At 32.9% G+C, this 72,089-nt stretch overlaps 2 protein-coding genes and 2 pseudogenes across 2 annotated transcripts in view; 1 reads left to right on the top strand and 3 right to left on the bottom strand.

Annotated features, from left to right (window-relative positions):
• Positions 1 to 13,986, top strand: part of LOC111631438 (meiosis regulator and mRNA stability factor 1-like) — a 152,183-nt gene extending 138,197 nt beyond the window's left edge. Inside the window, exons 19-21 of the mRNA XM_023375683.1 lie at positions 5,353 to 5,487; positions 12,934 to 13,080; positions 13,156 to 13,986. Of these exons, the coding sequence (XP_023231451.1) occupies positions 5,353 to 5,487; positions 12,934 to 13,080; positions 13,156 to 13,847 (974 nt within the window). The 3' untranslated portion in view covers positions 13,848 to 13,986. The remainder of the gene's footprint in view (positions 1 to 5,352; positions 5,488 to 12,933; positions 13,081 to 13,155) is intronic.
• A 6,830-nt stretch (positions 13,987 to 20,816) lies between these two features.
• LOC111631441 lies at positions 20,817 to 22,599 on the bottom strand (annotated as a pseudogene).
• A 7,031-nt stretch (positions 22,600 to 29,630) lies between these two features.
• On the bottom strand, positions 29,631 to 31,453 carry LOC111631432 (annotated as a pseudogene).
• A 6,465-nt stretch (positions 31,454 to 37,918) lies between these two features.
• On the bottom strand, positions 37,919 to 69,087 carry LOC111631433 (soluble calcium-activated nucleotidase 1-like). The gene is made up of 3 exons (XM_023375679.1): positions 68,343 to 69,087; positions 63,090 to 63,293; positions 37,919 to 38,541 (listed from the first exon to the last, which is right to left on the bottom strand). Exons 1-3 carry the CDS (start codon positions 68,929 to 68,931, stop codon positions 38,171 to 38,173), a joined length of 1,164 nt encoding a protein of 387 aa, XP_023231447.1. The 5' UTR covers positions 68,932 to 69,087; the 3' UTR covers positions 37,919 to 38,170.
• Positions 69,088 to 72,089: the final 3,002 nt, after the last annotated feature.

The raw sequence follows: 72,089 nt of genomic DNA, 5'->3' as shown, positions 1-72,089 counted from the left end.
GAAATTAGCTTTTAGTCTCTGGGAATATTCAACCACTGTCACTAAAATTTGTTGTTTTGTTCCCCGGATGGCAGGTTAGAAGATTTGCAAAAGAGTTAAAATATTTATACTAAGAAGGCTAAAATTATTAAGGAAGATAAGATTTCCCAAGCTCATCTTGCCGACCATAAGAAAATTTGACATAGATAAAAAAAACCCTCCCTACTTATGCTTTTCCCCAATGTTTAGAATTTACACTGATGTCTCCAAAATGGGTAAAGAGGTGGGTGTCGCATTCATAGTTTACGCCAAGACCTTGCTCAAGCATGCTTCAAATTAGGTTCACACTTCAATTGCTCAGGCAGAAACATTGGCTATTTATAGGAGCATGATCACCATTAAGTGTAGACAGGACAGAATGCTTTGTACACTACCACATATACTTTGATAGTAGGGTAGCTTTACACAGATTAGCAGGTCTGATAACTGTTAAACTTGTGCATCTCATATGTCACATTTTCAGGCACTTAACAACATTAAAGTAGAGTTTCAATGAGTCCTGGGTCATAAGGGGGTCCTTGGAAACAAGGCCACTTAGTTTTGTTAAATTGGCTACTAAGTCTAGAGTCATTAGCACTTTCAGTTATATTTCTACATCTTATGTTAACATGCATGTCAAAAACAAATTACCATTCTATGGCAAGACAGCTGGAACCATAACACTGCTGGTAGGCTTGCCTACACTTTTATCCTCAGGGTTAACACAATTGCAACTCTTTGACACTTTTCCCCTAACTTTACCATCACCTAGCTTCTTACAGGCCATGGCAATTTCAAGTAATATCTGCATAGGTTTGACCTTGAGGACAGCACAAGGAACAAATGCTAATCCACTTATTGCAGTGGAATATTAACATTAGGGATAGTGGCAATTTTGGTACAGCATCTCATCCAGATGCATACAATATACCATCACTTACTTTCATTCATATCCTACAGCAAAGCCTTTGTAGTCTCTCTCCCTGATGGTACACACAACACATAGATTTCCTTGTTGGCATTGTATAGTTCTGGTTAAGATTAATTGTACAGCTAGTTCTTTTGTGTTGTCTCTTGTTTCTTTGTAGTCCTTGGATTCTGTTTTGTCTATTTTCCATTGCTCTTCATGTTGTCTTTAGTCATTCCATACGTTTCTATATTCAACGGTTGACTCAACAGTGAATTTTCCGTTGAGCCCATCCATTGAACGATCTGACGTCACGTTTTGCAGAAAAAAGAAACGCTTTCGTTGAGAGGTCGCTTTTCAAGATGGCTGACTTAAGTAACGAGAAGGTGGCGATTGTGACTGTTTTGCTAAATAANTTCTTGCTTTATTTTTTAAAATTCTAATGTAGAAATTCATTTTACATTAAACTAAAATTTGTATAAAATTTGAAATATTAAATTATTCAGTTCAACTGCATGTTAGCAAAGACATTCTCTGTACTCACTGGCCATCCCTGTATTTTGTATGCATGTATTTATGAACTATCCCAATTACGCAATTAACTGTAAAAATATAATACAGTTTGTTTTTATTTTATGACTAAATTATTTTTGTTGAGTAGTAGTAATAAAACAAACTTGGAAAAAATTAAACAGAGAATAATTTATTATTGATATTACAGTAAAATTATTTTATATTTAATTTTGTTCAAGATGATACAACCTATTAAATAGGATTTTTTCATGAATTTCACTTGTTTTAATTTTGTAATGCATCATTAGAATTTTGTCACAAATCTATGATTTTAATATTTGTTCAAATGATTAATTATGATTTGTTTTTTGTGGTTTGTGATCCGACAATAAGATACTCATGATTGGAATTTTAAATTGTCATATAACCTGGGCTCTCTTTCAAACTATCTTTCACAAATAACTCATGGATTATCTGCTGAAAATTATGGTGATAAATCATTTCAGTATGTGATAGGGGACAAAGAAATATATATTTGGTATAAGGAGTTATTTTGAAAAATATTTTTTAAACACTCAGTAACCTGTAACTGATGCATAATGTGTCGCGGTAGACAAACATTTTCGAACATTCACACTGTTCTTCAGGTCAACTGGTTAAGGAATTTCACTGGACGGAGTGTGTGTTATTCTGTACAATCAGGTGTCATTCTGGCGAAGTAGGTCTTCCCTGACATGCGCGGTCATGCATTGGTGGGGGAGCTGCGAGTTGGCATCCAACAGAGATTGCCAGGCCAGAGATAGACTCAGCTCCTCCTCCTGGTTGACGCACGTGGTCACTCGGGTCACATTAGATTTCACCTCGGTGCTGAATTAGAATAGAATGGATTTTGTACTTAAGTATTTTTTAGATTGATTGTAGAATAAATAGCTTTGTCACCAACAGTTTTAAACGGCTTTTCTTTTGTGTTTGTTTTTTGTGAAAGTGGAGACGAAATTCCAAAACAGCTTACTTCAAAATTTCACTTTCAATCCTATTTCATTAAAGTAATTTGTTTATTGTAGTTTACATTCATTCTGATATGTTTTGGTCCTAACATTGCAGATATATAAGTATCTAGGATCCAGAGTATTGCCATTTCTTCCATACCTTTCTGATCTCATTCTTCACTTTGTTTAGTTTATAGCAATGTCATTTAGATATATATGGGTTAATTAAAAATTAACCCATATATATACAAATTGAAATTGGCCCAAACCACTCTTTACTCAATGTTGTATTTCACAAGTAGAAATCATTATCAATAATGCATAATTATATAATTTATGGTGACACCAGTTTACTAGGCTTTTTAAAAATTTTATATTATAAACATTTGGGTTGCATGAACAAAGTTTGAGAAACACTGAACCAGAGTTAATCTTAAAAGCATTAGAAATTTACTATCAGAGAAAAATGACCAATTTAGAATATTTAAATGTTTGGTGAATCATTTCATCTTAAAGAATTCCACTGAGGGATTTTCATTTTAATATATTAACAGAATTAAAACTACAAATATATACAGTGTATATACATACAATACATACAGCTTTTCAAACTTTCATTTTTTTTTTTCAAATATCATCAGTACAATTAACATAATAAAAACACAATTACTGTATAAATATTTGTAATAGTATGATTTCTAATAATTTATTAGTGTACAAAACTGATTTGCAGTGTCCCAATTTTATTGCATATTTTCAAATTTTATCATTATTAATTTATATAATTTTGTTACTAAAATTAAGTAAGAAAACTAAACTTAAAAATGTGAAATTCTCTCTTGATCAAAAAAATGGAACTATAGTTTTTTCAATGATATTTCCAATGATATAATGAAAATATATATGTGGCATTTAGTAGACTGAATCGTCTTAATGGACATGTAAATATCAATATTGACCAAATGTCTGGGGAGTGTCGAACCTGTCTGAGGAGGTGCCGAACCTGTACAATACATTGTTTTGCAAGGAATGTTTGAGATACTATGGTTTGTGGGCCAGAGCATTGTTGTGATCAGTGAACCAGTTAGGAGACTGCTAAAGCTGTGGTCTCTTGCACCTAATGGCATCTCTTAGGTGATATAAAATAATCAGGCACTCTTTTGTCACATGAGGAGCATACTCATGAAGAATAATGCTCAATAGTGAAAATAATATTGGACTTCACGCCATATATTGGATAAGTAAAATTGAGAAAATTAAAGTTGATAATTTTCTCAACTTAAAGAATAATGCTCTGGTGGTTGAGAAAGGTCATATTGCTATATGATTGCTATGCCTTCTTTGTCTGTGGAGACCATAGAATTCTCCACTGGGATTAGTGTATCTTTGTCTCAGAGTCATACCTGTAGACCCAGGTCTCATCTCTGGTTATAACCTTCATGAAATCAGGGTCTGTCACATTACACCATTTTCACTTAATCACTGATGTGATAACAGTGTAACATACAACTATCACAGCTGTCTGATATTGACTGCAGGGTAGGAACCTTGTACCTTCCAAGCTTGCAAATACTTCCAAAGAAAACAAATAAGATCAGATACTTTTGACCAGACCTTGTATATGATATCATCATTGTCTACAGATATAGTTAGCAATCCAAATGTGATAAGATGTGGTGGATGATACTTTCTTAAAAATATTAGTATTGAAATTTGCCACTGTGGCACTTTTGGCACTGCAAGCAAATGAAAAAGCAGTTTCTTTGCATAAGCATGTTTTGCATGCAGATATGAAATTGGCCACAATTGTTGAATGTTGCTTTTATTGGTTACAATGGTCATCACCTTGTCAGAACTTGCATTTTGTGCAATGTAATTTATAAACAGCGGTGCTGCAGCTACATTTTGGAAATTATGCCATCATAAGAGACGCTAAGGACTGTTCACTCCACAAGTGTTTCACTCCAGACTGAGAGACCATTCACTCTTAAGTTTGAATTGAGTTATCATTCTCTCTCTAGAGAATGATGTTGAAAGAACAAATGTATCACTTGAGGATGTTATAACAGCTGTTGTTAAATAATCAATGAATAATGAGTAATGAATAGTCAATGAGTAAAGTTGCAGGCTCCATTAGTGTATTTGCAGTATTGCAGCTGTTGAATGTACCTTATGGCACAATGTAGTTAGGTACAAGAGGTCCCGTGGAACCATAGGGCACATTTTCTCCTCAGAGGAAAGGTAAACACTTGTAACTGTTTCAAGGTTAAAACTACTAATTTCAATTTGCCCATTTGGATTACAGAAAACCCTGACGATCAGATTTCTTTGCTTTGCCTAAGGTTAGTTTGATGTGGATATGGATTCACATTTATCCTTAGATAATTTTTCTTTAGAGTGTTCACAAGCCAAACACTGATTATGTTTGAAGTATATTCAGGAATTATACTGAAAGATAAATGATGGTAATGGTCATTATTTTATGCTCCTAGAAAAGAGGTCTTGCACTCCTATAGAGTGTGAACCACTACATTGATAAGAATGATTGCTTTAATGAAATAAATTTTTAGTAAGGTCATTGAAAAAATATTATTATTCCATTTTAAAAAGTAAGATGATAATAGTTTTAATAATTTAATTTTGTTGGATATTTGTTTCATTCCTATATATAGTACTGCTTTACATGATGATAAATTATTTGATACTGATCAGTTACTATAGTTAGTTCTAAATGAATATTATTGTTTAAAACAACTTAATAAAGGCAAACTTAAAAAATAAAGATTTTAAAATATCTATAATCAATAACATAAATTCAGCATTTAAAATTTTAGCCATTTTGATTTATATAATGTAAGTTGCTTAACTTTAGTTGGAATTTAAGGAGACTTCTATTGGTGACTCAATGCCCTGTCTAATATTTAGGATCTCCACTGCCACCTGTTCTGTCTCGGGACATTCATAACTGTGGAGATGACAACGTTCTGAAGAAGCGTAAAAGTGTGAAGATGGACTGCCTAAGGAAAGATTGCGATTTGATAAACAAAGTTCAAACTGGAGGTAATGTGTGCCTTTTTTTATTTTTTTTTTGTTATATCTTAAAAAATATTTTTATATTATGATTTTCTATATTACATAATAGTATTAATTTATACATATATAAGTTATACATAAATATTCTGTAAAATTTGATAATTCTTACTTTGGAATTCAAAATAAAATGGATTGTTGCAAAAATTGTATTATTTATGATAAAAATATTACCAAGGTTAAACCAAAAATATCATATATAATTGATGAATAAAGCAGTTGAGTAAAGTATTATTATGAATCTACTTTCTAGTCACTCAAGAACTGAATATTAAAAGTATTCATTTTTATCCTAAATAATAGTTTGTGAGCAACAAACTCAATATCAATAAAATCCAGCAAGAATTTTAATAAATAAAAAATGTTTTAAACTACATCTAGAAGTTTCATTTTTTGTTATTAACAATACAAGATTTTATTATAAGGAACTTTTATATCAGATAGTACCACATACAATTTTTATTTATTTATTTAAGTTATTAACAGCTGGAAAAGTTAAGCCAACTTATTGGAATTTTTTTTCCCCCTACATCTGTACTGCAGGATTTTATCCTGTTTTCACTGAGATATTCAGATTTTGACAAGTAATTTTGAATGTGTCACCACAATCAGAATTTTTATCATTTCAAAAGGCCACTTCCCTTATTTTTGAAAAAAAATTCTTGGGAGAGTAAAACTTCCTGACTAATAGCATGGAATAAACAGTGTATCATCAATAATTCTGTTTATTTTATTTTCGTAAGGCCGACTCTTTTCGGACAATACTTTTTTGATTTAAGACTCCCTAAAATTTAGCATTTTGAACTCATCCATTATTGTTTGGAGAGATGAAATATTTGTGGTGTTATGATATTGTCTTATGGTAACTGTCGAAATACTTAGAGAATTATCATAATATACAAGTATATTGGAAACTTTTGATGCTACATATAGAAACTATGTATAATGATGATCAGTTTTTGGTTGGTATGAGATATTTCTTCTCTTCACATGAAAATTTGTAAGTTTAGTGTATTTAGATGTTAACTGTGAAAAATTTAATCTGGGAGAACCAACTAAGTATAACCTTGGCCTTCTTAAGAGAATGGACTTCCTACTGTTACAAACTTGGGTATTACCAGATTATGAAACACTGTCGGTCTTGACAGTTGACAGTTATATCTAATAATACAAACTAGAAAAATGCATTTGAGGTAGTGAAAAATAAGGAATTTCATTAGTGTCCTTTCAAATGAACAAGGTAGAGAAGTTTTACTGTAACATTAATACCGTGTTTATTTGAAAGGACACTAATGAAATTCCTTATTTTTCACTACCTCAAATGCATTTTTCTAGCTCAATTTTTCTAACTCAAAATATTTCCTCGAGGAAATATTTTGAGTTAGAAAAATTGAGCTAGAAAGAAGCTACCGAGAAACATCTAACTCAAAATATTTCCTCGAGGAAATATTTTGAGTTAGATGTTTCTCGGTAGGTGTCACTGGAATAGCATAGGGATTTAACATCTCGTTTTTCTTAACTCAAATTTTCTCAAAGTTGAAATTTTTCATGGTTCCTGACACTGATTTATGTTACTTTTGACTTCCCCAACTCAAATTTTATTATTTATTCTATCTAAAGTGATCCTAATTATTGGATTTCCATGAAATTTTCAGACAGTTAGTTGTATCTTCTCTGCAACACCAAATTTCAGACATTTTCTGAAAATTATCTCAACAAGAGATGTGCCTGCAAAACTGTTCAACTCCATAAGTTGTCTTTCAGCAAAATGTTCAATTACATGGGCTGTTTAAAACAAAAAAAGAACTGTCAAAGATTCTTTATATAATGCAAGAGAAGTAAAAAATACAGATCATAGATCTATTCAGAATTAGCATTTTTTTTACTCTATTGTTCTCTAACTTGAGTCTGTATATTGAAGTTTTACTGTGTTTTTATTTCATAAGAACTTACGGTAACATGTAAAGAGGGTCAAAGAGTTCAGATGTGGGTACAATCGGTACCGAGATAGACTTTATAGTTACAAGAAACCATTTATTTGACACAAAAGGAGCTTACAAGTGCTCTGCAATTTTGGAAGTTCTAAGTCAGTAGCAGCCTCTGGGTCTTCCTCTCCTTTCCAAGAGAGTCTCAAGTGGAGTGTCCCTGGTTCATGAATGACAGTTCCCTCAAGGTCTTAATGACTCCGTGGCAATGAGGTCAACTTTCAGTGATTGGCAGATGTTGATCCGAGGACAAGGAGACAGAGAATAAGATGGGCACGAGACACACATGCAACAATTAGTCTGACAGTTTGAACTTTCGGGAGAAGAAGCTGTCACATCCTTGAATTCTCAGATTTTTATTAATTTCTATCCTCAATTGCCCATTCTGATTGGTGGCTTTTTCTTGTTCTTGCTTTCCAAAAGGTTGATCACTCATTACTAACTGTAACAAGATCTGAACTCAGATCACAGGAAAGGTCAAAATCGAAGTTTAATTCAATCCCAACCAGAGATGGTTGGGATTGAATTAAACTTCGATTTTGACCTCTTAGGACTTAAATTATTCTATAGTTTAAAAGTTTGTGTCACATTTTCATACGAAAAAATTATTTCTAACTTTTCTTTTCTTTCAAAAATAAATTATTTTAATGCAAATTTCAGTGAAGGTTCAAACCTGTCCAGAGCCTCACAGTACGATTATGGTGTTTGGCAATTTAACATAAATAATTATGTCTTTTATAATTGTTGTAATGTTGTGTGTAGTTAATTATATAGTGATATAAATGTTGGTTTTTCTGTACATTGTATTTTAATTTATTAGATTCTTTTATATGTGTTTTAATTATAATACCGTATTGTCTAAATGTGTATATGTAACCCAGCTGAAGAGAGCTGTTAAATAAGCCAAAATGCATTCTGGTACATCGTGTGTTAATGAATAGAAGTTGGAAAGGTGTGTGATGAGTCCAAAATCATTAAAAAAAGCCATTGGGCTCATAGTTACTTATTACTAATTTCCATTCTTCCATCATGAGAAGTATTGGATATCTGAAGTTCTTATTGAATATTGCCTATAGGAAATCCATCTTTCCCTTCTAGTATTGTTAATGTTTTTAAAACTAACTGGCTGTAGAAAGCATACCACTTCTACATTTAATGTATTTTATTGATACAAAAAGTAATTGAAAGAAAGTATTGAGGGGTAATGGGAAGTTAAAAAATGAGTGTTTTATAGTTGGATGAGTAAGGTTGCCAAAATGGCAAACTGAGGTAGAAATCAGTTGTATTCTAATTGGGAGTCTGAGTGGAAAAGGATGCCTTAGATATGCTAGTCTTATAAAGAATAAACTTGTTAGATGTTTTTATTCCCTTTTCTTGTACAAAAATTACATTCTCAGGCACTTAAATAACATCATCTCAAAAAAATTTTTTTCTCCAAAAAAAGAAGTTCCTAAATTAAGATATAGCATTGCCTTCTCTTCTTACAACACAAATGTGACAATAGGTAATGTCTTCCTTATTTTCAAAGATAATCTTGTAATTGTGTTGTTTTTATTTTCTGAGAAGAATAAATATTGAATTCAAATGCATCTAAAATGGCATATTTTACAAAAGAAATTAGCTTTTAGTCTCTGGGAATATTCAACCACTGTCACTAAAATTTGTTGTTTTGTTCCCCGGATGGCAGGTTAGAAGATTTGCAAAAGAGTTAAAATATTTATACTAAGAAGGCTAAAATTATTAAGGAAGATAAGATTTCCCAAGCTCATCTTGCCGACCATAAGAAAATTTGACATAGATAAAAAAAACCCTCCCTACTTATGCTTTTCCCCAATGTTTAGAATTTACACTGATGTCTCCAAAATGGGTAAAGAGGTGGGTGTCGCATTCATAGTTTACGCCAAGACCTTGCTCAAGCATGCTTCAAATTAGGTTCACACTTCAATTGCTCAGGCAGAAACATTGGCTATTTATAGGAGCATGATCACCATCAAGTGTAGACAGGACAGAATGCTTTGTACACTACCACATATACTTTGATAGTAGGGTAGCTTTACACAGATTAGCAGGTCTGATAACTGTTAAACTTGTGCATCTCATATGTCACATTTTCAGGCACTTAACAACATTAAAGTAGAGTTTCAATGAGTCCTGGGTCATAAGGGGGTCCTTGGAAACAAGGCCACTTAGTTTTGTTAAATTGGCTACTAAGTCTAGAGTCATTAGCACTTTCAGTTATATTTCTACATCTTATGTTAACATGCATGTCAAAAACAAATTACCATTCTATGGCAAGACAGCTGGAACCATAACACTGCTGGTAGGCTTGCCTACACTTTTATCCTCAGGGTTAACACAATTGCAACTCTTTGACACTTTTCCCCTAACTTTACCATCACCTAGCTTCTTACAGGCCATGGCAATTTCAAGTAATATCTGCATAGGTTTGACCTTGAGGACAGCACAAGGAACAAATGCTAATCCACTTATTGCAGTGGAATATTAACATTAGGGATAGTGGCAATTTTGGTACAGCATCTCATCCAGATGCATACAATATACCATCACTTACTTTCATTCATATCCTACAGCAAAGCCTTTGTAGTCTCTCTCCCTGATGGTACACACAACACATAGATTTCCTTGTTGGCATTGTATAGTTCTGGTTAAGATTAATTGTACAGCTAGTTCTTTTGTGTTGTCTCTTGTTTCTTTGTAGTCCTTGGATTCTGTTTTGTCTATTTTCCATTGCTCTTCATGTTGTCTTTAGTCATTCCATATGTTTCTATATTCAACGGTTGACTCAACAGTGAATTTTCCGTTGAGTCCCTCCGTTGAACGATCTGACGTCACGTTTTGCAGAAAAAAGAAACGCTTTCGTTGAGAGGTCGCTTTTCAAGATGGCTGACTTAAGTAACGAGAAGGTGGCGATTGTGACTGTTTTGCTAAATAATTAAAGTAACTCGCTTAACCATTATTCGAATAAATCCTTTTATTCAAATGAACCCGTATCTGTATCATTTTTTTGTATACTGGGTCTTTTTTTAATTAATAATTTTAATTAATTTCTTGAATATTTATATCATTAGGAAGACTTAGCGGGCCAAATATCAGTCGTAATCAATTTTGGACAAATGAAAAAATCTTTATATTTCAATATTGACCAAATTATCCAACATAATCGTGCAATCACGTGTTTTATCATATACAGATTGTTCATTAATCTGTTCGCTATTACAGCATCCACAGCAGCGAATGGATAGTTTCTATAAGCGAAATTTACTTTTTCGTGGAAGCCGCCATGTTAGTTTGTTGACTACTCAACGGTCTTTCAGGTCGTTGAGACCGTTGAGCTCAACGGTGAAACAGCGCTGACGTCACTAGTCTCAACGGAGAACTCAACGGTCCATTTAGAAACGTTGTTCTCTCACCGTTGAGTTAACTGTTGAATATAGAAACGTACGGTTTATATACATGGCATCTTGCTTGTAGGTCTTATGTCATTGCATTCTCTTGTTAGTAGTAATAAGTTAACTTTATAACTAGTTTTAAGTTAGTAATAAGTTAGTTAAGTTAGATGTAAGTTATCAGTATATTTGCTGTTTCAGTTAGGTTATTCTGCTTCTTTTAGGACTTGTTGGCTTAGTTTCTGTATTAATTTTAGTATTAGTTTAAAGCCATAAACTTTACTCTGTCCAGCTTATATATAGCTGCACTACTTATTGCTGTATGCTACAATTCAAGTTTTTTTTAGACCCACAGCCTTACAGCCTAAAACCTGCACACCAACATTAAACATGTAAGGAGTAGTAACCTTATGTATGCTGCTCAGAGGAATCGTTTTTTCTTCTTTCTATCTCCTCACCCTCCTCTTTCCCTTCCTCTCTCCTCCCGCCAGGTAGACACTTTGTGTATCGCTGTTGCCTTTCATTAAATAAGACTGAGAAGGTTACTTTTGGTCTGGAAATCCCTTCAAGGAGAAACTGACTTTCTCAAAAATTTTGTTAAAGATAGTAGGAGTATAATTTTGTCATTCTCTTTTACCAGTTACTTATTCTTTCTCCCTTTTGATTAGATGTCAATGGGATCTATGAAAAATACACTTTTATTGACACAATAGCAGATACAAAAAGTACTATGCTCAAAAATTGGACAGACTAGGATACTTTTGCTTCTTGCCAAGAAATTAGCTAACCATCCAGACAACATGATCGTCTGGATGGAAAGCTATTGTCAGAATTATGTAATGAATTATTTTTGTTTGATGTGATGCCATTAAACTGAAATACGGAGTTGTAGCATATTTTTGTTTGACAAGTGAGATAATTTGGCCAACTCAAAATTAAGCAATTATAGCTCAAACAGTGCAAGCCTGGAATATATCTTACAAAATAGCAACAAATTGAACTTGAAAAGAAATTCCAGGATAATCTATTGCAAATTCTAACATTTTCGATCTTCAAAGGAGATCTTCCTCGGGATTCTTTAAATTGGAATGCAGAAATGGAACAGTTTTAAGAATTATTTTAAGAAAATGAGAATTTTTTTTAACTAATTCTCTTAAAAAATTTTTAAAATAATTTAAATCTCTCCAAAATAATTTTAATTTAACTGTTCCCTTTGGTATAAGGATTGCCAGGCATAAGATACTTGTCCTTCCTCTTTGAAATTAATGCAACGGCCACTCTTTACAAATTTGAATATTTTGAGAGCTTCCAGTGACCTTATTTGGTCATCATGCTTAGAATTTACAATAGATTATCCTGGAATTTCTTTTAAGGTTCAATTTGTTGCTATTTTGAAGCAATTATATTGTAGCCACAATATTTCAAAGAAATTGGATTTATTGTAAAATTGGATAAATATTTATTTCTCTGATTCTCTTAGTCAATCTAAATTTTTTGTACCAAAACTTTGTTATGAAATAGTAAATGAATAATGCTATATCAAGATCTGTATTCTTCCATACTCCAAATTTCTGTTTCAGGATTTTATCAACCTGTTTCTAATTTAGTTGGCATTTTCAACAGAGAATAGGCTCTTACCTTCTGTAAATTTCTGGGTCTGTTTTAGTAAATGAATATAATCCTTGGCTCTGTTACATGAAAGGAGACTGTAAATGTTAGCGTCGCTTCATCGAAGATGGTAACTGACTGAAGTCAGAACAGTGGGGGAAAACGAATATTATTCCTTTATTTAAAGCAGAAATAAGTTCTCAAAAGGAGATCTCTCAAGACTGAATTCTGAACGTTCATAGAAACATTGGTGGTAAAATCAAATTGTAAAAAGTGCAAGCATCCAAAAAATAAGTTTCTGGTTGGAGGAGGGGCAGTTCCAATAGCTGTTTTCCATTGTTCCAAACCATTATATATATTCAATCTCTTTATACCACTTGTCTTCGTAAAATGTCTAACCAAGGTTTCTCTTGCAGAATTGCTACAGATGAGGAATTCTCCAGTGGACCTTCTGTGTCAGCCCATCCCCAGCGGCGTTCCTTCTCCGGAAATCCAGCCAGAGAAACAGAGTTTCCCCGACAGGGATTTAATGAGATTCGAATCGCCACTGCCGATAGGACAGGGTAAGAACACCACCACCTAGCTTTTACTTAGACTTAATTGACCTAATCCCAGCCGGCTGACCTTTTCTCTTTCAGATGTCATGACAGAAATGTCCGAAAACGAATGTCTGCGGCTGAAAACGCCTCCTCTGTGTCTGACTTCCGTTGTTCCCTCTCCTGTTCAAACTTTTCAGGGATCTGTCAAAGGCGACGGTACGCTAGCAGCCCTCTTCTCTGAAAACCGGGCCTTCTCGGCTCCTCCGCCCCCCTTTGCAAGGTTTGCAGCCCCGCCTGGATTTGGAACTCCATCGGCCACTCCAAGTTTCCCACCCACCTATCAAACTGTCTTTCAGTCTCCGCCAGCCTTTGCCTATCTGGCCTCTCCTCCGGTCCACTCCTCCTCTTTCGAAGCACCTCGGCAGCACCCCCTAGCCTCCTCTCCTACGACCGCTCTGCCTTCCGTCGTCTCCTTTGGATCAATGCCCTCCTCTCTATCTCCCACACACAATTTTTCATTTCCAGTCCATGCCGGATGCACCCCATCTTTCCAACGTGGCTCTTCAGTTGCCAATCTCTTGGCATCAGAGGAGAGGGAGCGTTTATCGTCCGACCGGACTCGTTCCGACTTCTTGTCCTATGAAGATCTAACAGAGACACACAGCAGCTCAACTGACAATAGTCTGCCCAGCACTCAGAGCACCCCCACCAGAGGATCAGCCAAAAGCAGACCACGGAGTCGTATCGCCGCACACTTTACCACCCCCATAAAATCCAATGGCCATCTTTAACGCAAAAGAATTAAAGGCAGTCCGTCTTCCTTCCTCTCCGGGCCAGAGCTTCACCCCACAGTAAATTGCTCACAGAAGAGAGTTGTTTAAAGTGTAACAGAAATTAACGAGAGTAAAATAATTAACATTTTCCATAGAATTTGTCTCATTTTTTTACCACAGAATTTTGAAATGGGAAACAGTGTCACTTCCCCTTTCGGGCATGTTAAGTCGAGATCCATATTCTCGTCTTTAGAATTGACATCGGAGAGGCTAATGCCTCTAGAACATTGCATTTTCTAGAGAACTACTTTTGATGCAGCCACCCACTGTCAGATCACCATGTTTTGTCCAACGGGATTAACTTCAAAAGTAGGAGGATGCCACTCGTGGCTATTTTAACATAAAAGACATACCATCTACTTTGGCAGAAACCATCTGTTTAACAATTGTTAATAATCACATTTGTTTACCAATTTACAACAGCCCGTCTGACCATGCTCCAATGGATCAGAAAGATACATCGCTTTTTACCCGAAAAGTCAGAGAGATAGAAATCGAATCAGACCAAGCATGCCCTCATATTTATTACCATTTACGAGCAATGATTGCCAAGACAAGAAATAATCTTTTCCTTATGGTAAACTAAAACAGTTAATTACAACATTGCATTATCAACGTCATCTTAATAAAAATATGTGGTATCAATAGAATATGGCACCATCACAAAGTTTACACGTGGTTAAAACAACTTAACTCGAGTAAATTCGGTCTAGTCTTCTCTAGGGATACAGCATCAAAAGTAGTTAACGTATTAGTGTGGCACCTCTTTATAGATATACCATCATCAAAAACTATTGGGAACGGTTCAATAAAACGCAACAACATTTGAATTTATTTGTCAAAATTTGTTTTGTCCCTTCAAGATTTTCCATCACCTTTATTACATTGTAGCCTGACTGACAACTAGGTGCAAAACAAATGGGCATTATTTTCAACTAAAATAAAATATGAATTTACATTATTTGTAGTTTTAGATAGAGCTATTGTACAGTACTTATCGTAGTAATCTGTATTCAATCTTAGTTAAATTACTGTGAAAACGGCAGAAAACCATGATAGATAAGATACACTTTTCCCCCATTTCTATATTACAAAAATTGGGTGACATTAGAGAGTGGTTATACAGATAGCTGCTGCCACATCTTTTCCAAACTGCTTACTTAGCCACAGTCACATACTATACTAAGTCGAGGAAACAGAAATAAACTAGCACTTATTTAAATGGAAATTCAGGCAAAAGAAATATAAATGTCATTTTTGAGTTTTAGAATTAATTTTTACTATTATTATTTGTTTATTTAATATACTATTTAATTAATAATGTTTGGAATTTGTTTGATGTTTACCCGACGCAATAAGTGACGAGCCAGTTTTTAATTTTTTTTAAATATTCCGAATGTTAATAATTAAAGTTGTTTTATGTTATGTTCTAATAAAAATAGATTGAATAAATATAAAATTATACGAAATGTCTCAGAGAACAAAAGTATTTCATCCCTTGCCTACTCACTGGGTAAAAATAATGCCATTTATTTTTAAAATTATAAAAGAAATGATAGTTTTCATTTAATTTCTTACCTTTTATATAATTTTTATTTGTGTAGAAAAATGAATAATAAAAATTTGATTTTATTTGTAAATTTCAAAAAAACATATAACTAAGTACAGTAGACCCCCTTATAACACAGTAGATATGTTCTGTGTTATACGAATTCCGTGTTGTACGAGTCACTTAAATACATGAGCCAATCACAGCCCGGCATATGTGCAGTTTAGCGGCTACGGCTGTTTGAAAGGTTTTCTTCCATAAAATTAATCGATTCTAGACTAATTTGACTCAACATTTCCAAATCATGTATAATTTTTTGGGAATAATCCATATAAACTATGCTATAAACAAAAAATTGTAGGATTACTTACCGAGTTTGTGCCATTGCTTAAGCTTGTTTTCGTCACGGAGCAGCTCATTGAATGGTTTCAGGCGCGTGTTTCCTGATAAGTTATTTTGCCGTAAAAAATTTGCTGAACTTTGGAGGCATCATTAATATAAATATAATTTTTATGGCTGTTAAATAATAAATAGTTTTTAGTAGGTCCGCTGCTCGTTTAAACTCAACGGTTTGTGCAGTGTCCGCTATTGGTCCAGATTTGACCAATCCTGTTGCGACATGAGCCTGTGATGACATTTTACTGTGTTATACGAGTCTCTTTTAGCATGTTATACGAACACAGTCAAAATTTTTTTGCCATGTTCGTATCCACGTTATATGAACCTGTGTTATAGGGGGGTCTACTATACTGTAGATATTTTAACATTACAAAAATATTTTTAAAAGGAAGCACTGGATCAGCAATAAACTCAATGGTTTCTCCTAAACAATAATATACACATTTACTAAATTTTCCACTAACAATGCCAAAGGCCTTCCATATTGCATGATTTATAGATCCATATCAGATGTTATAGCATTGACAACTAATCCCACGTCTTCACTATTAATTATACTGTTGTTTTTCAGAAAAGTTCCAGGACAAAGCTTGTAAAAAATAGAAAATTTGAAATTACCAAGTAATGATCCTAGCTCCTGTCAAAGTAGTCCCGTCAGCTATCTATACACAATTGCCAATGTTTCTGGAGGTCTTGGAAGCAAGCAGAGAAAGCTTCAAGTGTGATGTTTGTTAGCTCATTTGTCTCGGTCTGTTGGATGTTTGTGATATCTTGATGAAGTGTCCCTTTCATTTTCCTGCCTTTTCACTCGTGGAAACAAGAAAAAAATCACACTTTTCTGACAAAGGGTTGCAACTGAAAGGGACATTTCATTAAGCAGCTGAAACATTGACAATTGTGTAGAAAACTGAGGGGATTACTTTGACAGGAGCTAGGATCATTACTTGGTAATTGCAATTTTCTATTTTCTACAAGCTTTTCCTAAAACTTTTCTGACAAAGGGTGTATGTCAAGAATTATATTTTTTAAAACATCTGTTGAGTTGCTAGTATGAAAGTATGCAATGGTCTGTTTCCACCTTGTAAATATACCACTTAACATAGACTAATGAATGTTACCTTACCATAATTCTTATTCTTGGGTCACAATCACTGCTTGGAGTTAGTGATGTTTCATCCAAAATGAAAACACATTGATGGTATGGAAACAAAATTTTCTTTTCTTTATTTTAAAAAAAATCAAACACTTTGTGCAGTATTCCACTTTCAAATTTTAAGTCTTCCAGTCGTCTACGTAAGGTTCTTAGACAGATAAGGCAGATTGCATTTGAGTAAGCTGTCATAACTCTTTGAACACTGCTAAATCTCAATCCTAATGCTGTATGTACTGTTTCATTGGACCAATTTTTAAAATGCATCGATCTTCGATAAACACATTTAAAGAGGATCGACTATCCTCTAAATATGTTTTGTACAGCCGTCTTAATTTTCTTATCATTTTGGCAAACTAAATTTTTGTCTTCTGTTCCTAACTAATCTTTTATGAAGATTCTAAATTATAATTTAAATTAATCAAATTATTTTATCCTTTTTCAATATTATGCTTTATAACTCGTCAATTATTTTATCTTTACATTTCTCATAACTGAAATCTCCATTGAAATTGTAGAATTATCATGTTGAAAATTATCTGTTGCCGGTTCATAACTTGATGCTTGTTCGACAGAACTTGCATCATCTCTTGAAATTTTATAGGCTTTTGAAGAAAGTGGGTTTCTTACTGGTGGAGCTTTTCTATACTTTTTAGGCTGTGCATAAGAAAATTTGGAAGGGATGGCATTATGCTTCAATTTTCTAGTTCCATCAACTCTAGTTTTTCCTCACTGATCATCAGGAATATGTACCTGAAAATCAGATTAAGTATATCATTTCAGATATTAATTAAGACAGCATATTTTGATTTAAACAATTTATGTTATTACTTATTTAATTGCATGAAACTTAGTTTGCAATTGCATATTTAATATAATATTTATATTATAGAATATTAAATGTAGTCTACTGTGAGATGTATTTATAAACAACTTAATTTACTATGATGCCTACTGTGCAAGAATTATTATTTTAATTTAATAATTTATTATAAGTGGCTTATGATAAATACTGTATAATTGGTGAATAATAAATATATTTTAATCATTTCAATATCAAATTCTATTTTATATATATAATGTTATAAATTACAAATCTACTTTAATTTACAATACTTTTTATTAAAGCAGATTTGTTAAATTACGAGTACTGATATTATAAATATTAAAATATATTTACATTTTAAGCAATTTGGACTGTTTTATGAATGAAAATATCATCCGAATCTTATAATATAATTGAGATGGGTTGATAATTATGATGATAATAAGCGCAGAACCCAAACGGTTAGGAGTTGAAATTTGGTACACAGTTAGGGTACGTCACAAGAACATACACTAAGAAGGGATTTTTTGAAAATTCCCACCGTGGGGGAGAGGGTTAAGGCTATCACGAAGAACTCTGCTCTACTGTACTATTTTAGATGCATTTCTTGCATTTATGTGGGAAATCGAACATATTTTTAAACCCTTCAAAAAAATTCTCAACGATATTTAGTGTTCCATCATATATAAAGTTGACACGGGGAGTGCATGTGCATAAGTTCGCTTCATAACTCCGTCTTAATGTTTGAGTTTATACTTATGAATGATTCTGGAATATCCAGCTTATTTTTCAAATTTAGTAAACCTGAAGAATTATTATAAACATTTTCGTAACTCTTTTTGGGTTCATCACTTACTGGTACTATGCACCGGTTAGTGGTTGCAGTGAGTCTTAATTATCGTTATTCCAGTGTAGTAAGCAGATAGCTAAAAATGTTCTAATTAGTCTCAGAAGAGGGGTACCTATTCTTGCACTTGGTGAAAATGGGTACGATCGGCTATAATCTAATAATCTTAATCTTTGCTATTGTTACTTTTTGTCCAAGCAATGCTGCTAGTATAAAATAAAAACTTTACATACATACAGAATTTTTTGTTTTTGCTCTCTGCTCCGTGGGCACCAAGAAGGCAGGGCCTCTTTTAGCAAGCTATTATGGGTTCAGCTGGGTGGTGAGGAAAGGGGCTGACGTATCTGGTCAGATCACCCTCGAAAAATTTCCTGGGGATTTTTTCAACCCTTCCAGATTCGATCCTAGGTCTCTGAGCGGTAGGCTGCCACCTCAACCACTTGGCCATCCAGCCATCTATGTAGTGTGGATAGTAAGTAACTACTATATGATCATTAGAATTGTATTTAATTTGTAGGAATTTTGGAATGTAATTTTTTTATTAATAATAATTTTTATAAGTAGGAGTAGGTCCAATAGGTCCAAATATTCTAATTATAGGCGGAGGAGTAGTCCCCTCCACCTTTAGAGTGAGAGGTTTTAGTCTCAGTGTCTTTTCTCTATAACAATCCTAAGTCTCCTTTGAAAAATATGGAGTAATGTTATCCAGACAATATTGTGGTTACATATGTCACGTGATCAATGAATTTATAATTAATGCAAACTGTAATGCTTTTTAGGCTATATACTTATGAATATTACAGAACATTCAATTACTAATAATAATAGCACTTCTCTCAGTGAAACAATATCAAATTTTAAGTTCCCCCGTGTTTTATTTTATTCATAATTTCATTACAATATTAATTGTGGGGTTCGCGGGCTGTAAAGATTTATTATGTACTTTTTTGGGTAGAGTCCTGCCACCAGGTGTGTTTTATCGGACACACCGCCATTTGAGATGAAATGGATGATTAAGGCAAGGGTAAGAGTCACTCCGAAGTCCAGGAATGAGCCTCTAGGGAGGAAGAATGCAGAGTTAGATATAATCAATTTAAGGACATTTATTAATATAAACGAAAGTTTAGAACAGAATTATACAACCTGATTTTGGAAATTTGCCTATTTTTATCTATACAACCAGGGGGGTGCCAAACGAGGGGGGTGTATTTGAACTTACGCGACTCACAACATACCAGGTAAACAAGATGTCTTCTCTTGTGATGGCCAAGACTGTGGAGGTTCGCTGCACTTCGTCTTGTGCTTGCTCGTTTTTGAGTTGTCTTCTCTTGAACCACTCTTGCTCTGGTGCTTATCTGGTTTCACTCTTTGGTTCTCTGTCTCTCTCTCTCTTGCAAAGAAAGGGAGAAACGGAAGAGTTTCTCCCTTTCTTTGGCTGGAGCTGTCTCTCCAACTGCTGACCATCTCTCTTTCTCTAACTGTCTTTCTCTAACTGGAGCTCTCCTTTTAAACCCTTCCAGTATGAGAAAGTTCATCATCGGATGATGATTCATTGGCAGTGTCACCATTGTCGCTGAGGCAGTGTTTTCTTATTTGATGATGACATCAAGCTTTCGTAGAATCATCTCTGAGTTGGTGATGACGTCGAGCTTTCATAGAGTCATCTCTGTGTTGACATGACTCATCTTTGCTCTTAGTCATTGTTTGTTTATTGATTGCTTTGACTGAGTTCTCTATGTAAACATTGCCGAAAACAAGGGGATGCAATGTTCCCCATTTCTACATATATCTTTTATAATCTTTGATTATTTGGTTGCTTCTTCCTCTTTTCTTTGTCATGTTGTGAGATTTCAGATAGTTGAATAAACCGTTTTATTCTAATTAATTTAAGTTGATATTAAAATTTGAATAAGGGAGGTCGCTAGATTGGTAAAATAGGCAAATTTCCTCTTACAACTTTGGTTGTTATCCAAGATACAATTAAGGTTCACGCGAATACATAATTAAAAAAGATTTATTTGTAATAATTTTTGTTTATTTACTTTATTAGTTTACAAATATATATATATATATTTGGAGGGAGGAGTGGTGGTCCTCACATCACTCCGCCATTTCCAAAAAAATATATTTGACATTTTTTTTTTCACTGATGTCGTTCACTGTCACCGTTTAGTCAGTTACCTATTATTAATGCCGTTCACCACTCCTTGGCATCCTGAGATGGTTGGAATATAAAGAGTACATCATGCAACAGGAAGTTTTCACAAAAAAAAAGTCCACGGTTTTCTTTCTTGTCTTCAGGCTGAAGTTCGCTGATTTAGGGATAGATGAGCAGAGTAACAACTTGTACTCTGCACTCTGTTGGAGTATGCACTGACATAGTTGATCTTGTGGTTCTTGGTGACCTTTGTCCTTAAGTTTTATTGTCCAGGATGATAAAATAGAAGTTAACTAAAAATGGTTTAAATAGTCCTTAGTTTATATCACCTTGTGCACACATTACAATTTAGAGCAGTTATACTCTATTGGCTGGTTGTACTCAGAATTAGCAATGTTTTCTGCGCTATCTTCGTTTCCTCTTACTTGGAGTGTTTGAATCTCCTCTTGTACTGTCTCTCATGGTATTTGTGAGTTCACAATAGGGGCAATTATAGGCATCGGGTTTATTGGATTGGGACGTCTGGTCCTTGATCTACATCTATCTCTAATAATACATATGTAAATCATGATAATTATGATAGTGACGATAACGGCTATGCTGCCACCCATTACTAAATAATGATTTTGGGTGCCTAATCTGTCGTTATCATGTGAGTGTGGTACTTCCTGAATTATTGTTATTGTTGGTGTTATTGTTATTTGTAGTATTATTACTGTTTTCAGGCCTAATAACAGCACTATAACGTTCTTCTTCTTCACCGTTTTCTAGCATGATGCGATTACGATAAGTATAACTACTCTTTATTTCTTGAGCAAGCTTTAATGCTTCTGCCTCTTGCCTTTTGTATTCTTTAGTATTTTTTTGTTCTAATGGAACGGTATAGCCTTGAAGCGTACTATCGTATGAAGATGTTACACCATATTTTTCAGCATTTGTCCGAAACATATCATTGGCATCCCATCCATTAGCTTCATCTACTTCTCCTTCTAATGTTTTCATTCCATCTTGATCATCACATGATTCATCCCAAGGTTCTAATTCTTTCTCAATTACTTGACCATTGAATTTACTTATAGCTGAATCAGTGAAATTATCTTTATTTGCATAGTCAAGATCCAAATTTGTAGCAGAGAGTATCACAATGTCTTTTAGTTTAAATATCAACTTTTCAGTAACAGAATCAGGAGAATTCATTGATGTCAATAAATTAGTGACTGAAGGATTAGCATCTGTTGCAGATTTATTTTTTTTCTCTATTTTCTGAACCATCTCCAAGACGAAATCCAGTTGATTGGAAAATGTTCTAAACACTCCTTCATAACACATTCCATTTTTAACTTGAACTAGACATCCCACTAATGAAGCAGTAGCGCATGCATGAGCCTTGCATTACTGTAGACGCCTTCAATTGCATATGTTTTTTCCAATGGTATTCTCGGTCTCCCTGGTTTGTTATTCGTTTGTAGAGATGTTCTTCCTTTCCTTTTATTGTTGTTCATGGCAACAATTGATGCAAAAATTGACAAAGTCCCCTTCTAATAAAAAGGTTGGAATCAATTCCAAAACATGATAATAATAATGATAATAATAAAAATAAAAAAAACGACGTGAGAGAGAAACAATCAGTCTAATCCAAGTCTCTTAAATTACCAGCAAACTGTAAACAGTTTAAATTAACAAATTACTAAACAACTACACAACATTGATCTGTTTTGGTGATAAAACGAGTCAAAAAACATTTCCCTTCCCAAAGTTGATCTTGTTAGGTGCAGTAAATGAAAGGTATTTTGTCCTCTCCAATTCTGTGGAGAGTTTAAACTATGGGGAAACACTGGGTGTAGTGCGATCATGCCTTATAGGAGAAGTTGAAGATACCTGTTTTGCTCCAAGGTTAGAAGTGTGTACTTTGTTCACCTTGAATTCGTTATTATAGTATTGCGAGTGTCTAAAAGTAAACTGTTCAAAACTATTTGACCAAAGGGGAGAGGTGTATGCTAATGATGGCTGGAATGACATCTGTGGATTGTCTATTGTGGTCAAGTCTGGTAATTCCTGAGATTCTATGCAGTCATTGCTGAGTGTATTGGTCGTGGGTGTTTGGAATGCATCTTGATGCCTAGCCTCTCTTGTGTCTAAGAGCTCTGACTTAATTCTTTGTACCTCTTGTTTTAATTCAGCAACATCAAGATCTATAGCGCCTATATGATATCTAGGTCTTGTTGTTAATTGATCTATCATTTCCTCCCGACTTGCAATGGCGACTGCCTGTTCAAAGTCCTCCGGATCTTTAGGAAGAACTTGTCTTTGAATGGATGGGGATAAACCTGACAGGAATTGAACTTTTAACTTTGTATCTAATTCTTTTTGTAAACAGTTTTCGATAATTTTTCGCTCCTTATCATTGCCAGCGGTTGCAACAGGAGTCATTCCAACACTAAACTTTGCAGTCTCAACTTTACTGCATATGTTTGAACATCTTCATTTTTCTGTTGTATGCATTGATAGAATTTTTGGGTTGTAACCGATAAAGGTTCTCTATCAAACCTATTTATAAGTAATTTCTTAAATTCCCCATAGTCTGTTGTTCTGCAAATTTTAAGTCCTTGATACGTGAATTCTCTAGCGATTCCTGTTAATTTGCACTTTGCGACTCGCAACCGATCTGTCGCGTTCCAATTGTGCAACTGAGCTAACTCTTCTATCTGCTCGAAAAAGGTTCTGACTTTATTGGCCTAGTTCACCATCAAACGCGGGGAGAGTATTTCCTAATGGAGCGAACGACTTTGATCTCATCACTCCTCCTCCTGCATTCCTATCTCCGGTAGTGAGTGACATTTTACTTTCTTACAATTTTAAACAACAAAAATTATTATTTATCTAAAGCTCACTGATCTCTGAGTCAATTTTAAAACATCCCACCAGTGGTGATATTCGAAATATTTAACAAAGTTTGCTAACAGAAAATTTTTCTTTAATTTTTTTTCACTCAAATGGTGCATTAGCAACATTAGTGCAAAAACTGACCTTAAGATACCCATATAAATAAAAAAAGATATATATTACTGATGATAAAACTGACATAACTATGCGGTAAGTCACGAACACCGACAAACAAAATGGAAGTTTTGGTTAGAAATAAATACAATACTTTTTCTTGCGATATATCTAATAATAGACAGATGTCATCGTCTCTTGAAATACAATATCTTTTTTATTTCGCTGTCGATAGACCGACACGTGTTCCGCTGCCATCTTATATTTTCTCGCATGCGCAGGATTGTGGGATCTCTCTTATGAGTGGATCTAGTTTCAAGAACTCTCGAGTCAATCGCGATTGAACCTCGTTTCAGTCAAGATTGAAACAGTCCAGGTAGGTCACACCAAGGCGAACGGGGTATAAGGCTCTAGTTTAGTAGAGTATAATACGTATATTTTAATATATTTTTTAAAAGAAACAAAACCACTGAGAAATGTTACGTGTGTTTAACAAGGTTCGGAAAACTTTGAAAATATTAACAACGGGTTCGGCCAAACCTGTGCGAACCTGCTGAATATCACCACTGCATCCCACCCCTGCCACCAGTTGTGGGGTTCGGGGGCTGTAAAGATTTATTACGTACTTTTTTTGGGTAGAGTCCTGCCACCAGGTGTGTTTTATCGGACACACCGCCATTTGAGATGAAATAGATGATTAAGGCGCGAGGGTAAGAGTTACTCTGAAGTCCAGGAATGAGCCTCTAGGGAGGAAGAATGCAGAGTCAGATATAATCAATTTAAGGACATTTATTAATATAAACGAAAGTTTAGAACAGAATTATACAACCTGATTTTGGAAATTTGCCTATTTTTATCTATACAACCAGGGGGGTGCCAAACGAGGGGGGTGTATTTGAACTTACGCGACTCACAACATACCAGGTAAACAAGATGTCTTCTCTTGTGATGGCCAAGACTGTGGAGGTTTGCTGCACTTCGTCTTGTGCTTGCTCGTTTTTGAGTCGTCCTCTCTTGAACCACTCTTGCTCTGGTGCTCATCTGGTTTCACTCTTTGGTTCTCTGTCTTTCTCTCTTGCTCTCTGTCTATGTCTGTGAATGCGTCTCTTCCGTTTCTTCCTTTCTTTGGCTGGAGCTGTGTCTCCAACTGCTGACTATCTCACTGTCTTTCTCTAACTGGAGCTCTCCTTTTAAACCCTTCCAGTATGAGAAAGTTCATCATCGGGTGATGATTCATTGGCAGTGTCATCATTGTTGCTGAGGCAGTGTTTTCTTATTTGGTGATGACGTCGAGCTTTCATAGAGTCATCTCTGTGTTGACATGACTCATCTTTGCTCTTAGTCATTGTTTGTTTATTGATTGCTTTGACTGAGTTCTCTATGTAAACATTGCCGAAAACAAGGGGATGCAATGTTCTCCATTTCTACATATATCTTTTATAATCTGTGATTATTTGGTTGCTTCTTCCTCTTTTCTTTGTCATGTTGTGAGATTTCAGATAGTTAAATTAATTAGAATAAAACGGTTTATTCAAGTTGATATTAAAATTTGAATAAGGGAGGTCACTAGATTGGTAAAATAGGTGAATTTCCTCTTACAACTTCGGTTGTTATCCAAGATACAATTAAGGTTCACGCGAATACATAATTAAAAAAGATTTATTTGTAATAATTTTTGTTTATTTACTTTATTAGTTTACAAATATATATATATATATTTTTTGGAGGGTGGAGTGGTGGTCCTCACATAATTTTTTATAGAAAAATTTATGAAAATTCATTTTTAAGCAAGATGTCTAATTTTATTTTCACTTTAACTAATAATTTCAAACTAAGCATTTATAATTTATAATTATTATGAACAGAAAACAAGTATTTAATGGTATATCACAGATCATACTGTTTAAACCACACTCACTACATTCCATTTTATTTAACATATAAAAGAGTTCAACAATGTTGACGGTAGGATAAACGAATGATATCGCTTGTAACTACAAACTGACACAAATCCAGTTGTTGCCACAATTGGTGCTGTTTGCCATAGCAGCTTAATTTAGAACTAATGCTTACCGGGCAGCTAGACTCTTATTATAGATGTCCACACTGTTGACTATGCTTGCATGTGGCTTGTGTCTGGTCGGTTGCAACATGTCTATTGGCATTACATCAATGACAGTTTGATAATCCGTGTGTATTGTTGATAAATGGTAAGTTATATTGATAGTTACTTTACACTTAATTAAATTGGTACCAATTTTAACGGTCTGATAGAAATTCTATTTTATCAATTATAGTGTAGTTGCCATGTTTTTCAGCATTTTGAAAACACCATTTTCAATAAGAAAAAAATATTTTATTTGCATTCTTAATTTGAATATCAATTTATAGCATAGTTCTAAAACAATTTATATGGTGAGAAACAAATGTACTACCACCAACAAACATGATTTGGGGACACCCAGAAATTTCTGGGTGTCCCCAAAATGTCTAGCTATGCAAAAGATTCGGGTTTTTTTCCTGTATATATGGATGTTACTGTGTGAGGGGCACAATTTTGTTCACCCAAGCATTGTCTTGTAGTCATTGTCAAGCATTGTCATTGTTAAGCATCCACTCACTTTTTCCAATTAGTGGTCCAAATGGAATAAGATGTTAAAATGGCATAGAATGGCTTCAGAATGTATCAAAATATTATTAATTATGATGATATCTGCTTTGTCATTAAAAGCAAATGCCGACCAAACCACAATTTCATCGCCTCCCACCTGTCTGATAAAATATTCCTTTGGTTGCTTTCTTAAATTGTGCTTTAATTAATAATACCTATTACCATCCAGATGAAAAAAAATGTTTAATATGAAAACACTGCATTTTTCTGTCCAACTCATTTGTCCATTCTAGTCTATTTTGTTTGGAGTCATTTGTAAGTTTAGGTTTTGCTGCAATTATAGCTAATGTTTAGAAATTTCAAAACATTAGCTACAATTGCATTGCTTTTGGCAAGAGACTAAGCAATGATGGCACGCTTAAACATTTCCGTCTTGCCACTTCAAAAGGAGTGTAACACTGCTTTTCCTTCTCTCATTTAGAGCTTGTTTTAGATTGTATCATTTATTTATTGCAAATTTGTGTCCTAAAAATTTTAATAAGAAATTTGAAAAGATCTATTGGAGCAATTAAAAAAGTGTGGCAATCTTTCTAAGCTTTTCCTCGTCTGGGATGGAGAGTTTTTCTCAGTTCTTTTCTTTGTGACATTTTGTAAAAACTTGTCAGAATGATACAATTATTAGAAGGAGAGGGTAAATGATACATGTTTTAATTTGCATATTGCTTATAAAGTACATTCAATTACGTGATTATTTTATAGCAGATTTGGTTGTAATTTTTATATTAATTCATCACTCAGAAATTTGAATGTTTTTATTTATGAATATGATATATTTGTGAGTAATTATTTATATTAATGAGTTTATTGTTAAATTGATATAAACAAACATTTGAAAATTTTGTGCAAACTTCACATACTGTGTGTAATTCTTTAGAGTTTAAATCTTTGCTTCAATATCCAATTGTGCAGTCATGTGACATTGACAAGAGATAATACTTTCTCTAACTGGAGCTCTCCTTTTAAACCCTTCCAGTATGAGAAAGTTCATCATCGGGTGATGATTCATTGGCAGTGTCATCATTGTAGCTGAGGCAGTGTTTTCTNGATATTTAGTGTTCCATCATATATAAAGTTGACACGGGGAGTGCATGTGCATAAGTTCGCTTTATAACTCCGTCTTAATGTTTGAGTTTATACTTATGAATGATTCTGGAATATCCAGCTTATTTTTCAAATTTAGTAAACCTGAAGAATTATTATAAACATTTTCGTAACTCTTTTTGGGTTCATCACTTACTGGTACTATGCACCGGTTAGTGGTTGCAGTGAGTCTTAATTATCGTTATTCCAGTGTAGTAAGCAGATAGCTAAAAATGTTCTAATTAGTCTCAGAAGAGGGGTACCTATTCTTGCACTTGGTGAAAATGGGTACGATCGGCTATAATCTAATAATCTTAATCTTTGCTATTGTTACTTTTTGTCCAAGCAATGCTGCTAGTATAAAATAAAAACTTTACATACATACAGAATTTTTTGTTTTTGCTCTCTGCTCCGTGGGCACCAAGAAGGCAGGGCCTCTTTTAGCAAGCTATTATGGGTTCAGCTGGGTGGTGAGGAAAGGGGCTGACGTATCTGGTCAGATCACCCTCGAAAAATTTCCTGGGGATTTTTTCAACCCTTCCAGATTCGATCCTAGGTCTCTGAGCGGTAGGCTGCCACCTCAACCACTTGGCCATCCAGCCATCTATGTAGTGTGGATAGTAAGTAACTACTATATGATCATTAGAATTGTATTTAATTTGTAGGAATTTTGGAATGTAATTTTTTTATTAATAATAATTTTTATAAGTAGGAGTAGGTCCAATAGGTCCAAATATTCTAATTATAGGCGGAGGAGTAGTCCCCTCCACCTTTAGAGTGAGAGGTTTTAGTCTCAGTGTCTTTTCTCTATAACAATCCTAAGTCTCCTTTGAAAAATATGGAGTAATGTTATCCAGACAATATTGTGGTTACATATGTCACGTGATCAATGAATTTATAATTAATGCAAACTGTAATGCTTTTTAGGCTATATACTTATGAATATTACAGAACATTCAATTACTAATAATAATAGCACTTCTCTCAGTGAAACAATATCAAATTTTAAGTTCCCCCGTGTTTTATTTTATTCATAATTTCATTACAATATTAATTGTGGGGTTCGCGGGCTGTAAAGATTTATTATGTACTTTTTTGGGAAGAGTCCTGCCACCAGGTGTGTTTTATCGGACACACCGCCATTTGAGATGAAATGGATGATTAAGGCAAGGGTAAGAGTCACTCCGAAGTCCAGGAATGAGCCTCTAGGGAGGAAGAATGCAGAGTTAGATATAATCAATTTAAGGACATTTATTAATATAAACGAAAGTTTAGAACAGAATTATACAACCTGATTTTGGAAATTTGCCTATTTTTATCTATACAACCAGGGGGGTGCCAAACGAGGGGGGTGTATTTGAACTTACGCGACTCACAACATACCAGGTAAACAAGATGTCTTCTCTTGTGATGGCCAAGACTGTGGAGGTTCGCTGCACTTCGTCTTGTGCTTGCTCGTTTTTGAGTTGTCTTCTCTTGAACCACTCTTGCTCTGGTGCTTATCTGGTTTCACTCTTTGGTTCTCTGTCTCTCTCTCTCTTGCTCTCTGCTCTTGCAAAGAAAGGGAGAAACGGAAGAGTTTCTCCCTTTCTCCCTTTCTTTGGCTGGAGCTGTCTCTCCAACTGCTGACCATCTCTCTTTCTCTAACTGTCTTTCTCTAACTGGAGCTCTCCTTTTAAACCCTTCCAGTATGAGAAAGTTCATCATCGGATGATGATTCATTGGCAGTGTCACCATTGTCGCTGAGGCAGTGTTTTCTTATTTGATGATGACATCAAGCTTTCGTAGAATCATCTCTGAGTTGGTGATGACGTCGAGCTTTCATAGAGTCATCTCTGTGTTGACATGACTCATCTTTGCTCTTAGTCATTGTTTGTTTATTGATTGCTTTGACTGAGTTCTCTATGTAAACATTGCCGAAAACAAGGGGATGCAATGTTCCCCATTTCTACATATATCTTTTATAATCTTTGATTATTTGGTTGCTTCTTCCTCTTTTCTTTGTCATGTTGTGAGATTTCAGATAGTTGAATAAACCGTTTTATTCTAATTAATTTAAGTTGATATTAAAATTTGAATAAGGGAGGTCGCTAGATTGGTAAAATAGGCAAATTTCCTCTTACAACTTTGGTTGTTATCCAAGATACAATTAAGGTTCACGCGAATACATAATTAAAAAAGATTTATTTGTAATAATTTTTGTTTATTTACTTTATTAGTTTACAAATATATATATATATTTGGAGGGAGGAGTGGTTGTCCTCACATCACTCCGCCATTTCCAAAAAAATATATTTATGACATTTTTTTTTCACTGATGTCGTTCACTGTCACCGTTTAGTCAGTTACCTATTATTAATGCCGTTCACCACTCCTTGGCATCCTGAGATGGTTGGAATATAAAGAGTACATCATGCAACAGGAAGTTTTCACAAAAAAAAAGTCCACGGTTTTCTTTCTTGTCTTCAGGCTGAAGTTCGCTGATTTAGGGATAGATGAGCAGAGTAACAACTTGTACTCTGCACTCTGTTGGAGTATGCACTGACATAGTTGATCTTGTGGTTCTTGGTGACCTTTGTCCTTAAGTTTTATTGTCCAGGATGATAAAATAGAAGTTAACTAAAAATGGTTTAAATAGTCCTTAGTTTATATCACCTTGTGCACACATTACAATTTAGAGCAGTTATACTCTATTGGCTGGTTGTACTCAGAATTAGCAATGTTTTCTGCGCTATCTTCGTTTCCTCTTACTTGGAGTGTTTGAATCTCCTCTTGTACTGTCTCTCATGGTATTTGTGAGTTCACAATAGGGGCAATTATAGGCATCGGGTTTATTGGATTGGGACGTCTGGTCCTTGATCTACATCTATCTCTAATAATACATATGTAAATCATGATAATTATGATAGTGACGATAACGGCTATGCTGCCACCCATTACTAAATAATGATTTTGGGTGCCTAATCTGTCGTTATCATGTGAGTGTGGTACTTCCTGAATTATTGTTATTGTTGGTGTTATTGTTATTTGTAGTATTATTACTGTTTTCAGGCCTAATAACAGCACTATAACGTTCTTCTTCTTCACCGTTTTCTAGCATGATGCGATTACGATAAGTATAACTACTCTTTATTTCTTGAGCAAGCTTTAATGCTTCTGCCTCTTGCCTTTTGTATTCTTTAGTATTTTTTTGTTCTAATGGAACGGTATAGCCTTGAAGCGTACTATCGTATGAAGATGTTACACCATATTTTTCAGCATTTGTCCGAAACATATCATTGGCATCCCATCCATTAGCTTCATCTACTTCTCCTTCTAATGTTTTCATTCCATCTTGATCATCACATGATTCATCCCAAGGTTCTAATTCTTTCTCAATTACTTGACCATTGAATTTACTTATAGCTGAATCAGTGAAATTATCTTTATTTGCATAGTCAAGATCCAAATTTGTAGCAGAGAGTATCACAATGTCTTTTAGTTTAAATATCAACTTTTCAGTAACAGAATCAGGAGAATTCATTGATGTCAATAAATTAGTGACTGAAGGATTAGCATCTGTTGCAGATTTATTTTTTTTCTCTATTTTCTGAACCATCTCCAAGACGAAATCCAGTTGATTGGAAAATGTTCTAAACACTCCTTCATAACACATTCCATTTTTAACTTGAACTAGACATCCCACTAATGAAGCAGTAGCGCATGCATGAGCCTTGCATTACTGTAGACGCCTTCAATTGCATATGTTTTTTCCAATGGTATTCTCGGTCTCCCTGGTTTGTTATTCGTTTGTAGAGATGTTCTTCCTTTCCTTTTATTGTTGTTCATGGCAACAATTGATGCAAAAATTGACAAAGTCCCCTTCTAATAAAAAGGTTGGAATCAATTCCAAACATGATAATAATAATGATAATAATAAAAATAAAAAAAACGACGTGAGAGAGAAACAATCAGTCTAATCCAAGTCTCTTAAATTACCAGCAAACTGTAAACAGTTTAAATTAACAAATTACTAAACAACTACACAACATTGATCTGTTTTGGTGATAAAACGAGTCAAAAAACATTTCCCTTCCCAAAGTTGATCTTGTTAGGTGCAGTAAATGAAAGGTATTTTGTCCTCTCCAATTCTGTGGAGAGTTTAAACTATGGGGAAACACTGGGTGTAGTGCGATCATGCCTTATAGGAGAAGTTGAAGATACCTGTTTTGCTCCAAGGTTAGAAGTGTGTACTTTGTTCACCTTGAATTCGTTATTATAGTATTGCGAGTGTCTAAAAGTAAACTGTTCAAAACTATTTGACCAAAGGGGAGAGGTGTATGCTAATGATGGCTGGAATGACATCTGTGGATTGTCTATTGTGGTCAAGTCTGGTAATTCCTGAGATTCTATGCAGTCATTGCTGAGTGTATTGGTCGTGGGTGTTTGGAATGCATCTTGATGCCTAGCCTCTCTTGTGTCTAAGAGCTCTGACTTAATTCTTTGTACCTCTTGTTTTAATTCAGCAACATCAAGATCTATAGCGCCTATATGATATCTAGGTCTTGTTGTTAATTGATCTATCATTTCCTCCCGACTTGCAATGGCGACTGCCTGTTCAAAGTCCTCCGGATCTTTAGAAAGAACTTGTCTTTGAATGGATGGGGATAAACCTGACAGGAATTGAACTTTTAACTTTGTATCTAATTCTTTTTGTAAACAGTTTTCGATAATTTTTCGCTCCTTATCATTGCCAGCGGTTGCAACAGGAGTCATTCCAACACTAAACTTTGCAGTCTCAACTTTACTGCATATGTTTGAACATCTTCATTTTTCTGTTGTATGCATTGATAGAATTTTTGGGTTGTAACCGATAAAGGTTCTCTATCAAACCTATTTATAAGTAATTTCTTAAATTCCCCATAGTCTGTTGTTCTGCAAATTTTAAGTCCTTGATACGTGAATTCTCTAGCGATTCCTGTTAATTTGCACTTTGCGACTCGCAACCGATCTGTCGCGTTCCAATTGTGCAACTGAGCTAACTCTTCTATCTGCTCGAAAAAGGTTCTGACTTTATTGGCCTAGTTCACCATCAAACGCGGGGAGAGTATTTCCTAATGGAGCGAACGACTTTGATCTCATCACTCCTCCTCCTGCATTCCTATCTCCGGTAGTGAGTGACATTTTACTTTCTTACAATTTTAAACAACAAAAATTATTATTTATCTAAAGCTCACTGATCTCTGAGTCAATTTTAAAACATCCCACCAGTGGTGATATTCGAAATATTTAACAAAGTTTGCTAACAGAAAATTTTTCTTTAATTTTTTTTCACTCAAATGGTGCATTAGCAACATTAGTGCAAAAACTGACCTTAAGATACCCATATAAATAAAAAAAGATATATATTACTGATGATAAAACTGACATAACTATGCGGTAAGTCACGAACACCGACAAACAAAATGGAAGTTTTGGTTAGAAATAAATACAATACTTTTTCTTGCGATATATCTAATAATAGACAGATGTCATCGTCTCTTGAAATACAATATCTTTTTTATTTCGCTGTCGATAGACCGACACGTGTTCCGCTGCCATCTTATATTTTCTCGCGTGCGCAGGATTGTGGGATCTCTCTTATGAGTGGATCTAGTTTCAAGAACTCTCGAGTCAATCGCGATTGAACCTCGTTTCAGTCAAGATTGAAACAGTCCAGGTAGGTCACACCAAGGCGAACGGGGTATAAGGCTCTAGTTTAGTAGAGTATAATACGTATATTTTAATATATTTTTTAAAAGAAACAAAACCACTGAGAAATGTTACGTGTGTTTAACAAGGTTCGGAAAACTTTGAAAATAATAACAACGGGTTCGGCCAAACCTGTGCGAACCTGCTGAATATCACCACTGCATCCCACCCCTGCCACCAGTTGTGGGGTTCGGGGGCTGTAAAGATTTATTACGTACTTTTTTTGGGTAGAGTCCTGCCACCAGGTGTGTTTTATCGGACACACCGCCATTTGAGATGAAATAGATGATTAAGGCGCGAGGGTAAGAGTTACTCTGAAGTCCAGGAATGAGCCTCTAGGGAGGAAGAATGCAGAGTCAGATATAATCAATTTAAGGACATTTATTAATATAAACGAAAGTTTAGAACAGAATTATACAACCTGATTTTGGAAATTTGCCTATTTTTATCTATACAACCAGGGGGGTGCCAAACGAGGGGGGTGTATTTGAACTTACGCGACTCACAACATACCAGGTAAACAAGATGTCTTCTCTTGTGATGGCCAAGACTGTGGAGGTTTGCTGCACTTCGTCTTGTGCTTGCTCGTTTTTGAGTCGTCCTCTCTTGAACCACTCTTGCTCTGGTGCTCATCTGGTTTCACTCTTTGGTTCTCTGTCTTTCTCTCTTGCTCTCTGTCTATGTCTGTGAATGCGTCTCTTCCGTTTCTTCCTTTCTTTGGCTGGAGCTGTGTCTCCAACTGCTGACTATCTCACTGTCTTTCTCTAACTGGAGCTCTCCTTTTAAACCCTTCCAGTATGAGAAAGTTCATCATCGGGTGATGATTCATTGGCAGTGTCATCATTGTTGCTGAGGCAGTGTTTTCTTATTTGGTGATGACGTCGAGCTTTCATAGAGTCATCTCTGTGTTGACATGACTCATCTTTGCTCTTAGTCATTGTTTGTTTATTGATTGCTTTGACTGAGTTCTCTATGTAAACATTGCCGAAAACAAGGGGATGCAATGTTCTCCATTTCTACATATATCTTTTATAATCTGTGATTATTTGGTTGCTTCTTCCTCTTTTCTTTGTCATGTTGTGAGATTTCAGATAGTTAAATTAATTAGAATAAAACGGTTTATTCAAGTTGATATTAAAATTTGAATAAGGGAGGTCACTAGATTGGTAAAATAGGTGAATTTCCTCTTACAACTTCGGTTGTTATCCAAGATACAATTAAGGTTCACGCGAATACATAATTAAAAAAGATTTATTTGTAATAATTTTTGTTTATTTACTTTATTAGTTTACAAATATATATATATATATTTTTTGGAGGGTGGAGTGGTGGTCCTCACATAATTTTTTATAGAAAAATTTATGAAAATTCATTTTTAAGCAAGATGTCTAATTTTATTTTCACTTTAACTAATAATTTCAAACTAAGCATTTATAATTTATAATTATTATGAACAGAAAACAAGTATTTAATGGTATATCACAGATCATACTGTTTAAACCACACTCACTACATTCCATTTTATTTAACATATAAAAGAGTTCAACAATGTTGACGGTAGGATAAACGAATGATATCGCTTGTAACTACAAACTGACACAAATCCAGTTGTTGCCACAATTGGTGCTGTTTGCCATAGCAGCTTAATTTAGAACTAATGCTTACCGGGCAGCTAGACTCTTATTATAGATGTCCACACTGTTGACTATGCTTGCATGTGGCTTGTGTCTGGTCGGTTGCAACATGTCTATTGGCATTACATCAATGACAGTTTGATAATCCGTGTGTATTGTTGATAAATGGTAAGTTATATTGATAGTTACTTTACACTTAATTAAATTGGTACCAATTTTAACGGTCTGATAGAAATTCTATTTTATCAATTATAGTGTAGTTGCCATGTTTTTCAGCATTTTGAAAACACCATTTTCAATAAGAAAAAAATATTTTATTTGCATTCTTAATTTGAATATCAATTTATAGCATAGTTCTAAAACAATTTATATGGTGAGAAACAAATGTACTACCACCAACAAACATGATTTGGGGACACCCAGAAATTTCTGGGTGTCCCCAAAATGTCTAAGATTCGGGTTTTTTTCCTGTATATATGGATGTTACTGTGTGAGGGGCACAATTTTGTTCACCCAAGCATTGTCTTGTAGTCATTGTCAAGCATTGTCATTGTTAAGCATCCACTCACTTTTTCCAATTAGTGGTCCAAATGGAATAAGATGTTAAAATGGCATAGAATGGCTTCAGAATGTATCAAAATATTATTAATTATGATGATATCTGCTTTGTCATTAAAAGCAAATGCCGACCAAACCACAATTTCATCGCCTCCCACCTGTCTGATAAAATATTCCTTTGGTTGCTTTCTTAAATTGTGCTTTAATTAATAATACCTATTACCATCCAGATGAAAAAAAATGTTTAATATGAAAACACTGCATTTTTCTGTCCAACTCATTTGTCCATTCTAGTCTATTTTGTTTGGAGTCATTTGTAAGTTTAGGTTTTGCTGCAATTATAGCTAATGTTTAGAAATTTCAAAACATTAGCTACAATTGCATTGCTTTTGGCAAGAGACTAAGCAATGATGGCACGCTTAAACATTTCCGTCTTGCCACTTCAAAAGGAGTGTAACACTGCTTTTCCTTCTCTCATTTAGAGCTTGTTTTAGATTGTATCATTTATTTATTGCAAATTTGTGTCCTAAAAATTTTAATAAGAAATTTGAAAAGATCTATTGGAGCAATTAAAAAAGTGTGGCAATCTTTCTAAGCTTTTCCTCGTCTGGGATGGAGAGTTTTTCTCAGTTCTTTTCTTTGTGACATTTTGTAAAAACTTGTCAGAATGATACAATTATTAGAAGGAGAGGGTAAATGATACATGTTTTAATTTGCATATTGCTTATAAAGTACATTCAATTACGTGATTATTTTATAGCAGATTTGGTTGTAATTTTTATATTAATTCATCACTCAGAAATTTGAATGTTTTTATTTATGAATATGATATATTTGTGAGTAATTATTTATATTAATGAGTTTATTGTTAAATTGATATAAACAAACATTTGAAAATTTTGTGCAAACTTCACATACTGTGTGTAATTCTTTAGAGTTTAAATCTTTGCTTCAATATCCAATTGTGCAGTCATGTGACATCGACAAGAGATAATATTTTGTATAAAAGTATGTTTTAAAGTGAATTATAATCTCTACTTTATAATTAATTATTTTAATTTTTATAGAAAAAAATAAGATTTTATATATATATATGCTCAGCAAAATTTTTTTTGCTCAGAGAAGTATATGTTCCGCTCATCGAGAAAAAAAATTAGAGGGAACATTGCTTGCTAGTCTCCACTTGTACAGTACAATAAGCTATTCAATATCCTATTGCCACTAATAACAACCGACTAAGATATATCCTTTCATAATTTTAGATGACATTGATTGGATGCTTTTATGGTCCTTTGTCTTTGACCTTGGCAACAACTGTAAATTTCTCTGCTTAACCCACAATCACGTGCACATGTTCTTGTAAAAAGCAAACCTGCACAAGTGGTAATTTTCCAGTGATTTACAATGCATAATTACATTGTATGTAATTGCAGTTTCTTGATTTTGACAATTCTGAAAAATACTGTAATATATCTTTTATGCTTGTACCAAATTTTATCATCATACATTTTTTTTTTATTTTGAGCTATTAACAAAATAATCTCCTTGACTGGGTTCCCATAAGAGATCCTTCAAAACTAAGATAGTGTGGGCTAATGTGAACTAAGTTCAGCTAAAAATGAATGATAGAAGGGCCGAGTTGTTTCTCAGAAGGACCGGGAAATGTTTTTTTCTGTGCCCAAAAAAACCAAAAGCATTAAACTGTTGAAGGTCATAGTGACCAATCATTTAATTACGTTGTGCTTAGCTGACAAACATTCACGATGCCATTTTTGATGACATCGGAGCAGAAAATTGTCACATTATGCATGTGATCATATGACAATAAAGAAAAATTATATGTGATTACACATATAAGGTGAAATTTCTACGGTAAAAAAAAGTGGATGCTGTTGCCCCCTACCAGCAATGAGTAAATCTAGGGAGGTGAAAAGAAAACAAGTGGGTGGCAGAGAACACTGGAGACAGGATACAGATGGAATGGTGACCATAGGCAAGGACTGGGGTCACTAACACCTATTATAACAGAGGAAAGGGAAAACTTAAGTAAGATTGTGTTTAATGGTATTTAGATGTGGACACAAAGTGTAAAGTTTGTAAAAAAAAAGTTTTTCTAAGACTATTTCCAAGCCCTTCCTTGAACAAGGGAAAATGGGTTGGGGGGAATTAGGTATAAAGTTTAGCTGAAAAAAGTTTGGGAATCACTGAGTTAGCTATTCTTCCATGATGTCCTCATGCTGTCCATTTAAGTAAATGAATTTGGTGAAGAATGTGTATGAAAACCTAGTAGGTGTGACAAATTACCACTATTACACATGATTGCAGGTTAAAGTTTCATTGGGGTGCCCATGATGTTAAGCTAAGGAAAAACCATTGTTTTGCAACACTGAATTACTAATTAAAGAACATTAAAGTAAAATTTCATTTTTGTTCATTATCATAACTGAGGCTTTTATTGAAAGAAAGACAAAATAATTCACAAATCCAGAGAGATGATATTTATAAATAGAAATGACCAACAGTTGCTTTGAGGTCAAGAGATACTGCACTGCAGTTACCGTCATAAATGGCATTTGGGGATTTGCGGGTAAAGAATGGGCCTTCCACTAGTTTTGAACTAGACCACATTTCCTTCAATTCCTTCCACTTGGAATGAAGGCCCCTACATTTCCAGTCTAAGCCTCAGATAAACTCTATCCCCTCGTATTTGACTTTTCCAATTTCTTCTTCGGGCAGCAATACTTTGCCCGTGACTGTGAAAACGGTGATGTAAGATGCAATCTTACCGTCCACCTCCTCCGACTTCAGTGCCACGATCCACGTGTCCGAAGTCTCCGGGACAAATTTAAAAGAAGAAAAACCACGAAGAGGGTTGAGTTTTCCCACTACGTTCACGTTTATGAAAGAGAAATTCTCGCTGGCTCTCAGCAATAGATTGGTCCCCCTTCTCTCGTCGTCTTTTTCATTGTAAGACGAATGGCTGGCTCTTCGCGGAAGGAAAAACCACTGACGGTGGATGTCACTCCAGGATGCGGCTTCGTGTATAATGTATCCTGAAAAAGAAAAACGTTTTAGAACTTCCTCATAGAACTCTTCTTTATCCCTTAGTAAACTGCTTCAAAAATTGGATATTTAACAATTTTCCAACCAATTCCAAACACTAAAAAAAAATTCTTTCATTTGTTTTTCTTACTTGACCCTTTTACAAGAATAACTTTCAATAACAAAGCTTTTCTTTCACTGAAAGGTTCTTATACCTGATTTATTACAAAAATTTTGTTTCAATTTTAGAACAGTTATATGTATTAGATAATATAAATAGTTAATGCCCTCTAAACTGTAGGAGTACTTTATTGCTATCACACTAGAAAATGAACTTACATAAAAAAAACTATTTTGAAAAGCTTTTCTAGTATGTTTCGCTATTGATAACTTTACTAATTCAGTAAATAGCAGGGCTGCGGAGTCATGTAAAAATCTGCCGACTCCAATCTGGGGTGCACTTGTTAACAAAATAGGTCCAGGAATTCTGTTTCGTCACACGACCTCAGAATAAAGGCTTCAATAAATAGAGGCGTCTTTTAGCTTAGAACATAGTCATTACTCTGGAATAAAAAAGTTTGTCAATATATAAATATGTATTTGATAATTTTTACTTTCCCGGTTGTTGTATATAACAGAGGGAAAGTGTATTGATTGGTCAAAAAAATGACCCCCTCCAAATTTTTACATTTTTGGACTCTGGACACCTTGTAAAGTCAAAATATGCAAAAGATTCTGGGTTTCTTTCTGTATGTATGGATGTTAAACTGTGTTAGGGGCACAATTTTGTTAACCCTGTCTGAAGGTTAGTAACTTTATGGTTTTTGAGAGTTGCCTGGTTTAACACTGGAGTTTGTAAGCTTCAAAGTGGTTGAACTAAATTGTGCCTCTCCATACACACTTAAAATTTGTGAATACAGAAAAAACCTATAATGTTTTTGCATTTCTCCATGTTTAGAGGCAAAAAATGCCAAAAATCTGGGGAAGTAATTTTTCGACCAATGTCATTCTTTTCCTTTGTTATACAGTACAGGCCTTTAGTAAGAAAGTAATAATGACGACGATTCTGATTTAATTTTTTAAAATTGTTTACTTTTTAAAAAAAATACAAAATAAAATTTGACACATCTTAATAAATAAGAATTTAAACGTTAAATGTTATATCGAGACAAGGAAATAAAAAACGATTGCCGTGGATACCAAGTAGCAGGTCAGTTGTGTGTATCCTGCATATTGTGGAAAGTGATTATGAAATTGGATTTAAAAGGCACATTTTACGTTCAACATCATGCCCCTGCAGTGTCCAAACTATCCCCCACATAAGTGTCCTTGGGCAGAGAAAACAAAGAGAACACCATTACGACGGAATTTAGAAGTACGTGCAAATCCACAGAAAAGGAATAAGCTTGTTGACCAACAGAATCCTCAGCATGAAAGTACAACTGTAGACACTGAAGTTATTGATGGGCCCATTTATAACCATACTGATTTTGAGGAAGGAAGAGAAATATGGTAAATGCTGCATATCAAACTAATAATGACCTGGAACTAACTGTACAGAATAAAAGAAAACTGTTAAACTAAAAGCTAAACTTTGGAGAAAGAACATTTTTATCTTGCTGCACCTGTGAATCTGCCAATTTTGCATTCTATCTTCTTTGTAGGCCTTTAATCTGATTGAAGTAATAGGAAAAATAGCAGCATTAGCTGAAACTGGGAACACTGCAGCAGTATTTCTTGTTGACCAGATTCTCAACTTTGATAAACGATGCTACAAATGGAGTAATGATGTAATCCGTGAATGTATTTTATGGAAAGTTAAATCATCAAAAGGTTATGATCATGCTCGTGTTAGAAAGCTGCTTCATTTGCCTTGTAAATTAACTCTTGCCAAGTATGTAGGCCAAACTTTGGGTGCAATTGGTATCACACCCTTAATAAAGCAAAGGTTACGTAATGAAAAAGAAAATTTTACATCTGCAGAAGAAAGCTATGCTTCATTATGGATGAAATGACTATTGATCGGAAGCTAGTTTATGACAACCAGTTAGACAGAATATTTGGTTTTGTCGAAACAGGTGAACACGGAGAGGTTTGTGAACCTCAAAAAGTAGCCAATTGCATGTTGTGCTATCTCCTCCGGACTTTCATCTTCTTATGCAATATGTGTTGGATATTTTTCACATACTGTTTAAAAGGTGCTGAACTGCTACGAATGATGCTTGATATTCTCGTAGAGGTGGAAAACTTGGGTATTTTAGTGATACATATTGTTGCTCATAACTATTAGACAAATACAACCATAGTCAAATCTCTTGGAAATGGAGATCTTCTACATAAATTATCTCATCTGTGTAACACTATTAGATCCCTCTTTCTGACATTTGATCCAAATCACATAATTCAGAATTTGCAATCCATATTATTAGAAAGAAAGTTGACAGATGGAAATGAATGTATTGATGGAGGTTATTATCTAAAGATTCTTTTGGATATACAGAAAAATATTCTAATTAAACCAGTGAGATTCCTAACACATGCACTTGTATTTCCAACTAATCTTGAAAAAATGAAAGTAAAGAGAGCAAAAGACATATTCTTTCTTACCCATTGTTACTGGGACAATTCATTTTGTCATAAAGATGTCTCTCTTTTTTCTGGCTGTGGTGCAACAGTTACACTCGTGGAAAATATATCCTGTAGTTCAAACCACTTGTGGATAAGTAACAGAAATGAATATCTGTTCTCTATACTGCCAAACAAAAGACCATTTTCTGAAATTAATGATGGACGACTCAATTGGCTGCAGTCAATTTTCTTTGATTCCATGTAAGAATGAAAAAAAGAATGCAGTTTCTCACAAAAGAAACTTACAAAGCTGTTTACCCGACAACATTCAGCACAGTTGATGATGTAAAGTACTTGCTGAATACCATCAAATTCAGATATCTTTTGACAAGGAGAGTTAACAGTGATCCAACTGAGTCATTCTGTAGCTGCACTCATCAGTTTAATGGAGGAAATGACAAATTAGATGCACGATCAGCATCTCTTACAACACAAATTATTTTGAAAGTTGGCATCTTATATATAGGCTGCACAGAATGGAAATGCATCATTCTCTTCTTCCTCCTCAAAGTTGTTACCTGTTATTGAAGCTAACCGATACCAATTGTAATGCTGAAGATAGTGAAGAATCATGCAATTTACAGACTGCTTATTTCTCAAAAATTGCAGTCCCTCACATAAGACTGCAGTGTTCTCTGCACAATTGAAAATGATTCTCTGGCAGTTATCAGTGGTTATATAATTAGATTGCATGCTATGAGTGCCTTGAAATCCTCAACCATCCAGCAAGTAATGGAGCTCTTTTTGGCTTAATATCAAACCAGGATAGAAAACAGCACTGGTGGGCGTAATTAGAATTCTCACAGATTTTTTTGATTACTTACTGAGACACAAATCCTTGTCAGGCTGGTTTGAATAAGTTATGCTTGTAAAGATAATTTTGCCATATTTACACCACAGTACTGGGTAGTTTTTAAGACTAATATTGAAGGTACAAATTCAAATCACAATAATTGCATGTGCAATATAATACCACCAAAGTTTGTTAGTTAAGGATTGCAGAACAACAGGGATACCCAATGGAAATGATAAGAAATTAATCACAACCTTTCAAGCAACAAAACATCAGCATACCTCATTGAACTGAAAACAAAGGGTAGTTTAAGTTATGTATTCCTCTTAAAAATGGGATATAAGAAGGTAGCCAAGGCTAATAATGTCCAAGTGATATATTGATGCAACACTATGGTTTTCAGAATTTTAAGGAATGACAAAAAACAATATGACTGTAATTCAGCCATGAGAATCTACTCCATCCCATTAGATCAGATCCAAAACATTGATTGTTTAGTCTATGTGGGTGCCATGATGTGCAACTTGCAATGACAACTCAAGGAGCATAAATATACAATTGATAAGAAGCTCGATAACACCACACTATCAGCTTACGCATGACAACAGGACATTGATGCTTGCTCCCATTGGACATGAATTATCAAACCAACAACAAATATACACACAATGAAAAAAATCTCTAATCTTTCAAGATTAGAGATTTTTAAAGTGCACAGGAGAACTGGCTGCATCAACCATAGACAGACACACTGCCATGCGGTAGCCAATGTATCTTTTTATGAAGATAACAAATAAATCTCTCTTAAACAATTAAAATAATTTTATTGTCTGCAACTACATTGCTAAAATAAATAACTGAATTCTTGTTTTCATTTATATTTAAATTTACCATAAAATAAAACATGAAAATAGAACATAACTGAGGAAGATTGCTTAAAAATGATTACTAAAATAAAAACGTTTCCAAATTTTATTTGCTGGATTGTTAGAGGTGCTTTTTTATCATATTCATTTATCCAGTGCATACAATATATGAACATACTATGCTTTTCTCAATATTGGGAAAGGCATAATATATTTGAAGTCTGACTATTTACAAAAATATAAAATTTTCGAGTCTATCTTAATCCTTTTATATACAACACCAGAAATAACAGTTAACATGGTTTTTTGTTGAAGAATAACTTCTTAAAAGACAAAGGTAAACAAGTAAAAAGAGAGTCACAATGTTAAAAACGATCAAGTGTCAGCCTTCTGTTGTAGGTTCTGACACTTTGCATTAAATTTTATATTTTTGATATGAAGAATTATATCCTGAGTTATTACAGAAATTGTATTAATATGCAAATAAGTAGGATAACTCGAAATTACCACCAAAGGGCCTGAAGCAGTTAAAGAATGGATAAGGACAGTATGGTGAGAAGAATTCTTCATGTTTTTAATGTAAAGTGTCAGAACCTACAACAGAAGGCTGACACTTGATCGTTTTTAACATTGTGACTCTCTTTTTACTTGTTTACCTTTGTTTTTTAAGAAGTTATTCTTCAACAAAAAACCATGTTAACTGTTACTTCTGGTGTTGTATATAAAAGGATTAAGATAGACTCAAATTTTATATTTTTGTAAATAGTCAAAAACTTCAATTATGAAGAATTATATCCTGAGTTATTACAGAAATTGCATAATATATTATGGAAATTATACAAATCTTGTTGACAGCCTTTGAATCTAAACAAGCTTTATTTATACAAATAAATAATTTGTAAAACATTTTAAAATAAAACTTACATCGAGGATTGTACTTCTTCATTTTTTAATGAATTAGTTTAATGAAGAAATATAATTCAATGGTATGATGATGATTTTTCATTGAGTGGTACTAGTAGTGATGGGACACTACCAAAATTTCTCCCAATTCTGATTCTTTTGAATACATTCTTTACTTTAATAATGTTTATTTTATTTTAGAAAAATTAATGATTATGAATGTAACATGTCCATAAACATCAAGCTTAAGAATACAAAATCAATCTTTTGAAAGAAACATGAAAAAATTCTCCATTTATATGTGGATACACATGCTTCTATTGTGTACTATAAAATAGATTTGCAATCTTATTTTGTATAAAGTTAATATTGCAACACTACCCTCAAAGAAACTACAGCTAATTCCCTTTTTACTCAAACTATCTCATCATGACAATCTTGGGGAACCCTAGATGACATCTTGAGCAAAGAAGTTGAAACAGTTTCCAAATATCGATGACTGGAAGGTAAATGAGAATGTGGACTTCTTTTTTTAGTGCTTCTTGCAGTCGGCATGCCTCACAAATGCTTTCGTGTTAACTATGATGAAATTAAATGAACCAAACAACTATCATCATCACGAATTATCTAATTTTTGAATTCGTTCACTCAAGCCACAAATGTCTGATTTTTCAAGATGAATCAGTCAAATTTTCAAATCTGAGTTTTAAAAATTAAACATATTACAGCATCATTTAATACTTTATTTTGTTTAATAATTTTATAATAATGTTTCCACAAAACAGTTTAAAATGTAAGTAAACATATATAACAAGAATTAAATTATTAAAACAAATTACTAAAAAAACCAAAATTTCATTATTTTAATCTTTTGTGCAAAATAACTTGAAAAATACCACAAACAATTTCTATTAAAAAAATGTTGCAATTAATTAAAAAAATTGTAATGAACGATTCAAAATATGCAGGCAAAATAAAATAAAATGTTTTTAAAAACCGTTTAAAAGTTGTTCTGAATTTACGTTATTTGCGTACAGCGGACGGAACATTTCCTTTTAACTTGGGGAAAAGTTGAACAATGATGCTCACATAGATATCTCAAAACAAAATGGAATTGTGATTGTTGTGATTAGACTTACATTGACATTTCTACCTATAGTCACGTGGCAGTCACTATCACAAGTTTCTTTTTCTTGTGTTGTTTTTGAGGCGATTGCTTAGAAAATTTTTCAAATTTCCATCAAGAGTAAGTGTTTAATCAATATGTGTGTAAACTATATTTAGCTTCCCATTCCTGCTTTTTATTTAATTTAATATGCTGTTAGGCAAACAAAAAAGCATCTGAATTCAATATGGCAATTGAAGAGTAATGATACTCATGTAAGTTATGTTCAACAACCAGTGCCTTAGGTGATATTTTACCCATTTCTTGTATTTCAAACAATACTGAATGGCAAAAATTAGTACACAAAATAAAAAATTCACAAGTTTTAACAGCTACTCAAGAAAATCACAAACTAGAGGCATTAGAAAGTATAAATCTAAGAACCAGGAAAAAAAATGCAAAAATTGGTTACACGAAGACTGCAGAGATGTAGAAACACAATAATACTCACATTCATAATTATTTGATATGCTAATCAAGTGAAATGAGTGCCAAATGATTGGACATTCCCACTCAATGGATAGTATTGAAAATTGATTACATACAAGTTTACTTATTTAAAAATTTTTTTTTATTAAATAAAACCAAATTGTAAAGAACACTTCAAACTTAAACATTAAAACGAATTAGCAAAATATAGTGTGTGTTAACTTAGTTTTTCTTTATGGGCACAGCATTACCTTTCCCCTATACAAATACAGATTGCCAATCAAGCTGGCCAAATGCCAGTCAAATAGCAACCCTAATTCCCCTAAAATGCATAAAGTCAGAACAGACCAAGAACTCACTGCTCTGACTTCATTAAAAGAAAAGTCTGCAATAACATGACTCCCCTTACAGAAGGTGATGTATGTACTCTATTGGAAACTTTCATGTTGACAAAGTAAACTAATATTTTATTTATTTGTTTCAGTCAAATATTAAAAATTAATTTTCTTATTCAGAATTGGAAACTGACGAGATTTGCCCGATTCTGATTTCCGGAAAGTGCCCGATTTTTCCAATTCCAATTAATCGTTCCATCACTAGTTAGTTACTAGAGTTTAATAAATTTTGAAGTGCCCATTTAAATGATTCATTCTTTTTAACAATTCTTGTGTTTGCAAACTGAGTACTTGATGCAATGGTCCAAACCAACAACATTCAAGTGGTCACAATCATGGTTTCAACAGCCTTTCAATTCATGGAAATTATAGAAAGAAACCTGTCCACAATGATAAATGCCCAATAATAATAATAGTTGGCATGATTACATGTCAAGAATGCCACATCAAAGCATCTTTCAATAAACGGGAATAATAGGAATAAAAGCTAATACAGGAAAATCTGCCTTAACACGTGGTGTCGAGTGTTGACATGAATAAGGTTACATTTGGGGAAGGTTTTGATAGTCATCAAATCAAACCAAACCAAACCACTTTTCAACCAGTTGTAGGGAGACTCCTTTTTTTGTTGTAAATACAGTACAGTAAATACAACTTCTCTACCTCAAAGAAAACCAAGCACTATAGGTATCAATGGAATAACATAGGGATTTGATTTAGATTCAAGTTGGAAACATTAAAGTTTTTCATGATCTCCTGACATCGACTTATGTTACTTTCAACTTCCCCAACTTCAATTTGGATAGAATAAATTGTAAAATTCATCTTAATTATCAGATTTCCATAAAATTTTAGATAGTTGTATCTACTCTCCAACACCAGTTTTCAGACAAAAGCAAGAGGTTCTCTTGCTTTATCTCAACAAGATGTACTGTACCTACAAAACTGTTCAATTCCATAAGTTACATTGAACATTTTTCTGAAAGGCAATACAGTATTTTGTTTTAAACAGCTATCAAAGGTTCTTTATATAATGCAAGAGAAATAAAAAATATAGATGTATTCAGGATTGGCATTTTTTACTCTCGTTGTCTTAACTTGAGTCTGTGCCTTGACATTTCTTCCTGCCCCTTGGAGCTTTGAGTTAGAGAAATTTTGCCGTAGGTGTTTATTGCAGCCCCAGAGCATTGGGTGCCCCTTATTTCTCTGTAAATGATTTAATAGTTGCAGTTATCAAACCAAACTAATATAACTTATGTTGTAAGAACTGTATGTGTATATAATATACACAGGGCTCCTATTCAAATTTTCTTTTTGAATTTCCTGAGTTTCCCTCACCAAATTTGTCCAAATTCCAATCCTCACATTTCTTATGGTTTGGAATATCAACATAATAAAACAGCATTTTACTTACTGTGAACATTGCAAAAAGAAGGATAGATGTACTCACAGTTGATATGTTCCAAAAATTGTGCCAAAAAGTAAAGTACATATATCCAGTAGAAAATTGTTTGATAGGATCCACAACTTGAATGTAATGATAACATGAGCTTTTTTATTACAAACAAAAAATAAGTAATTTATATCATAATTTATCATTATTATTTGTTTGTAAATCTAGTAGCATAAAATCAATAAACAGTATTCTCTGATATACAAATAGTCATGGCCCCCACATCCTACAGTGGGGATCCTCTCCTGAATTATCAAATTATCAAAATGGCAAAAAATCACAGAAGATATTGTTCAGCTGTCAAATGCCATAATTGTAAATGAAAAAATTCTGATAAAAGTTTTCTGAGCCACGAGGAAATCCAAGCAAAGCAAAAAATACAAACTGGCCATCTTCATACCAGGCCTCACAACAGTGGTGAGGATCTGGTCAGTCACTACCATGTGAGGACCATGCAAATAGTACTGTACTGTTCTTAAAAAGATTACATGTTTCTAGGTCAAGAGTTTATTTTAAAATCAATCTTTCAACAAAAAGGACAACTGTTTTGAAACAGCAGCATAATTTTAACAAAAAGTTAAACTTAAAAATTTTTAAGTGTAGAAATTTTTCCCATGTAGAAAAATCGATCAAGCTGCCTAGTTTGATATTCAAAACTATAGCGTACTACAGTATTAGTAGTATTATTACAGGTATGATCAGTGTCGACAGTTTTTAAGCCCTAAAATTGCCAAAATTGGTGATATTTATTTATATTAAACTAATTATTGAAGTATCAAAGTGCAGGAAATAAATAAATTCTGTAGTCCGTTACAAAAGTATAAATTTATACCTTAATAAATTTNCATCATATATTTGGAAAATTATAAATATTTTAGCTTGGCTTTTGATTCCAGCACCAACATTTCATCATTGTCACAATGTTCCATTTTTGTTAGATACTATACTGAACAGAATTTGATTCATGAAGATTTTTTGAAACTTTTTCCTAAGAAGAATCAATTAGAAGCACAGATTATTTTGATATTATTATACTTTTCCAGAGAATAATAATATTGTTACAAAAGAATTGGTCTGTGTGTGCACTGATGGATGTCCTTCAATGACATTTCTCCAGAAAACTATATTTAAGATCATGTTAAATTATTTTGCTGCCTTATCTGAGAAATTTAAGAGCAATTTCAAGAGTTAAGAAATGTTGAGAATTATCTGTTGCTTGTAGAAAATCCCTGGCACTTAGCTGCATTTGGATATGTGGATGTGATTATGCAAAGCCATTTGACAAATTCATTGTGTTCAAAAAACAATAAAAATCTGGAAGTTATTTTTAAAGCAGACAGAGAGGGGAAGGTAAAAATGCAGAGTTTTGGAAGTTAGTGCCCAACAGATAACAAAAAAATGTATAAAAATGTGCTCACCCAATCCTCACGTTGTTTGCATCAGCATATCTTTGCAATTTGTCTTATTCTAAAATGAAACATACAGAGAACATATACAGAAATCAGCTTACTAATTCTCACCTTACTAACAAATCGAGAGTAGCATGCAGCAATTATACACTCAATTATGATTTGTCTAAAATAGTCCAAAGTCCGATGTTGTTTTAGTGGATTGGTCAGACCACAGAAAATCAGAAAATTATTCACAGTTCTGAGAATCCATTATATTTCCCACGCAACCAGCAAACGAAAGATTTCCCACACAACCAGGAAAATATTCATTATTTCATTATTTTAAAAATTCCAATTTTTTAACCCCCCTACATATAAGAAATATCAAAATTATTTATAATATTTTAAATATCGAAAATATCGATATTCGAAATTATTCAGTCTCTCGAGATTTCTATTCTTTATTCTATACAAGAGAATAAAGAATAGAGAAATATTTACGTTACAAGATCATATATCATGCCGTACACACGTACTACAAAGCTAACGTAACCGTATATACTGTAAGCATAAACAGAGGCAAATTAAATATCATTAGTAATTCGCTCGACTTTGTAATTCGTTAAAAATCTCATCTGTCTCAGTTTGTTTTGACGTCACTCTTCTGCCCATTAAATATGAAAATTGTCCGTCTACACCGAAACTCGTCGGGAAGGTCTTTGCAATTTGGAAAGACTCGACAACCCGGCTAAATTATTAAATAATCATCTACATAAAACTTTCCATAATCACGCTTTGATTGCTGTTGTTAAAGTATTCACTATAGTTAAAATTATAGTAACTTCGAAAAAGAAATAGAATGGAGTAATTGTTTAAATTACCTACATCAGGAATGGTGAGCTTTTTGAGTGCATGTGCCATACAGTAAGCATACTTAACATTAAAGATGTGTATGCAAGCCAAAGTCTTACACTTTGAATAATGATATTTAAATAAATAAATGAATGTGTTAAAATAAATGTAAAAAGCTGATATAATTGATGATAAATTGACATTGTATATGTTACATGCCACTTTGGACATGCATGCCATAGGTTCACCAGCTGACCTACATGTAACAACAATTACAAAAAATAAATTAGTTATAAAAGAGGTATTACTATGTAATGTCAATAAAACAACTAGCATGTTTGAATAGAAATCTAATTACATTAAGTACACCACCATCTGCATGGATATATATTAAAAACCATAGAATAGACACTGTTGCTATACAAAAAGAAATAGAAGTTCTAATGTTCAATATGAAATATAAGGATGTTCATTTCACAACAACAGTGGAATCTACTTATTATAATTTTGTATGGATAACTTGCGGCAGCATGTATCCTGCAGAAAACCAAGAACATTCTAGAACCTTCATATAACCTTCCCTATCATATACTCCAGTCTCTAAGCAGACATCAAAAACAAGATAATTACCAGTATACTGTTTAGAAATTGCCATCGAGCATTAAAACATTGTTGTTTTATGCATATCTATGGTGAATTGTTAACAGAAATTGAACAGAAAAAGCAAAGTCCAAATATTCTGTAATAATCACATTAATAGTTAGCCAAATTAGAGTCTAAATAATCCAGAAATTAATCATTCTAGTATGTTTCAGCATGAGTGTTAACCCCTTCTCTTATTATTTAGCATTAATGTTACAAATTCAACATTGACATTAAGTACGAACAAATCATTCTAACACATTTATAACATGTTGATTGAATATATTTTGCAAGCTAAACATTTTTTTCTAATTAACAGTTTATTACTAATTTATAATTCGGTAATTCTAATACTTTTTTTATATTTAATAACAGGATTTAAAAAATACCAATAAATTACAAATATTTATCAATTTTTACACTTTGTTCTCGTTTTTTAAAATCAATTCATTAATTAATTAACACCTTACTCGAATTGAAGGTGTAAAGGATAACAGTGTGAGGATTCCAAAAGGGTTAAAATATTTTGGAAAAACTTTTAATCAACTTAACATTATCAAGAGAACTGCAGATTATTCTCTCAAATTCATGATAAAGTGTTTTTAAAATCTCAAAATGTTAATTGATCTGGCAGTATATTATATTAGGGACTGTTTGATACCTGGAGTTTAGAAATGCTCATCTTTAGGATTACATTTTGTAATAATTCTTCACATAAACAATGCTAGTTTTAAAAGTGACCTGCAATTGTCAGTAAAAGTAAACCTTTGTATTAACTGTCAAAATATTGTTTAATTTTTTTATAATTTTAAATCACATCAGATTAAAACAAACTTCTGATTTTGAGTGATTTTAAAATATATTCTTACAATATAATAGAACAATAAGTAAGACTTATTACATGCATAAAATTAAATTTAATTCATTATATGCAATTGTGCAAGTTTCAGCACTAAGTGCCTCAGAAAAATTCATTGTTTTTGGAAGAGGGTTTTGATGATATCAGATAAGGAAAGCAGTCATATGCACATAAGAAAGACACAAATTTTATAAACAATGGATTTTTACATCTAGTGGTGTCCTCTAATATTAAAAATATTTTGATAGAAAAATATTCTGCTATATTTGTAATAAAGGTTGCAGCATTAGCCATCTGCAGGAAGCAAGAAGTACACTTTGTCAGCCATATTCTGCAAATGAAATCAACAAGGAAGCTAAGCAGACAGATTCCCTGACTTTCCAAGACTTTTTCCGAACACTAATGAAAATTCCTGACTTTCCCTGATTTTCCAGGTGTATTGGAACCCTGTATATATTATACATATACATTTATGTTATAATCATATACTGTACTACTAAATTTATAAATCAATGTATCAAATTATTTCTCCATTTACAGACTAAAGAAAAATACAAAATTTCTTTTTCAATGTACAGTATTATTCAATGAAATAAATTATGTATTTCATCTTGCCAAAAGACTCCGATAGAAAACATTCATTTTGATGTTCATTGTTTTTCTTTATACGTCATAACTATTTTTTCACAAGTTAATGTTACCAAGTGAAAAAATTTATACATGATAAACTTTGCACTAGTTAAATGGTGTTGCAATAGATCTGTTGTTGGACGTGATATTTTAAAAATTATTTTGGTTACAACTAACTAGTATCTATATAAGTTGTGTTGTTTTCCTTTGTACATATTATTAAATAATCATCTACATAAAACTTTCCATAATCACGCTTTGATTGCTGTTGTTAAAGTATTCACTAAAGTTAAAATTATAGTAACTTCGAAAAAGAAATAGAATGGAGTAATTGTTTAAATTACCTACATCAGGAATGGTGAGCTTTTTGAGTGCATGTGCCATACAGTAAGCATACTTAACATTAAAGATGTGTATGCAAGCCAAAGTCTTACACTNAAAAATATGTTTTTTTTTCCACGGAAAAAAATGAACTTACTTTCCAAACAACCCAATAGAATAGCCCGTAAGATGTTTTTGTGAATGGTCAAGGTCATTACCCGAATCAGTGTGAATGTTTGCAACAATTGCAAGGCAGTGCTGCCAGATGAAAGAAAATAAAATTTGAAGTTCTTTCAAAGAATTATGAATAGGACATAATTCCGTATATGCTATACAGTGCTATTATCCAGATGATGATCGCTGATCTAAACTAAATTCATAGGCCATTGATAGTTTGGGGGTTGTCTTATAGGACAGATATATGATAAAACTATAAAACTTCGATAAAAATTTATACCTCATTTTATCTGCACAGATATATGGTAATAATAAATAAATTTAAATTATTAAATATATAATTAAATTTATTAAAATGAATTTCTGTATTAAACTAACATTTGTATAAAATTTAAAACATTAAATAATTTTCAATTCAAGCACATGTTAGCAAACTGTACTGTCATCTTCATAATTTAATTGTAAGTGTTTATTAACTGTCCCAATTATATAAATTAAATATAGAAAAAAATTAAATACAAAATATTGTTTTCATTTTATGATTATTATTATTACTGGACAAAAAATTCAAAACTCAAAAAATCTTAATGAAAATAATAATAATAATAAATTATTTATTAGTCATATTGTTCATAGCCTGTTATTGTTATTGTAACTAATAAATTGTTTGGGACAATAACAGAATACAATCAAAACAAGTCTGGTTTGATAAAAGTTGTTACTTACATAAGATTAAAAAACAACGTAGCTTACAGTATTTTAGAAAAGTAAACTCTGAGTCAATGTTGAAAGAATATATAAGGAACAAAAAAATATATCAAAATCTAATTAAAGCAAAAAAGAAGAAATATTATTCTGAGATGAGTGACCAATTATTAAAGCCCAAAGATACTAAAAAATTTTGGATTATTATTAAACAAGTCAGAAATAAACCACAAACCCCAGAGCCCAAATGTTATGTAATGTATAAAAATTGGCAGCAATACTTTGAAGAATTTTCCATTACCTATAAAAATAAATATAATGAGCATAAAATACAATCTTTAACTGTTACAATTCAATCAATAACAGAAATATTTAATGTAGAAAATTTACATAGGTGTATTAAAAAAATAAAAGAGAAAACGGCTCCAACTCCATTACCAACTTGATAATCAAAAACTTTTCGATAGAAGGTATTCATGTATTGGCTAACCTATACAATAATTTCTATAACACGGGTACACAATACCTGGAGATTGGAACAGAATCATTTTCCAAATGATATTTAAAAAAGGGGAAAGAAGCTGTCCAGCCAACTATCATCCTATTGCTCTTTTGTCTGGGTTTCGCAAACTGTTTACAGCAGTACTAACGGAAAGTTTAATGAATGGACTGAGAATAATAAATTACTTATTTATACACAGTTTGCCTTCACAAAAAACGGAGGTACTCAAATTGCATTATTTTCATCGATGGCACTAGTTCAATTGCAATTATATAAGAGACAAAAAGTCTTTGCCTTGTTTTTGGACATTGAAAAAGCGTATGACTCAGTGGTTATTGTAGTGTTACTTTGGAAATAAATTTACATAAATTTTTTGTTAATATGACCTCAGAAAATATCAGAAAACAAAAATCTGAACAAGAAAATAAAAGCTTTCAGAAAGAATGAGCAGAAAAATTTGCTTTTATTGACAATAATGGAATGTCACCGTGTATCATTTGTAAACTTACAATTGCAAATTACAAAGTAAGCAATTTATGTCAACATTATGAAGTAAGCCATCCCCACTTTTCAACTCAATTCAAAACTGTGAACAGAAAAACTTAAATCATTGCAATCCAGTCTTCATAAGCAACAAGAACTCTTGTCTTTTTTAGTCATGAAGATGAAAGCTAACAAAGCGAGTTTTTTGATAACTTGGAATATTGCTTGTGCCAAACATCCATATGGAGAATTTATTAAAAGAAACTACCTCCTTCTATAAGATATACAGTATATGCAAGCACTTTCAACAGTGCATTACTATTTTGTGTTTAATAAATAGTTTTAATGCTGAAAGATAGTTGTTATTGTGTATAAGGTATGGTTGCTGTATCTTCAAATTCTGTGTCTACCAAATTCTATTCAAATTCAAATTCTTCGTCTACCAAAATTATTGTTTGGATTGCAAAGACGCTACACACAGAAGTTGTTATTGTGTTGTTCAAGTGACATTATTTTATCAAATAAATTGTAACTTAGAGATCTACCACTTGCTTTAAGCACTGACTTTTTATCAATGATTTCATCTATATAATTTAATATTTACTTAATTAATGTTTCCTAGTTACAATAGACTCAAATTTTTTTATTCGTCAGTTTCTTTGACCCTCAAAATATATTCTTTTATCATGATAGAAAATCATTATATATATTTACTAGATTAATTATAATGAAAATATTGAAAGATAACTGCAAATTAATGTTATTGTTGTAAAGCAGACAAAAATTGTATTAATAAGTGAGAAATCAAGGCATTTTTTTTTTATTGTAAAAAATTAATTCTTTTTTGTAATTAACTCTTATTTTAACAGTTGAAAAAATTCTCAAATTTTGTTAATCGGAAAATTTAGTATGTCGTCTAATTACTTACCAGGATACTGAATGTGTGCNACTATATTTTTTTTCATTTTTAATTACTTACTTATTAACTATCTGTTGGAAAATCAATCCATTTATTCCATTAGTTAGGTTTTTTATTAATTAAAAAATTATTAAAGAGGTAGAGGAAGCGTAATTCCTTTCCAATAATGTCCATAGTGAATTGTTAGTTCCCTGTCCCGCGGCTGACACAGCACTGCTCCGTTGCAAAATTTATCCGGTAGGAGGTGCTGTTGAAAGCAACAGCCATTCATTCATTCGCTCGTTACTTACTCTTAACTATTAATATCAAATTATTGAAGTTAATAAAATCTCTGTAAGAAATAAAGTCAATTCCTCGTGCAATGATTTCATTCGGATATTTCCAGAAATTCTTAAGATAAAACAGTCCAAGTGTTATTAACACCGTTGAAAGTTATGAAAGAGTGTAATCACCTATAAATATAACGTGCACAATCGTATCGTTTACTATTGTGGTGCTATCTGTTATTGTCTTATTTGTCTGTTGGTGTGTTGTTTGTTTAATTGTTGTTGTCGTTTGTATATAAAAAACAATACATAAACAACGTAAATAAATAAACAAAACAAGGAAACAACACAACAATAACAAATAAGCAAACAATATAAACTGCAAATTAATGTTATTGTTGTAAAGCAGACAAAAATTGTATTAATAAGTGAGAAATCAAGGCATTTTTTTTTTATTGTAAAAAATTAATTCTTTTTTGTAATTAACTCTTATTTTAACAGTTGAAAAAATTCTCAAATTTTGTTAATCGGAAAATTTAGTATGTCGTCTAATTACTTACCAGGATACTGAATGTGTGCTGCCTTGAGAAGAGCCAAATAACGATGTCTCCAGTTTTGATGTTCCACTTCTCCTGAGGGCAAAATTACTTTGACCCACTGTGGATTGTGATTTAGTATTTTACCAGATGTGGTAGTCCAGTCTTTTCCCAGACCGCCAACTATTAACTTCTGGTCTTTCACCGTGGCCCACTCGCACTTGAAACCTGCCATAATAATAAAATTCAGTCAGTTAGAACTCATATGTAATTAATTCTAAGAATATATTTATAACTTTCCAATTCTTAATTGAAAAAATTATTTTATACACAATGCTAAATTAATATTCTAGCCATATATAAAAACAACTGATTGTTTTTCAAATAGAAAATTAGCAGTTACTGTTTTAAAGAACTTAACAGCTACAATAGATAATTTCATCTTGTTCATTAATAGAAGATTTTATAATCTTTATAAAATTATTATTTTAGGTTTCACATCNCAAACAAGTTTGGTTTGATAAAAGTTGTTACTTACATAAGATTAAAAAACAACGTAGCTTACAGTATTTTAGAAAAGTGAACTCGGAGTCAATGTTGAAAGAATATATAAGGAACAAAAAAATATATCAAAATCTAATTAAAGCAAAAAAGAAGAAATATTATTCTGAGATGAGTGACCAATTATTAAAGCCCAAAGATACTAAAAAATTTTGGATTATTATTAAACAAGTCAGAAATAAACCACAAACCCCAGAGCCCAAATGTTAAGTAATGTATAAAAATTGGCAGCAATACTTTGAAGAATTTTCCATTACCTATAAAAATAAATATAATGAGCATAAAATACAATCTTTAACTGTTACAATTCAATCAATAACAGAAATATTTAATGTAGAAAATTTACATAGGTGTATTAAAAAAATAAAAGAGAAAACGGCTCCAACTCCATTACCAACTTGATAATCAAAAACTTTTCGATAGAAGGTATTCATGTATTGGCTAACCTATACAATAATTTCTATAACACGGGTACACAATACCTGGAGATTGGAACAGAATCATTTTCCAAATGATATTTAAAAAAGGGGAAAGAAGCTGTCCAGCCAACTATCATCCTATTGCTCTTTTGTCTGGGTTTCGCAAACTGTTTACAGCAATACTAACGGAAAAGTTTAATGAATGGACTGAGAATAATAAATTACTTATTTATACACAGTTTGCCTTCACAAAAAACGGAGGTACTCAAATTGCATTATTTTCATCGATGGCACTAGTTCAATTGCAATTATATAAGAGACAAAAAGTCTTTGCCTTGTTTTTGGACATTGAAAAAGCGTATGACTCAGTGGTTATTGTAGTGTTACTTTGGAAATAAATTTACATAAATTTTTTGTTAATATGACCTCAGAAAATATCAGAAAACAAAAATCTGAACAAGAAAATAAAAGCTTTCAGAAAGAATGAGCAGAAAAATTTGCTTTTATTGACAATAATGGAATGTCACCGTGTATCATTTGTAAACTTACAATTGCAAATTACAAAGTAAGCAATTTATGTCAACATTATGAAGTAAGCCATCCCCACTTTTCAACTCAATTCAAAACTGTGAACAGAAAAACTTAAATCATTGCAATCCAGTCTTCATAAGCAACAAGAACTCTTGTCTTTTTTAGTCATGAAGATGAAAGCTAACAAAGCGAGTTTTTTGATAACTTGGAATATTGCTTGTGCCAAACATCCATATGGAGAATTTATTAAAAGAAACTACCTCCTTCTATAAGATATACAGTATATGCAAGCACTTTCAACAGTGCATTACTATTTTGTGTTTAATAAATAGTTTTAATGCTGAAAGATAGTTGTTATTGTGTATAAGGTATGGTTGCTGTATCTTCAAATTCTGTGTCTACCAAATTCTATTCAAATTCAAATTCTTCGTCTACCAAAATTATTGTTTGGATTGCAAAGACGCTACACACAGAAGTTGTTATTGTGTTGTTCAAGTGACATTATTTTATCAAATAAATTGTAACTTAGAGATCTACCACTTGCTTTAAGCACTGACTTTTTATCAATGATTTCATCTATATAATTTAATATTTACTTAATTAATGTTTCCTAGTTACAATAGACTCAAATTTTTTTATTCGTCAGTTTCTTTGACCCTCAAAATATATTCTTTTATCATGATAGAAAATCATTATATATATTTACTAGATTAATTATAATGAAAATATTGAAAGATAACTGCAAATTAATGTTATTGTTGTAAAGCAGACAAAAATTGTATTAATAAGTGAGAAATCAAGGCATTTTTTTTTTATTGTAAAAAATTAATTCNAAGAAATAGAAGTTCTAATGTTCAATATGAAATATAAGGATGTTCATTTCACAACAACAGTGGAATCTACTTATTATAATTTTGTATGGATAACTTGCGGCAGCATGTATCCTGCAGAAAACCAAGAACATTCTAGAACCTTCATATAACCTTCCCTATCATATACTCCAGTCTCTAAGCAGACATCAAAAACAAGATAATTACCAGTATACTGTTTAGAAATTGCCATCGAGCATTAAAACATTGTTGTTTTATGCATATCTATGGTGAATTGTTAACAGAAATTGAACAGAAAAAGCAAAGTCCAAATATTCTGTAATAATCACATTAATAGTTAGCCAAATTAAAGTCTAAATAATCCAGAAATTAATCATTCTAGTATGTTTCAGCATGAGTGTTAACCCCTTCTCTTATTATTTAGCATTAATGTTACAAATTCAACATTGACATTAAGTACGAACAAATCATTCTAACACATTTATAACATGCTGATTGAATATATTTTGCAAGCTAAACATTTTTTTCTAATTAACAGTTTATTACTAATTTATAATTCGGTAATTCTAATACTTTTTTTATATTTAATAACAGGATTAATTTGCAACTGTAAAATTATACGATTCCTTCCATAAGGTGAAAAAATAATTATATTTTATAACATATTGCAAGGTTTATTATTGAATAGTAATTAAAAATAAATTTATTAAATTTGTTCCTTCATAAATTTTATGAATTTTTTTTAATAATAAAATTTAATTGAAAAGTAACTATTTTGTTACACAATCAAAATTATTAAAATGAAAACTGAAAAATGATAGACGGTACTATTTAAATTACAATAATTTATAATTTCTTGCCCTTCGTTTTCATTTTTAGACTAGCTCATTAACATCTGCTTTCACGCTGGATGTATGAAAGGTAATTTGTGAAGGGATCAGAAAGAATTAAAAGATATTTTTTTAAATTTATAGATCAATATTTTCTAATCTGATTACCGGTGTTAATAAATACTCCCACTCAACAAACCGTAATCTCCGGTAATGCTTAAATTTCGGGAACAAAATAATTTTGTTCGAAAATTTAAGCATTACCGGAGATAAAGGTTTGTTGAGTGGGAGTGTTTAATTTATAGATCTAAGATTATTAAGAATTTTCTTGAATTTATAATTTTGCCTAATAAGGCATTTATAAAATCCCCAAATGTTTTAAAATTTAAATATGATAATTGATACTAAAATAGGGGCTTGGTCTGATATACTTTGCTGTTTGTTACACATCACTGTGACTTACAATAATACTATATAATGACATTATTATTGTGCAACATTAATGTTACTTTCTCCATTAATTCATTAAAAATGTTTCTTCATTTGGACCTTCTCACAATAAAACAGCCACATTGAAACATACTACTCAGACTATTAACAATTAATATAAGATTTTTTTTAAAAGTAGATTAGTTAATGTTAGTATACAATAGTGGTCTAAAATTATTAAATTAATTCAGTTTTATTTAATCATCATCAAATGATAAATTGAAATTATTATATAGTACTTGATAAAATCTAAACTAAAAATGACATTATTTATTAAATTATCATATATCTGTGCAGATAAGACGATAGTTGAATCATAAAAAAAGACCCCCAAAATCCGGGATCGTCTTATAGGACAGATACAAGAAAGAAAAAAAAAAAAATTGAAATTTATATAAATTAAAACCATTATAAAAAACCGACAAACCGTAATTATTTACTGGTAGAGAGTAGGGTATGTCCACAAAATATTAGGTTGTTCGGAAAGTAAGTTCGTTTTTTTTACCACTAGACGGATTAGACGGATTAGTCGTATTTTTCCCGCCGTTTTCATTCTAAACCATATTATCATTATATATTTTGACAGCTAGCATTTTAAGGCTTATTTGTAAAAAATTTTGTTTGATTCNGTGAAAATAGCTCTATCCTCAACATATGACAGAAATTTAATACTTAAAGAATTTTGATGTAAGAAAGCAAAAAAAAAAAATTATATTCAAAATTATTATTCAAAAATTATATTCAGATCTGAGGAGAAAAAATTTGGTATCAAGAAAAAGCTAAAGGCATTAAAATAATAATGAGAGATGATTATTATATTAAGGAAGAGAATATATACACATATGATCTCAACTTACAAAAAGTTATACATTTAAAAGGTTTTTTACGACTAAATTGAATGGTTTATCAAATACACAGGGCACAAAATCTTACAGTTGCACGAATAATTTGGAGAGCAGATGATTCCACAAACCAAGAAATACTAGAAAATAATAACCGTCAGGGAAATAGAATAGAGCAGACAAATTTAGTAGTTGAATTACCACTAAATGCGAGTGACTATACAAAAAGGAATAATTCCAAAATTCTTTTTGGATTTTGGAATATTCAAGGCCTCCAAAGAAAACTATACGCAGATATATTTTACAGATATTTGGAATCTAATACAGTTATGGGTCTGTCTGAAACTTGGTTGATCCAGCAAAAAAATAGAAGACAAAGCCTTTCTAGAACGAACATTTTTAGTATTAGAAAGTAAAGGTTAAAGAAATAGTAATTAGGCCGGCCCTCTGGAGGTCTCTTATTATTAATAAATAAAAATCTAGGTAAATTGAGGTCTTGGGTTGCTGATAATAACTACATCCTAGCTGAATTAGAACTTTGTCAATGTTTAAGTGCACTCTGGGGAGAAAAACGTATAGGAATTACTCTTATATCTACCATCAAAATCCGATAAAAAGAGAATCTTAGCAAAAATCCAAAATAAGATAATACAGAGAACTAATATCATAGACTTGTGGATAATTGGTAGCGATGCTAATAGTCGAATAGGTGAAATTATGGATACAAAAGCAAAAAATAACAATGGAATTATTGATGATATTAGAACGTCTAAAGATAAAGTAACTTAGGAGGTAGGACACTACTAGAATTTGTACACGATAGTAGTTTATATATATTGAATGGACGACTTCCAAACGACAGTCCTGCGGAATACACCTACCTGTCTAATTTAGGTAAATATATAATTGACAATGTAATTTGTTCGGAATTCGTTCTAAATAAGATTAATGAATTTAGAGTTTTGAATAATGATATTTCAGACCACTTCCCTGTGTAACTAGAACTAATTGGTGTTCCACACGAAAACAGGGAAAAACAAATTCAAAAAAATAGTCGAACTTACAGAAGAGAGATGAGAAAAAATTCAAAAATGAATTCAACAATCAATTGTTAACGATATAAGATCATGATAGTAATAGAACGGCTGTTCAGAAATACGATAACTTAGTGAATATAATAGATCAACTTCGATGGAACAATAACAGAATACAACTCAAACAAGTCTGGTTTGATAAGAGTTGTTACTTACAGAAGATTAAAAAACAACGTAGCTACAGTATTTTAGAAAAATGAACTCGGAGTCAACGTTGAAAGAATATATAAGAAACAAAAAAAATATATCAAAATCTAATTAAAGCAAAAAAGAAGAAATATTATTCTGAGATGAGTGACCAATTATTAAAGCCCAAAGATATTAAAAAATTTTGGATTATTATTAAACAAGTCAGAAATAAACCACAAACCCCAGAGCCCAAATGTTATGTAATGTATAAAAATTGGCAGCAATACTTTGAAGAATTTTTCATTACCTATAAAAATAAATATAATGAGCATAAAATACAATCTTTAACTGTTACAATTCAATCAATAACAGAAATATTTAATGTAGAAAATTTACATAGGTGTATTAAAAAAATAAAAGAGAAAACGGCTCCAACTCCATTACCAACTTGATAATCAAAAACTTTTCGATAGAAGGTATTCATGTATTGGCTAACCTATACAATAATTTCTATAACACGGGTACACAATACCTGGAGATTGGAACAGAATCATTTTCCAAATGATATTTAAAAAAGGGGAAAGAAGCTGTCCAGCCAACTATCATCCTATTGCTCTTTTGTCTGGGTTTCGCAAACTGTTTACAGCAGTACTAACGGAAAGTTTAATGAATGGACTGAGAATAATAAATTACTTATTTATACACAGTTTGCCTTCACAAAAAACGGAGGTACTCAAATTGCATTATTTTCATCGATGGCACTAGTTCAATTGCAATTATATAAGAGACAAAAAGTCTTTGCCTTGTTTTTGGACATTGAAAAAGCGTATGACTCAGTGGTTATTGTAGTGTTACTTTGGAAATAAATTTACATAAATTTTTTGTTAATATGACCTCAGAAAATATCAGAAAACAAAAATCTGAACAAGAAAATAAAAGCTTTCAGAAAGAATGAGCAGAAAAATTTGCTTTTATTGACAATAATGGAATGTCACCGTGTATCATTTGTAAACTTACAATTGCAAATTACAAAGTAAGCAATTTATGTCAACATTATGAAGTAAGCCATCCCCACTTTTCAACTCAATTCAAAACTGTGAACAGAAAAACTTAAATCATTGCAATCCAGTCTTCATAAGCAACAAGAACTCTTGTCTTTTTTAGTCATGAAGATGAAAGCTAACAAAGCGAGTTTTTTGATAACTTGGAATATTGCTTGTGCCAAACATCCATATGGAGAATTTATTAAAAGAAACTACCTCCTTCTATAAGATATACAGTATATGCAAGCACTTTCAACAGTGCATTACTATTTTGTGTTTAATAAATAGTTTTAATGCTGAAAGATAGTTGTTATTGTGTATAAGGTATGGTTGCTGTATCTTCAAATTCTGTGTCTACCAAATTCTATTCAAATTCAAATTCTTCGTCTACCAAAATTATTGTTTGGATTGCAAAGACGCTACACACAGAAGTTGTTATTGTGTTGTTCAAGTGACATTATTTTATCAAATAAATTGTAACTTAGAGATCTACCACTTGCTTTAAGCACTGACTTTTTATCAATGATTTCATCTATATAATTTAATATTTACTTAATTAATGTTTCCTAGTTACAATAGACTCAAATTTTTTTATTCGTCAGTTTCTTTGACCCTCAAAATATATTCTTTTATCATGATAGAAAATCATTATATATATTTACTAGATTAATTATAATGAAAATATTGAAAGATAACTGCAAATTAATGTTATTGTTGTAAAGCAGACAAAAATTGTATTAATAAGTGAGAAATCAAGGCATTTTTTTTTTATTGTAAAAAATTAATTCTTTTTTGTAATTAACTCTTATTTTAACAGTTGAAAAAATTCTCAAATTTTGTTAATCGGAAAATTTAGTATGTCGTCTAATTACTTACCAGGATACTGAATGTGTGCTGCCTTGAGAAGAGCCAAATAACGATGTCTCCAGTTTTGATGTTCCACTTCTCCTGAGGGCAAAATTACTTTGACCCACTGTGGATTGTGATTTAGTATTTTACCAGATGTGGTAGTCCAGTCTTTTCCCAGACCGCCAACTATTAACTTCTGGTCTTTCACCGTGGCCCACTCGCACTTGAAACCTGCCATAATAATAAAATTCAGTCAGTTAGAACTCATATGTAATTAATTCTAAGAATATATTTATAACTTTCCAATTCTTAATTGAAAAAATTATTTTATACACAATGCTAAATTAATATTCTAGCTATATATAAAAACAACTGATTGTTTTTCAAATAGAAAATTAGCAGTTACTGTTTTAAAGAACTTAACAGCTACAATAGATAATTTCATCTTGTTCATTAATAGAAGATTTTATAATCTTTATAAAATTATTATTTTAGGTTTCACATCAGTAGTAGTAGCAATATAATTGATAACACTAAATGTTCCTATTGTCAATCACCATTTTTTCTTTTTTAGAAAATTTTAAAGAAATTTGACATTTGTGACAGAAGTGGTAAAAGCCAATGCCATTGCTGAGAAAAACTACATGTTGGAACATTAGAGAAAAGGCCAAGAATGGAATTTCCTCAATAACGTTTGTTTTTGTATCATGATTTATTCATGTGATCACACAAGATACTTAAAGGTATACATGTTATGGACTAAGTGATTGATATGAGCATTTTGAATAATGCCAGACCATTATGAATAAGGACAAACAAAATCTAGGACTGTAATAAATTTCATGTCTTTTTTTTATCGTAATTTATCACATTGACCAGTCACTATAAATACTGCTATTATCTAGTTGGGCAAAGTAATAATAAACAACTTGATGAGTGATCATCTGAAAGATGCTAGCCAATTAGCACTTGTGACTAAGTTGTGCGTAGGTATTGCGTATCGAATTTTAAATTCATGCAACCAGTAATGAATCTTATGTGACATTTTAATTTTACTTTTGCTTCTTAAAATAGTGTGTCCTTTATTGAAAAAAAACAATAATCATAGAGCAATCATTAAGTAATATGAATAACTGTTTTGACAACTGATTAAATGAGTTACTAGCAACAAAAGGTCAGAGCAGTCTAATTTTTAAACAATCTGCTTAGGCCTATTTGACAATGATACAAAAAGTGAGACTCAAAAACCAAAGTGACTTGAAGTTACAGTCCTTCCAACAATAATAGAACATACAGTGATTGCCTACAAACTTATTTTCGTGTAACTTTGATGAAATTTTCAAGTATATTTGATAGAAAAATATCGACAATTATTGCACAAGTTTGGAGAAAAATGTGACAAGGCCTACATGTGAATGCTCCTTTCTTGCAAACTTTCAAATGTGCATGAGGATCACCAATCGTTGTCCAAAACATATGACTTCTTGGATCTAAGAGGCATCAAATGGACTACTTTCCATCGAAGGGTATGATGTAGCATGACATTGAGTCAATGACCGGGAAATCAATGGTCAACCAAGCAATAATCAAACGACCCTTTGCTCTGTAACAGTAAGATGTGGGTATTTTTTGTACAAATTTGTGATGTAGTGTCTGTCTGTATGCTATTATGTCTGTTTCCAATTTTGTGATTGTGTAGTACAGTCATACTCAATCTGCAACATAACAAGCTTCTGTGAGTCCCATAACATTCACACTAAGTACTTATTTTTAACTTCTGGCAATTTGGCAAAAGTTTTTAAAACCTCAAGATGTGGGTAATCCTCGATCTGTAGGTATGTGCTTGCACAGTCAATTCAGTTTCAGTTTCAGTTTCAGTTATTTATTAAAATAAAAATATACATAGTACATCCCGGTGCCGTGAAACATAACCGGGTGGGATCAGAAATAAAGTTGAAAATACAATGTAATAAGGAATACAATAAAATAAACAATTGGAATATACAAGAGGCATACCACAGTTCGAGGCATGCAAAGGTGCTACCTGCACCTGAACAAGAAAACGCGTATGTACAAATTTAGGATTGGATTACAAAATAAAGAAGAGACGTCCATCAGTAGAAAGGGACTGTGGTTCTTCTGAAGTACATGTCAGTTAGGTGAATGAAGGCATCGTATGAGTCCTTATGCTCAAAAATGCAGTCCAGATTTTGAGGAGGCCAGTTCACATTGTGTGCCTCCAGGATAATCTTGAGAGAAAATCTTTCCAATTCCATCATTGGACAGTCTATTATGTAGTGCAATATGTGCTTGCACAGTGCTCTTGCAACCTGCTGTTTGTTTAGTTATATAATAATGATGATTCTTATTATTCGTTTCTTATAACTTTACGTGTCTGCTATGCCAAACTAATGCAGGTGACTATTTTAAATCATACCGTTGTGTCAAAAATAATTTTATTATCCACAATGGCAGTAGTGTGTTCAAAACAAATAAAAAATATCCAAAGTAAATACTGTGTTTCAAGACAATTGGGAAGAAGCATATTTTGTTGTGCCAAATAAACATGGTTCAGCAACTTTTTTGATTTATTACAAAAATATAATACTGTATTAAAAAAAAATACATTGTTCATCATTAACATTAATGTCATGAAACACAGATCATTTAACGACACTTTTCCTCAGGGGTCTTTAATAACATGTGAAACAGTAACTTTCTTTACAAATTAATATTATGCTTCTTGTCCCACAATTAATTAATTATGTGAGCACTATAAATGGCTCTTGTTGGGACTTATCATACACTATTGGGAAATTACTTAGAAACTGATGAACATTAATTTATTTGTAAGCACACATTATTTATTTATTTGTAACAAATAATGGAAATTACTGGTCAAATAAGTGGTGATTAATATTATTTACAAAAGTGCATTTAATTGCTTTGAAATCCATCTTAATGTATTATAGTGACTTTGGATTTGTGAATTGGTTTAAAAATAATTTCTGTACAGTTAATGCTTAAAGTATGTCTTTTTAAAAAATTTTATGTTTTGGCTTATGTTTTAATTGTGTATCATTATGTAACTTTAGATGGCAGAAAATTAAAATTCTTTACATTTCATGTAACTAAATGGTTAATGGGAAGTTGTTGATAGAAGATATATGGTTTTACAATTATAGATTACTTATGTATAGATTGCTTCCTTTTTAAAAAAATGTTGTCTACTTGGTTACTGTACGTTTTGTAAAATAAAGTCTTTTACCTTTCAGATGCTTGTAGTTTAGTGATTGTAACGGCTGAAGAGGGACAACTTGTCTACCCAAATTGCATACAAATAAATAATTAATGTTCATTGTACTCTAATCACATTATTTATGATACGTCAATAATGTGTGATAAGTCCTAGCAAGAGCCATTTATAGTGCTAGGATAATTAATATCTTTACAAAATCATTGTAACAACAACAAAGTGTTATCAAAAATTGCAGCATTGACAGGAGCATCTTATGAAATTTGTTACATACTTGGTAAACATCTAAAGCTATTTACCGGAAGAAGTTGTATAGGAATGTTTCATCAATGCTTTGACATATTTGATCATTTTAGTGATAAAAATCAAATAATATAAAATGCAGGTTTCAGATTCTATCTGCACTAGATGTATTCAAAATATTGCAAAACACATTTCTGATCACATCATATATTTGAAAAATTATAAATATTTTAGCTTGGCTTTTGATTCCAGCACCAACATTTCATCATTGTCACAATGTTCCATTTTTGTTAGATACTATACTGAACAGAATTTGATTCATGAAGATTTTTTGAAACTTTTTCCTAAGAAGAATCAATTAGAAGCACAGATTATTTTGATATTATTATACTTTTCCAGAGAATAATAATATTGTTACAAAAAAATTGGTCTGTGTGTGCACTGATGGATGTCCTTCAATGACATTTCTCCAGAAAACTATATTTAAGATCATGTTAAATTATTTTGCTGCCTTATCTGAGAAATTTAAGAGCAATTTCAAGAGTTAAGAAATGTTGAGAATTATCTGTTGCTTGTAGAAAATCCCTGGCACTTAGCTGCATTTGGATATGTGGATGTGATTATGCAAAGCCATTTGACAAATTCATTGTGTTCAAAAAACAATAAAAATCTGGAAGTTATTTTTAAAGCAGACAGAGAGGGGAAGGTAAAAATGCAGAGTTTTGGAAGTTAGTGCCCAACAGATAACAAAAAAATGTATAAAAATGTGCTCACCCAATCCTCACGTTGTTTGCATCAGCATATCTTTGCAATTTGTCTTATTCTAAAATGAAACATACAGAGAACATATACAGAAATCAGCTTACTAATTCTCACCTTACTAACAAATCGAGAGTAGCATGCAGCAATTATACACTCAATTATGATTTGTCTAAAATAGTCCAAAGTCCGATGTTGTTTTAGTGGATTGGTCAGACCACAGAAAATCAGAAAATTATTCACAGTTCTGAGAATCCATTATATTTCCCACGCAACCAGCAAACGAAAGATTTCCCACACAACCAGGAAAATATTCATTATTTCATTATTTTAAAAATTCCAATTTTTTAACCCCCCTACATATAAGAAATATCAAAATTATTTATAATATTTTAAATATCGAAAATATCGATATTCGAAATTATTCAGTCTCTCGAGATTTCTATTCTTTATTCTATACAAGAGAATAAAGAATAGAGAAATATTTACGTTACAAGATCATATATCATGCCGTACACACGTACTACAAAGCTAACGTAACCGTATATACTGTAAGCATAAACAGAGGCAAATTAAATATCATTAGTAATTCGCTCGACTTTGTAATTCGTTAAAAATCTCATCTGTCTCAGTTTGTTTTGACGTCACTCTTCTGCCCATTAAATATGAAAATTGTCCGTCTACACCGAAACTCGTCGGGAAGGTCTTTGCAATTTGGAAAGACTCGACAACCCGGCTAAATTTCCGCATCGGACAGAGTCCCAAGAAAAAGGTTTGACCAGACTGCCACAATGTGTGGTACCATGCAGAATCATGCACACTGGTGGCTAGTCCATTCGAATTTAGTCACAAATCTCTGTCGTCCCCCAGCATTTCAAGGAAACGTGACTCCGCATAGCCCGCCATCGAAACATAAAACAAATCGACACTCCGGATCGAGCGAAAAAATCAAATTTTTTCCGTCGGATTTTCCCAGTAACCCGAGGAAGGGCCGGCCCTCCAAAACAACGACACTCTCTCACCTTTTGCATCGTCTCCGTCGCCGTCGGTCAGTATCACCCAGGGAACGGTCCGGTTGCCGACCAGTCGGTACACCACTCCGGTCCTGTCGTCGATGGAATAGAGTCTTCCGTTGAAGGTCACCAGTTCCGACAGTTCCATGCCCCTTCCTCCCGCCGCCAGGGTCGATTCCAGCGCCACTTCGTCGTCCCAGTCGACGGCCACGTATCCAGTAGAGACGTCAAAAGTCAGGCGACCCCTCTTCATGTAACTGATCCACTTATCGGAACTGTCGGCGGACCGGGAGGCCCGGTCCAGGTCGGAGACGACGGCGATCCGGTATTGAACTCCGTTCTCCGTCGTCTCGGGAGCCGAAAGGGGGTAGGTGGAATCGTAAGAAGACGACCGTCCGCCGTCTTCCGGTTCCGGAGAACGAGAGTCGCCGCCAGCGGGCCGCAAAACCCGGCCGTCGACGGTACCTTTAAAGGGTAGAAAATACAACAGCAGCAGCAAAAGGCATCCCGCGCACAGTACAAAGGCGACAAATTTGGTCTGAACGTGTAAAGTGGAATTACCCATTCGGATCCACGTCCAGTCTTTGGTCACCGGCATCGGTCGACGACGTTAATTTCCAAGTGGAAGACGCACGTCGGAGTCCGAAGCCGAACGACGAAGGCCGGACGCCATCTCGTCACTACCGGAACGCTCGGCACGAGAGAACTTCGGACGCCACGCGTGACGGCGACGTATCCGAAAAACTCGTCACGCTTCCTTTACCGGCGCCACCTGGCAGTTCTGTCGTCGTCTGCGTTTTTCGCCGGAAGTGATTCCTCCGTTGCCACCGCGTTCTGCGTAATTTTAATTTTTCCTTTCAACTTTTTCTTTCGCCATTATTTTCCCAGTGTTTTTATTTATCGTACAAATTAAACTACGCTAGCGTTAAAATCCGGGCGATATCGCTAACTTCCTTCGTTCGAACGTAATACGGAATAACCGAGACGAATACTCCAATAAAAATACACGTTTTATACGGCGGCATCGGGCGATCTAAACTTTTATTTATAAAATTACAATTAAAAATTAATACGTACGTCGGTACCGAAATTTTTGTACGTATTGCTCCTTCATCTACAATATTATGAGTGCGACTATGCAGACGCGAATTTAGTAGCGAGAGAGAGGTTGCGAGCGACATAGTTCTCGCGAAGGAAAAAAAAAAAACACGAACAAGCGAGAAGCGAGAAATCTCGCTGGCGTGAGTGAATTTCTGATTCTCGCACATATCTGACAGGATTTGATATTTATCGCGCCCCCCTCTTCTCGCCACATATTCTCGCTCGCTCGCGTCTGCATAGTCGCACTCTAATATTCGCGATATTAATTTAACTAGGAGTTCGGGTCGTAAATGCAAAATTTACATATTTCAAAATAAACTTTATAAGTTTTCAATAAAGTCTTTTTTTTGCCGAAATGTCTAAATTTTTCAATTACTTCGACTGCCATCACGGTGCACTCTTGTAGGTAATCACCATCCATATCGAAATCTCTCGTTACCTTTCGAACGTTCGATACCGTGAGTATATAACGACGAGATTTGTCTTTGAAGATAATCTCCAGCGTCGTTTTGGCGCGGGCATTGCCCTATTCGGCTGTATGTGGTCAATGCGATTCTACAAGAAGTGAAATTGATGGTAGTCGGTCGACGCCGAGTCCGGGCTGTAAGATGCAGGAGGCAGAACTCCCCGGGGCAGACTGGCGGGCTTCTCTAAGGTCGTCTTTGCTGTGCTCTATGTATTGTCGTGTGTATCGAACGTTGTCAATATTTGGTGTGTGGGGGAACGGTCGAGTTGTCGCGCTTATTCTACCGCGTAACGATTGCCGAATAACGTCGTCGTGGATGAGGGAATCGCTGCCCCGCCTGCCCGGATAGGTTCTTCTCCAAGCCGGAATTCTCCACCAATTGTAGCGGATTTCCCGTCGACTGTCCTCGCCAAATTCCTTGGTTGCATGGTGATAACTTTTGAAATTATAGAGCAATAGCACGCGAACGCGTTCTTTTGAAAGTTTCAAATTATCAGACATTGGCCACGCATCTATTTCCAATGACATACGCGAAGAAATTCCATTTGGTTTCTCTACTTATATACCCACATCGAACGTTCTATAAATAAATCGAAATGTCTAATCCAATTAGGAACAGTTTTATGATCGATATCGAACTTACGAAGTTATTCTCTGGGAAAATTTCATATTTCAATAATCGCATAATTTGTTCTTTGATGTCATTTATCATCGTTCAAATTTCTCGGTATTACGTATGCATTCCAACCGTAAATTTAATATTAATTTTAATACGAAAATGAAAAATCTGCTTGGCACGCGTACCTTTCGCAGTTCGAAATAAAAATAGATTTTTTTTTTCACATTTAATTTGAATACGTTCTTCATACAAAAGGAAAACAAACAAACAAAAATGGTCGAAATTTAATGAATTTCTTGCACTAATTTGCCTTAAATAAATAAATATATTTGGCTGCAACAGTGCTGTGCGATGTCTATAATTTTAACATCGATGCTAAATTTCGATGTCGGATTTCACATCGATGTTTGATCGATGCCCATTGGAACAACGATGTTTAATCAAGATAAACTCACACAATTAAAAAAAAAAAACAAAACTTAATTTTATTTTCAACTTGTATAGTTCAATTACAGTTCCAATGCATACAGTTTTTCAATTGATAATGAATTTAAAACTAGAAGTTTGTGTACATTCTTTGGCTTTAAAGAACTCCGCTTTTTGTTGATAGTATTTCCAGCTTTGGATAATAATCTTTCTGCTGGAACTGAAGTGGCAGGAATGCAAAGCCACTTCATGGCAAGTTCACATAAATTATAGTTAAAAAATTTCATGGATTTCCACACATCCAAAGCATTACTATTGTGAGGCACAATAGGGTCATCTAAAAAAGTTTTAAAATTTGAATTTAAAGTTGCATTTGTGTTAACATTTCTATCTTAATATCAATTTTTCTGGATGACCAATGGTCATCATCTTCAAGTTTATTTTCTGCATTATTGTGAAAACTTATTTGAGCCTTAGCAGAGGGAAATTTACAAAGTTCTGCATTTACACATTTAATTGCATTTGCACAACATGCTGGACTTTTAAAATCTAACTTTTTGAACCTTGGGTCTAGTAATGTGGAAACACTATATACTAACTTCGTCTCAGTGGATTTAAAACGGAAATCAAGATTACTAAAACATTTTTCCAGCAACTTCTTTCCCACATTTGTTTCTGTAGAAACCTTGCAAAGTGCATTAAACATTAACCCTAAAAATGGGATAATTTTACTGATGGTAGTGTGAGTTTCTGCTGAAATTTCATTAGTTACTTTATAAAAAGGTTTTAGTACTTTAAGCGCATCATTCAAAGCACTTAATTCTCTACCAGAGAGCATGTCGGGTGCCCCTGGAAACTTTTGCAATGTTAGTGTAACAAAATTTTTTAATAGTACAAATCTCTCAATCATCAAGAAATACGAATTCCATCGAGTCTCAACATGCTAAATTAATTTTAATGTCACAGAACCTTTTTCATTCTGCGATGAGTCAGAGTAAACAGACTAACATGGCAGAGTTGAGGATGAGTTTCAATGAGTGTGAGTTCGTTCACTGTTAAAATAGTGTAAATTTGTAAACATATTTGCAAGAACTTTGTTTCATCGCAATTTCTACGAAATTCCCGGACTGTCCGAGTGAAAACC

The sequence above is a fragment of the Centruroides sculpturatus genome, unplaced genomic scaffold (assembly GCF_000671375.1).
Source record: "Centruroides sculpturatus isolate CEXI.00-Female unplaced genomic scaffold, Cexi_2.0 scaffold746, whole genome shotgun sequence".
Lineage (NCBI taxonomy): Eukaryota > Metazoa > Arthropoda > Arachnida > Scorpiones > Buthidae > Centruroides > Centruroides sculpturatus.
Note: the sequence above shows the minus strand (reverse complement) of the source record. Positions and strands in the feature narration are given on the sequence as shown.

What these genes read in the sequence shown, in the direction of transcription:
- LOC111631433 (XM_023375679.1), bottom strand. Translation starts at nt 68,931, where the DNA reads ATGCCGGTGACCAAAGACTGGACGTGGATCCGAATGGGTAATTCCACT. An exon ending in CGACGGAGACGATGCAAAAG is followed by an intron (nt 63,294 to 68,342) that starts GTGAGAGAGTGT and finishes TTATTATGGCAG; the next exon opens with GTTTCAAGTGCGAGTGGGCC. An exon ending in AGCACACATTCAGTATCCTG is followed by an intron (nt 38,542 to 63,089) that starts GTAAGTAATTAG and finishes TTTCTTTTTCAG; the next exon opens with GATACATTATACACGAAGCC.